At 42.8% G+C, this 72,089-nt stretch overlaps 2 protein-coding genes and 1 long non-coding RNA gene across 6 annotated transcripts in view; 2 read left to right on the top strand and 1 right to left on the bottom strand.

Moving 5' to 3' along the window:
• Nucleotides 1–22,170: 22,170 nt before the first annotated feature.
• Nucleotides 22,171–52,080, top strand: LOC115777778 (low affinity immunoglobulin gamma Fc region receptor III-like). The gene is made up of 5 exons (XM_030725763.1): nucleotides 22,171–22,249; nucleotides 23,525–23,560; nucleotides 24,283–24,546; nucleotides 24,626–24,871; nucleotides 51,803–52,080. The coding sequence occupies exons 1-5, from the start codon at nucleotides 22,171–22,173 to the stop codon at nucleotides 52,078–52,080; spliced, it is 903 nt and encodes a 300-aa protein (XP_030581623.1).
• LOC115777786 (uncharacterized) lies at nucleotides 30,303–31,697 on the top strand. The gene is made up of 3 exons (XR_004019681.1): nucleotides 30,303–30,478; nucleotides 30,884–30,967; nucleotides 31,576–31,697. It is a non-coding gene; the product is annotated as an uncharacterized LOC115777786 (long non-coding RNA).
• Nucleotides 52,081–58,363: 6,283 nt separating the features above from the next.
• Nucleotides 58,364–72,089, bottom strand: part of LOC115777782 (T-cell surface protein tactile-like) — a 15,321-nt gene continuing 1,595 nt past the window's right edge. The window contains exons 2-6 of one of the 4 annotated variants that reach the window (XR_004019679.1): nucleotides 69,466–69,834; nucleotides 67,451–67,783; nucleotides 67,146–67,213; nucleotides 58,834–59,010; nucleotides 58,364–58,536 (exon numbers count right to left, since the gene is read on the bottom strand). Coding sequence is in view for 2 of the 4 variants with exons in the window: in XM_030725768.1 (XP_030581628.1) it covers nucleotides 66,533–66,943; nucleotides 67,146–67,213; nucleotides 67,451–67,783; nucleotides 69,466–69,834 (1,181 nt within the window). In the remaining 2 variants the exon portion in view is untranslated. Of the gene's footprint in view, nucleotides 58,537–58,833; nucleotides 59,011–66,439; nucleotides 66,944–67,134; nucleotides 67,214–67,450; nucleotides 67,784–69,465; nucleotides 69,835–72,089 lie in introns of those variants that run through there. The other 3 variants (XR_004019678.1, XM_030725768.1, XM_030725769.1) reach the window with 3 other exon arrangements.

Consider the following 72,089-nt stretch of genomic DNA (forward strand, 5'->3'; position numbering starts at 1 on the left):
GCTAAAGTAGTCAGGCCAGATATCTCATCCAGTGGAGAAAGCTGGTACATCCCACACCACCTGGTGCAACACAATGGGAAAAATCGAGTTGTATTCGACTGTTCCTTTCGATACAAGGGCCTCAGTCTAAATGAGTACCTGCTACCTGGCCCTGCCTTGAGCCCTTCCTTACTAGGCGTCCTTCTGCGGTTCAGAGAACACTGTGTCGGTGTTAGTGGTGACATCAAGGGCTTGTTTCACCAAGTGCGGTTACTACCAGAAGACAGGCCCCTTCTGCGCTTCCTTTGGCGCAACATGCGAAGAGAGAACCTGCCGGAAGTCTACGAGTGGCGGGTGCTGCCCTTCGGTACCACGGGCAGCCCCTGCTGTGCCACCTATGCCCTGCAGAGGCATGTCTTTGACTACAGCAAGCCTGGAAGCACAGAGCGCTTCTCAATAGAGAAATGCTTCTACGTGGACAATTGCCTCCAGAGCGTGCCATCCACACAAGAGGCCATACAACTGATCAACAACCTTAGAGACCTTCTCCAAAGTGGAGGGTTTGAGATCCGGCAGTGGGCGAGCAACGTGCCGGGCGTCATCAGCCACCTCCCGGCCGAGGCCAGGTCAGAGAAGCTAGAGCTATGGCTAACATGTGATAAGTTGGAAGCGCGCGAGTCCACCTTAGGACTGTGCTGGCAGTGTGACGCGGACACCTTCAGTTACAAGCACAGGCCTATCACCTATGACACGGTGACCATGCGGAACATCTACCGAGTGCTCGCCAGTCAGTACGACCCACTCGGATTCTTGCTACCCTACACCACAAGGGCAAAGGTCCTGGTCCAGCAGCTATGGGACCGGCGGAGGGACTGGGATGACCCCAGTCTCCCAGCAGAGCTTCTGACCGCCTGGTGCACCTGGGAACGTGAACTCGAACACCTGTCTCACATACAACTGGCTCGATGTTACACCCCGGCAGAGATGGACCACGCTGCAACCAGGAGAGACATCCACATATTCTGTGATGCCTCTGAGAAAGCGTATGGAGCGGTCGCTTACCTGCGGTCTGAAGATCCCAAAGGGAGGATCTGCATTGCGTTCCTTCTTGCATGCTCAAGAGTTGCCCCTCGGAAGCAACTTTCCATGCCCCGACTCGAACTATGTGCAGCAGTCACAGGAGCACAGTTGGCCAAACTACTAAGGAATGAGCTCACCCTTGAGATTCGCCACTGTGTGCTTTGGAGTGACTCCACCACTGTCCTTACATGGCTACATTCAGAGTCGTGTCGTTTCAAAGTGTTCGTAGGCACCCGGGTAGCAGAGATACAGGAGCTTACGGACCTCCAGTCCTGGCGATACATTGATTCTCCACGGAATCCGGCAGATGACCTCACAAAGGGGAAGTCCCTGCAACACCTAGGGGAACCAAGCCGGTGGAGTCAGGGACCCAAATTTCTGCAGTTAGCCCCGGAAGAGTGGCCAACCCTTCCTTTGCAGCATTCCTCCGAGTCTGGAGACACTACTGAACTCAGACGTTCGGCTTTCTGTGGTCTGAGTAGCACCACTGATCCGCCGAGTATGGACTGGTCCCTATTCAAGACTTGGAAGGAGTTGATGGAAACACTAGCGCAGGAGCTTCACGGGGCGGCTGGGCTGTCAGGGCCACCTACAGCTAGTACATACCAGGATGCCGAATTCTTTAATTTCCAGAGGGCGCAGCAAGAGAGCTTTGCAGATGACTATGACCTCCTCAAGGCAGGGAAGCCCGTAGCATCCAATAGTCGTCTCCTTTGCCTTGCTCCGGAGTTCGACACAACGCATGCAGTCGTTAGAGTGGGTGGACGACTCCGTAGAGGGGAAGGATTAGATCCAGCTGCAGTACACCCCATTGTACTTGACCCTAGTCACCCGACCACCAAATTACTCATCCAGGAGTATGACACCAAACTGTGCCACCCTGGGCCCGAACGAGTCTTCGCGGAGTTAAGACGCAGGGTGTGGATCCTAAGGGGGCGTGAGGCCGTAAAGCGTTGCCAGCAGGTGTGTGTCGAGTGCCGTCGATGGAGATCCCCACCTGCTGTACAACGGATGGCTGACCTACCACCGCCAAGGCTTAGATTGTTTAAGCCAGCGTTCTACTCCTGTGGTATTGACTGCTTCGGACCGCTCCTGGCGAAGGTTGGCCGAAGAACGGAGAAACAATGGGGTATACTCTTTAAGTGCCTCACCACCAGAGCGGTACACCTAGAGGTGTTACCTTCACTTGACTGTGACTCCTTCTTGATAGCTCTCCGGAGGTTTGTAGCTCGGCGAGGCAAGCCAGCAGAGTTGTACTCAGACCAAGGAACCAATTTCCGAGGAGGCGAGCGGGAGCTGAGGGACACCTTTTCCAGCCTATGTCCTGACCTCCAGCAGCAGTTAGCCACACAGCAGATTGCGTTCCACTTCAATCCACCAGCGGCACCTCACTTCGGCGGAGCATGGGAGCGCGAGATCTGGTCAGTAAAGTCTGCCCTGTACACCACTCTGGGTGCTCAGACTGTGAGCGACGAAGTTCTCAGAACCATCTTAATAGAGATTGAATCCATACTCAACTCTAAGCCGCTAGGTTACGTTTCGGCCGATGTAGCAGACGTTGACCCTGTCACGCCCAATTACCTGCTGATGGGGCGGCCAGACAGCTCCCTGCCCCAGGTAGTCTATCCGCAATCCGAGCTCCTTGGACATCGGAGGTGGAGGCACTCTCAGGTGCTGGCAGACAGGTTCTGGACGGCATTCGTAAAGAACTACTTACCTGGTCTGCAGCTACGGAACAAGTGGAGGACCACTACCCCAGACATGATGGTTGGAGCCGTAGTCATGGTAGTAGACCCACAGGTGCCTCGATCGGTTTGGAGAATCGGAAAGGTGGTGAAAGTGTTCCCAGGCCCAGATGGTCATGTCAGGACGGCTGAGATACAGATCGAGGACAAGATATACACCAGGCCAATCACTCGTCTCATCATTCTGCCTAAGATGCCGGAGGAGGAGGTCAATGGGCCGTGAGCAGGGAGGCTCACTTCAGTCTTTCTAGGGAGCACATTTGGCATCAAATGTGGGGGGCGGCAGTGTTAGAAAGACTAAGGGCTGCAGCCGACAGTTCGCGCATGCGCCCAGATCACACACGACGTACTTGGTACGTTCCCCTTTTCCTTTCAAGTGCAGACAGACACAGACGCCATTAGGAGCACTCATCGCCGACTCGCCAGACAATCCAGCCTCGCAGTGCCTGTGACTGCAGAGCTGCTCACCTTGTAGCAGATGCGAGATTGTGTGTCACTGATGATCCGTGAGTGTTTCCATTGTTAATGTTGATTGTTGTATGCCGATGTAGTGCGGTTAGCGCTGGCGGCTAATGTTCGTGGCTAACGTTAGCGATTAGCGTTAGCGATTAGCCTGTTTGTACTTAGCTGTTTGCTGTATTAGAGGCTAAGCTAGCGATTTGTTTGCTGTGCCTGCTATATATCAATCCATTTGTGATTGTTTGCATCATTGTCAACTGACTATATTAATGAGAGCGTTTATTGAGCACAATGGTATGCAGTGGAGCACTAATTCCTTTTCAACCCACTCATAGTTAAATGGATATGTCTGACCACAAACAGGATATCAATGTCAGTTTACTCTACCTGCATTATTGGTGTGTTATACAGTGTTTGATAATATATGTAGTGAATGTATGCATTAGCATTACAAACCAGTGTTCATCTTATTTCTCTCTTAGACCACAAGTTGCATCTGTGATCCCTACATGCTGAGCTCTGTGTATAGCCATGCTGCATGATCCTTATTAAAGTTTCGCCAACATCCAGACTCTCGAGGTGTTCTTACCGACACACCGGGGCGGTCCCATGATACTCCGGCCCAGCCCTTACAGTCCATAAACAGTCAGTCGTCTAAACACATGGATACAATACTGACTCACTCACTGCTGTTCTGAGATTGTTTAATGCAGTTTGGGAATCAGGTACAATATCGTCTACATGAAAACAGTGTGTTATTGTTCCAATACTAAAACCTGGGAAAGATCCGTCTGACCCATCGAGTGACAGACCAATAGTTATACAGTTATACAGTTATACAGGAGTGTATGACTTTGGAAGCTGAATATATTGCAGTGCTTGAGGAAATTAAGGGGGATGAGGATGATGGGTGGTGGTGGACATGGCGGCAGGGGACATGGAGCCTTTCAAGCTTGGGGAGACTGTTACACTTGTGGTCAACAAGGACACTGGTCCGGAGAATACCCTAATGCTTTGCAACCACCCCGACCACCAGTGAGCGGAAGAGGCAATGTGAGCCAAGGCTATGTCACACCTCTAAGAGGTTGGCATCAAGCCCCAAATGCAAGAATGGCCCCATCTAGTGGACCAGGAGGCCAATACCCATTGGTGGACCCAGAAAACTGTCATTCTGGCTCCTGGGAACAGCAACAATGCCACACCCCACAGAGAAGCCTGTGCAATAGGGAAAAGGTGGCCCCTATGTTGCATGTAATGCTGGCACAGTCTCATCTGCAATTTTTGGTTGATACTGGAGCAACCTATTCAACCATCAAGGAAGCTCCACAACAAACGGACATTTCCAAAATCACAGTGATAGTGGTGGGATTCTCTGGGGTACCACAAAAACTGCCATTAACTAAGCCATTGACTGTACAGCTGGCTAACCAAACTCTGAAACATGAGTTCCTGTTGTCTCCACAAGTGCCGGTGAATCTATTAGGCCGTGACTTGCTCATTAAGCTGGAGCGACTATTTTGTGCAGTGCTGATGGACTGAAAATCTCCTTCCCTAATGGACAAATTTTGACATGCAGCTCCCCGGAAGCTATTAATTCAGGACAGTGGCTAGTTCAACCCCTGCCCACCATTACTTCACCTGTTGACATCTACTGAGGTCGACTAGAACCAGAGACACCTGATTAACCGGGACTGATGACTAAGTACCTAAAGTGGAAACCATGGATCACGCTGTTGCGTCTGTACACCACCCTCACTGATCCCCCTCATGTAATTCTGTATTATGATAGGAATGAGGATGAATGTTATGCTGAACGCTTTGGTATAGGATTGGAAGGTCACATGGGTCACATAGTTACTCAAAATCTCTTTGTTGCACCACAGGGTGTTGCCGCTTTAGCGAACCTTACGCAAACACAAATGGAGTGGTATGAAATGTTCACAGAATCCCATCCACATGTCTCGTTAGCATTGCATCTGGGCCACCAAGCTAAAGTCTTGGGCCCCATGATTAAATGTTCTATGGCAATTACTAATTGGACACCTACTCAGATTCCAGGAGTAATTTACTCCTCTAAATTTGATACATATTGCATACAGGTGCATGCCAAAAATACTGTTTTGCTGGAACAGTGTTGCTCTCACGAGACCATGGTCATGAGCTTTCAGATCATGAATGCACAGAGAAACTCCTGGCTACGTTGCCTAGTACTCTGTGGTCCAACAGATATGGGCCTTTGTGTTGAATGCCCACCTATAACTTTTGAGGTGACTTCGGATGTTCCTATTAGGCATCCCCGATATCCACATGTTGACATGTTGACAGATATCAGTATCAACCATATTATGATGAACTTAAAGCTTTCGTGTCAGTACACTCACACACAGCAGATTGGGTCTTGCTGAAAGTCATAAAGAGGAAGTGGTCGGCTCCAAGGTGGACAGGGCCGTATAAGGTGGTGGAAATGTCACATGCCGTCCGGCTGGATGGAAAAGGAGACACGGGGTACCACAGGAGCCAGTGTGCACCCATACATTACCCATATGTGGCTAATGTGTTGAAATATTCTTCTGTCAATACTTTAAAGAAGTTATCAGGTAATATTTGAACCAGTGGTTTGTTTGTTTGTTGGTGTCAGTGACCAACATCAGCTGTGCAGAGCGTCCAATATATACAAGTGTCTGTATTTATTATTATTTGTTCCTCTGTTTGTTTGTGTATGCAGTCAGACCCACTGCTGTATTTAACTTTTTTTAATTAGCATATATATATATATATATATATTTTTTTTGTTTTTTTTTTTGTTTTTTTTTTGTTTTTTTTTGTTTTATGCATTAGTTTAAAGTGCTGCTGTTATTCTGTGCTGTGTGCCGACTAATTTCTGAGGCTCCAATAAATTCAGACTTGTTCTTGTTTATTAAAGTCATTAATCATGTTTGCTGGACCGTCTCTCCACCCTGGAGAAAGAAGTCAGTTTTCTACCCCATCACTTTCTACATCCATGTCACTGGAAGCCTGCCTGTGGCTGAGCCTTTGCTTTGTTTTAGCCACATGTTACATAGTTTATTGTCATAAACTGCCAGAAATTTCTTTTCAAATTAAGTCTCATATATTTTGTTGTCTGTGGAGTGGAGTGGGGGGTAAATGGAGTAGAGGAATGAGTGTGAATCTGTGGAAGTATGCATGTACCTATTTATTTTACTTCTCTCTTTTACTGTTTATTATCATTTTAAAGACACTAGATAGAGACTGTTTACACAAGTTTGTTGTCTCATCGCTGCACAATGACAATAATGATATTCTGATTCAATAAGACATAAATGTGGGGGGTGAGCAGCTAGCTTGTTTGTGTTCAGAGTCAAAGAGCAGCTGTACCTGCTCCTCCTGGTTCTGATGCTTTCTAGTCCATCACTGATGCCTTCAGTTCTCACTGCTGAGTAGACCACAGTTGAATCCCATCCTGCAGAATGAAACCATTTCAGTTACAGCAGTGCTGTTATATTACTGCACTAAACTAAACATGTTTTATTACTGCAGCAGTGTGAGCAGATGAAGGTGAAGCTCTTATAAACCGCAGCAGGCTGTGAGCTTTGGTCCATCCTAACACCTCTGCTGTGAACCTCAGAATAACTACAGCACTGGGGGGGGGGGGGGGGGGGGGGGGGGGGGGGTATTTCTGAGAATTGGAGGGTCGACGACCACAAAGCTCACACCTTCTTTCAGTGTAAACTGAAAGAAGTTGATGCTGTGGCTGGATCTGCAGGGCTTTGAAAAGTCCTTGAATTCAAGGACAGTTTGGGTCTAATCTGGGCTCATTCTGGTAAACAGCTGTGGGCAAAATGTTCTGACACAGGTGTGGTTCAAAGGTCACAACACACCTGACATCTCACACATATAAGCAGGCTGAATCAATGAGGTAGTCCCATTAAGGCCTCACGTGTCCATAACCCATAACTATTGGCTATTTCTAATGAATTCATTCAGCTTAAAGAGAAGTCAGAATATAATCAGAGTCAGCGTGGAGACAGAGGAGAGCAGCTGTACCTCGTATCTTTGACCTGTGTTTCTTGTCTTTGACGTCTTCTGGTCTCACGTCTGAGTCGACTGCAGCTGCATCAGTGACTGCACAATGAAACACACACAGAGGACTCACTGTGGGTCGCACAGCTGATTGAGTAGATGCTGCTGCAGAAATCGTTAGACAAAAAGGGTTCAGGTCTTTGAGGCTGTTCATGTCAGATGGATGAATAAATGTAGAACAGATTCAGGATTTGAAGTTAAACCATAAATATGAAGCAGTAAAATTAAACAAAGTGAAAAGATCAGAATTATGGATCAAACAGTTTTGATTCCTGATTTGTGTGCAGACTTTACAGAGATGCTTTTACAAATATTTACACACATTTCTTCTTCTTTTTTAATGCCTGTGGTCAAACACATTCAGCCTACATTTTGTTAATTTAATGAGAAACAGGAAACTGGTTGACTGCAGAGCTGTTAGCCACAAACAGATGGTTCAATAGTCAGTGAGCTCAGAGAGATAGACTGATGATTTGATATCATTATATGTGATATCATCTATTCAATCCTTTTTTTGATCAGATTAAATTATTAAAAAGAAAATGTACCTTTAATCTAAGAAAAAGTTGAAATGTGTTTTAGTCTTTTTCAAATGTCAAACTTTAAACCAATAACATGCTCACAGAAAATAAATACAAACAATAATAACCATGAGAGTCTGTATGAAAAGGTACCTAATTTAAAAAAAGGACACACAAACTCCACAAATCTGAGTTTCAACTTTAACTTTCCTGCAAACATGTTTCACCAGCAGAACCACAACACAGAATGATCCAACAAATGACATCATAGAGAGAACAGGAGAGGAGAGTGATGGAGGGGTGGATGTAGGTGGAGGTGTGGATGTAGGTGGAGGTGTGGTGGTGTGTCTCTCTACAATAAAGCAAACACAGTCATTAAGTTATGGTCACATTGTGAATGTTGAAACCTGCAGAAACACAGACAGGTGAGTGTGTCACCTGTGACAGTGATCCAGCTGGATGGAGACTCTCCATGACCGCTGATGTCACACTTGTAGAGGCCTTCATCAGACCTGGAAACATGCTGGATGGTCATGTGACCTGTAGTCTGCTTCCTGATGAGGGAGCCATCTTTATAGAAAGCAGCTGGGAGGTTGGAGGGAGTGGTCTTTGTTTGACAGAGCAGAGTGACGTCATCTCCCTCCATCACAGGGAGGACAGGACTCTGCAGGATCACTGATCCACCTCAACACAGAGACAAACTACAGCATTTCATCCATTTACACACAGCTTCATCAACACTAACTCCACACACTCAGCTTACCAGAGACTGTGAGGTTAACCATGTTACTGATGGCACCCTCTCTGGACTCACACCAGTAAACTCCACTGTCTAATGGGTCAATGTAGCTGACGGTACAGGAAGAACCAGCTGGTTTCCCCCACTCGTCTCCACACTGAGTCCTCTGTAGGTTGGTTGCATTTCTCCTCAGAGTCCATCCAGCAGAGCTGTCGTCCTCCTCACAGCTCAGAGTCACAAAGTCTCCTTCAAAGAACTGAGAGCTGCTGGGACTCACAGTCAGACGAGCTGTTGGAGAATTCAGTTTATTCTGATTTATTCTGACAAGAAGCATTTTAATTATCTCCAGAAACATCAAATGTTCAGCAGTGATCACCTGACTTCAGCTCATCAAGATCACAGCACAAAAATCACAGAGCAGCCAAAGGGGACGAGATTCATGTTACTTTGAATCTGGTTGCACCAAAGTTCATGAATATGACAGTAAAGCATTTTTGTCTTCATTAGGATACAGATCTGTGCTAAATGTGTTCATATATTAGCACTAAAACTAACAACATGCAGAAAAACCCTTTAATAGTTTTAATCTGTTACACGATGAAGTTACTGACCTTGGTTTGTGCTGCAGCTCAGCAGTGAAGTCAGAACTAAAGAGAAATGAGTCTCAGGTCAGTTTAGAGTGAAGTGATCAGAGAGCAGAGCAGACAGCATCTCTGTGGTTACTGTGAGAAAATACTGAAGCACAATCAGAGCAGGAAGGAGGAAGATTGTTGATTACAAATATTACACTTCAAACATTGATGTTAGAGTCAAACATCACTAAAAACCAGCTACAGAGGACTGTTTGCTTTTATAGATTTCATCAGCTGAATCTTCTAGAAACAGACACAGAGTGAACTTACAGAGCAGCCACAGCAGAGATGTTTCCTCCATCCTGACATAAAGTTGATCCTTTTCATCAGGAAGTTGGAGGAGTTTTCAGAGACGAGGACGATCTCAAACATAAAGGTTGATCTTCCTGTCAGTGACAGCAGCTCAAACTACACACTGAGCTGACCTGATACCTTCACTGCACAAAGTCTCTGGACATTCAACAAGACAGCAGAGCCATGAAAACACAGAGTGAACTTACAGAGCAGAGACGATTCCTCCATCCTGCTGCTCACTGACATCACACCAACACTGAGACCAGCTCACAGCAATAAAACCCTCCTCTTCCTCTTCCTCCTCTTGCTCTGTGACTGGGTGTCAGAGTTGTGGTTAGTGTTGGCAAAAAGTCACGTGAAAAGATTTCAGTGCTTTGCAACATCAGCATTTGTGTGATGCCTTCACTGACTCTCCAACCCCCTCAGACTTTTTGCAGCTCTTTTTTTTTTTTTTTACAATTATCACAAAATTAAATTCTTGAATATATTAATCAAAGTATTGATTTCATTAATTATGTTTCTGATTAATAGAAACACTTTGTGTCTGTAGCTGATAGCTGACACACGGGAGGTGAGCTGGAACAGGTTTGTACCTCACAACTTCTGACATTTGGTCAGAAAGAGAGTAAATAAACTGTGTGGCTGCTTATTTACTAAAATTAATGAACAACAAACAAGCCTTTATTAAGGTGAGGCAGGTAGCAGGTACCAACAGGCACCAAAAAACCAAGTCCATAAATCTTAAACCAGACAATCTAAAGGTTTAAATATACACAGAGGTAATCAGAGAAATGGGAAACACCAGGGTGAACAGCTGAAGCTAATCAGGGAAAAGGGGGGAAAAAAGCAGGAGATATGAGCTAGAATGTCAAACTAAACATAACAAGAATAAAGAACTAAAGAGAAAATATAATAATGAACAGACGTAAAGTATCAAACTCAAAACGCTGGGTCAGAGACAAAGAACCATGAAAACTTTGTCCAATCAGCTGGTCAGGAAGGAGATGCCCAGAGGAAACACCAACAATAAAACAGAACGTAGCACACATTAGGTTTTCCCAAATATCTGATTGAAAAACAGCTGCAGAATTCATTTGGAAATAAACTGAATGGTTTGTACAGTAAATTAGTTACAGAGCTGCAGTAAATCCTCCTCTGAGCAGGAATATTTGCTGTTTATGTAAAAAAAAATATTCAGATTTGAAGATCAGAGTCCATTTGTTCAGAGGTGGAGAGGACAAAGTTAGCGAGACCCACAGAGACACAATAGAGCTCTGATTCAGAAGTGATGCTCTGTGGTGACATCATCATACTCCTCATCCATATCCCATCCCTGCTCAGGCTGAGTGGGTGGGATTGAGGCACAAAGGTCATTTCCTGTAAAAATAATATGTAGAACATGTATCAGTTTTTTACATGTATCAGTTTTTTACTGATACATGAAGATTTCAGACAGAGAGAGGAGTTTATCATCAGCATATTGATTGATCAGTGAATGATTTAGAGTGTTACCTGAGGCTCTGTGTCGATATAAAGACACCATCAGGAGAGTGGAGATGAAATACGGACAGAACACCACCAGATGGATGAGCAGTCTGATCACAAGGTGGAGGACGGACGAATCAGGAGGCAAAGATGAGGTGGTGCCAGGTGGTGCTGTGGTTGTAGGTTTACCTGCAGAGAGAATCCCACCTGTTCAGGTGAATTTGTGGATGAAATAAGAGGTGAAATCAGAGTGAAGCTCCTCACCTGTGACAGTGATCCAGCTGGATGGAGACTCTTCATGACCGCTGATGTCACACTTGTAGAGGCCTTCATCAGATCTGGAAACATGCTGGATGGTCATGTGACCTGTAGGCTGCTTCCTGATGAGGGAGCCATCTTTATAGAAAGCAGCTGGGAGGTTGGAGGGAGTGGTCTTTGTTTGACAGAGCAGAGTGACGTCATCTCCCTCCATCACAGGGAGGCCAGGACTCTGCAGGATCACTGATCCACCTCAACACAGAGACAAACTACAGCATTTCATCCATTTACACACAGCTTCATCAACACTAACTCCACACACTCAGCTTACCAGAGACTGTGAGGTTAACCATGTTACTGATGGCACCCTCTCTGGACTCACACCAGTAAACTCCACTGTCCAATGGGTCAATGTAGCTGATGTTACAGGAAGAACCAGCTGGTTTTCCAAACCCAGAGTCTCCACACTGAGTCCTCTGTTGTGTCCTTGTGTTTCTCCTCAGAGTCCATCCAGCAGAGCTGTCGTCCTCCTCACAGCTCAGAGACACAAAGTCTCCTTTAAAGAACTGAGAGCTGCTGGGACTCACAGTCAGATGAGCTGTTGGAGAATTCAGTTTATTCTGAGTTAAACACAATGACCTGCTGACCCTGACAAACTAAGACAACAACAATAGTCTTCATAAGCAGTACTGGGGTAACACATTACTAAAGTAATTTGAGTATTTACACTACATTTATCTCTAAATGTAAAGCAGTACTGTTCCTAAATTCAGTGAGGACTTTACATTTAATAATCATATTTGCACTTCGATTATAGAACTTGGGCAAGTAAAAAACATCAAATGTGGTTTTTTGCAACAATCAGCTAACATCTGCTTGTAGACAAGTCAGGACAAAATGTCAGAGCGATACATTTTTAAAGGGAATAGAAGCATGGTACATGGTACTGTTGCACTAAAGGACACTAATATGACTGTACACTGTGATTTCTGCTACATGTAACAGGTAAAAGTTTACCCTTGTGGGGTTTTTCATTGTATCTTTCACTGTAAATTAAAATATGAAAATGCATTTGTCAGTGTTGCAGAATAACACAATGGCAATGTCAGTAATTAGTTTCTTCACAGAGGAACTAAGTAAAATATCACATTATACTTTGAAGCAATGAATCCAGCACTGTGCGTCATGCAATCTTCATGGAAGGGTCATTATAAAAATTAGTTTTGATGCTGCAGCCAAATAAATACTTGATCTCTCAGGCTGTGGTTTGTCTTGTTCAGCCTGTAAAAATGGATGTAAATTGGGTAATTATAGTTTTTTGATACTAAAGACAGTAACTCAGTATGTAGTCAGATCACAACTGCTCTGGGATACACTTGGAAGCTATTTAATTCCATCACCCCAAAAAGGTGCTATTGGATACATTTGATCAGTTTTCTTGTCTTGCTCTTTGGCTGCAGCATTAACACTATTTGCAATATTAAAGAAACTTTATTGTCAGAAAAGAAGGTTACTGACCTTGGTTTGTGGTGCAGATCAGCAGTGAGATCAGAACTAAAGAGAAATTAAACTCAGGTTAATTTGAGCAGGTCCAATTACAGCACGGCTGCTTCCTGGTACCAAACTGAGACACTGTAGAGGAGGCAGTGGAGCTCCCCTTCACTGCCTCCTCTACAGTGTCTCAGATCTCTGCAGAGCACCTATGTCACACTTAAATACTTCATAATTATGTGTGGCACAAAACTGGCATTTGGAAGTTTGTCCAGCTGTAATCCCTCTGATTTATGATCATTTTAATAGTTAAGCCCTTTACTTTGAATTATACCAGAATCTTTTTGATGTCATGAGGCATGAGAATCAGCACCTCTAAGTCTGAGGCCATGGTCCTCAGCCGGAAAAGGGTGGAGTGCCCTCTCCGGCTCAGGAACGAGTTCCTGCCCCAAGTGGAGGAGTTCAAGTATCTCGGGGTCTTGTTCACGAGTGATGGGAGAAGGGAGCGGGAGATCGACAGACGGATCGGGGCTGCTTCTGCAGTGATGCAGACGCTGCACCGGTCTGTCATGGTGAAGAGGGAGCTTAGTGTAAAAGCAAAGCTCTCGATTTACCGGTCGAGCTACGTTCCTACCCTCACCTATGGTCACGAGCTTTGGGTAGTGACCGAAAGAATAAGATCGTGAATACAAGCGGCAGAAATGAGTTTCCTTCGAAGGGTGGCTGGCCTCTCCCTTAGAGATAAGGTGAGGAGTTCGGCCATCTGGAAAGGGCTCAGAGTAGAGCCGCTGCACCTCCACATCGAAAGGAGCCAGTTGAGGTGGCTCGGGCATCTGATTAGGACGCCTCCTGGCCGCCTCTTGGGTGAGGTGTTCCGGGCATGTCCTACAGGTAGGAGGCCACGTGGTAGACCCAGGACACGCTGGGGAGATTATATCTCTTGGCTGGCCTGGGAATGCCTTGGGGTCTCTCTGGATGAGCTGGAGGAGGTGGCTGGGGAGAGGGAGGCCTGGGCTTCTTTGCTTAGGCTGCTGCGCCTGCGACCCGGCCCCGGATAAGCGGAAGAGAATGGATGGATGGATGGATGGATGGATGGATGGATGGATGGATGGATGGACTTTTTGATATCTACCAAAAGCATTTGGTTGAGGTGTGATTTGCTAAGACACATTTAATCAAATATTAGTGGGGTGTATGTATGTATCTGAGCCTGTATGGTAAATGGACTAGTTCTTATATAGTGCTTTTCTACTCTGATTGAGCACTCAAAGCGCTTATACAACACATCTGCATTCACACAAGCACTTCCATGTGTATCTAAGCTAAGTGCTTACTGTCTAACAGTCATACTCCAATGCTTGTGTTGGAGAGCAACTTGGAGTTCAGTATATTGCCCAAGGACACTTTGGCAAGCAGCCAAAAGGAGCCATAAATTGAACCGCCAACCTTCCTATTTGTAGGTGACCTGGTCTGCTTCCTGAGCCACAGCCACCCTAAATATGTTTACTTTAAAGAAAATCCTACATAAATTCACACTTGTTACTTCCGGCGCCGCGCGAGCAGGCAGCCAGTTTCAGCAGCTCCGCACTAATTCCGTGTTTTTTCTCATTTTGTTTAGTATTAGATGTGTTTTTGTGTTTCTGTATCTTCTGCTCTTTTTCCTCATGATGGAGCAGACTTTTTTCTGGAAAACTTTGTTTTTATTTACCCTTTTTATGGTGTTTATGTTTGGAGACTGCGAGAGTGGCCACGCTCCTATTGTTTACTCTCGGGACCAGCTGATCTCCATCGGGAGCTCCGCTGTGCCTACTCCTGCAGAACGACTCGATATTCCCCGCGAACTGAGAAGGAAGAGACGCGGGAGACGTGCGGGCATAGGTCGTCGTTGCCAGGGGAGAAGGTACAGGCCCGTCATCCCGTCCATCATCATGGGAAACGTGAGATCTCTTCCCAACAAAGTGGACGAGCTGGCGGCGCTAACGCGACATCAAAGGAGCTACCGGGAGAGCAGCCTCATGTGCCTGACGGAGACGTGGCTAACCGAGCTAACCCCGGACTCACACATAAACATGGACGGCTTTCATTTGATCCGTGCCGACAGAACCAAGGAGAGTGGTAAGAAGAGGGGCGGGGGTCTGGCTGTGTTTGTAAACGATAGATGGTGCAACTCCAGACATCTAACCATCAAAGAGACGCTCTGCAGTAAGGACATTGAACTGCTCACTGTTGGTATGAGACCGCACTATCTTCCTCGGGAGTTTTCACATGTTATTGTGATAACTGTGTATGTGCCGCCCTCTGCTAACGCTGCTGCAGCCTGCGATGTCCTCCATGCTACTACCAGCAGACTCCAAACACAGCACCCACAGGCCCTCTTTCTGATCTCAGGGGACTTTAACCACGTCTCCCTGTCCTCCACTCTCCCCACCTTCACCCAGTATGTCACCTGCCACACCAGGAATACCAACACACTGGATCTACTGTATGCCAACATCAAGGAGGCATACTGCTCATCACCTCTGCCTCCCCTGGGGGGCTCAGATCACAACCTGGTTCATCTCCAGCCTGTGTACAAACCCTTGGTACACAGAGAACCAGTTGTGACACACACAGTGAAGAAATGGTCTGAGGAGACTGAAGAAGCTCTGAGAGACTGCTTTAGCTCCACTGTGTGGGAAGAGCTTTGTGCCCCTCATGGGGAGGACATCGACAGCATCACGGACTGCATCACTGATTACATCAATTTCTGCGTGGAAAACACTGTGCCCACCAGGAGGGTATGGTGTTTTTCAAACAACAAACCCTGGATCAACTCTGAAATAAAGGCTCTCCTGAAGGAGAAGAAGAGAGCCTTTAGATCAGGAAATAAGGAGGAGCTGAGAGCCGTGCAGAAGGATCTGAGAAGGAAAATCAGGGATGGAAAAAACATCTACAGGAAGAAGATGGAGGACCAGCTACAGCAGAGCAACATCAGTGGGGTTTGGAGGAGTTTGAACTCAATTTCAGGCCACAAACCAAGCCCTAGGGTTGTGGGAGACTTAGAGTGGGTTAACAACCTGAACCAGTTCTTTAACAGGTTTGACCAGCCACCCACCCCTCCCCCAGCCCAGTCCCCCCTGCTGTCAGCCCCACCATCTTTAATGACTGCCAACCTTTCTTCTTCTTGGGACCTCACACCTCTCAGCTCTCAGCCATCACCCACCCCCTTCACTTCTGAGGACTCCATCTCACAACCCCCATCCCCCACCTCCATCTTGTCCCTCTCAACTCATCATGTGAGGAAGGAGCTACGTAAGATCAAGGTGCGAAAGGCTGCTGGTCCAGACGGCATCAGCTCCAGGCTCCTGAGGTGCTGCGCAGATCAGCTGTGTGGCATCATGGGATACATGTTCAACCTGAGCTTGAAGCTGGGGAAAGTACCACAACTGTGGAAGACCTCCTGTGTGGTACCGGTACCAAAGACCAAACATCCAAAGGATCTCAGCAGCTACAGGCCGGTAGCCCTGACATCGCATCTAATGAAGACCCTCGAGAGGCTGGTCCTCAACCATCTACGCCTCATGGTGTCGTCTTCGTTGGACCCGCTGCAGTTCGCCTACCGGCCTGGCATCGGGGTGGATGATGTCATCATCTACCTCCTGCACCGAGCTCTGCCCCACCTGGAGAAGCCTGGAAGCACTGTGAGGATCATGTTCTTTGATTTCTCCAGTGCTTTTAACACCATCCAGCCAGGACTTCTGAGAGACAAGCTGGAACTGTCAGGAGTGGACCACCACATCTCCGAGTGGATACTGGACTACCTCACTGACCGCCCACAGTACGTGAGGACACAGGGCTGTGTCTCTGACAGGCTGGTCTGCAGTACGGGGGCCCCACAGGGAACTGTGCTGGCACCGTTCCTCTTCACCCTCTACACTGCAGACTTCTCCATCAACTCCCCACGCTGCCATCTGCAGAAGTTCTCTGACAACTCTGCCATAGTTGGCCTCATCACAGGTGAGGATGACTCAGAGTACAGACAGTGGACTCAGGACTTTGTGGACTGGTGCCAGCGGAACCACCTCCTGATCAACGCCGCTAAAACCAAGGAGCTGGTGGTGGATTTCCGCAGGCGCAGACCCACCACACGGACACCGGTGAACATCCAGGGAGTGGACATTGAGATAGTGGACTCTTATAAGTACCTGGGTGTTCACCTAAACAATAAACTGGACTGGACTCATAACACTGATGCGCTCTACAGGAAGGGTCAGAGCAGACTCTACCTGCTGAGAAGGCTGAGGTCTTTTGGAGTGCAGGGGACACTCCTGAAGACCTTCTATGACTCTGTGGTGGCATCAGCCATCTTCTATGCAGCAGTATGGTGGAGCAGCAGCTTGTCTACAGCTGAGAGGAAGAGGATAGACAAGCTCATCAGGAAAGCCAGCTCTGTCCTAGGATGTCCTCTCGACTCAGTGCAGGTGGTGGGAGACAGAAGGACTCTGACCAAAATAACATCACTGATGGACAAGGTCTCCCATCCCATGCATGAAACTGTTGCTGAGCTGGAGAGCTCCTTCAGTGACAGACTGCTGCATCCTAAATGCACAAAGGAGCGTTACCGCAGATCCTTCCTCCCAGCAGCTGTAAGACTTTATAACCATCACTGCTCCCAACAAAAACCACAATAGCCTACACAATGTAGGATAATATATAATATACTGTAAATAGTCCGGCCTGTTAAGGTTCAACACACAGGCACATCATGTACATTGTATATAGTGTTATTATTATTAGTAGTATTAAGGTTAATATTGTTTGTTGATTTTATATATATTCTTTTCTTAATAGTGTGAATTATTATATCTTTATTTATATTTATAATAACTGCGGCTGCTGTTACACCCAAATTTCCCCTCTGTGGGACAATAAAGGCTGTTTCTTCTTCTTCTTCTTCTTGTTTATTAAAGTCCTTATAGATGCGTGTTTTATATTCATCCCACCCTGGAAACAGAACAGCTCACAGAAGTCATTAAACCCCAAAATCACCATCCATGCCTATGATGACTGGACGTAAGCATCTGATCATAACTGTACATAGATTATTGATAATCTTTTATATTTACATGACTTTTTGTATTTTGAAGTGCTTCATCAGACATTTTTTAAATTATAGTTGTATAGTAGTCAGTGAATCTCACTTCTTGTTTTCTTAATGCTAATCAATAAAAGCTTTTTAAATATAATTTCTTTATAACATGTCTGTTCCTCTGACATGTATCGCCAGACCTGTCGCTATGGGCGGGCCCTAGGGGGCCGTGCCCGCCCACTGATACGCTTGGGCCCGCCCTGGCTCCCCCACCCAAGCCAGATCACTAATCAAGCTAATAATAGTGGTGCCCCCCTGTTGGATTTCATAAGCCCCTCTTAAGACTGAGATCTGGCGACAGGACTGTGTATCGCAGCATGTATCTGAGCACTCTAGTACGACTAAGCTGAGATGTTATAATGAGTTAAATTGTGACATTAATGATTGTACTTACAGAACAGCTGATGAAGAGACACTGGATTCATTTTACTTCCTCAGACCTCACTGAGCTCAACACTTGTTTGTGACAGAAGTTAAACCAACTTCCTTCCTTTTTTTTCTTTTCTTCTTCTTCTTTTTTTTTGCTTTATTTAAAGTCGTTAAACACCAGAGATCACCTGACCTGCTGCTCTACTACAGGTTCAGCATACCCAGGATTATTATTCTGGATTATTCTGTTATCTGAGACCCTTTCTTATAAGATGTGTTCTTCATTTTACTTTACAAGTTCTTGCTCACACTGAGAACACCCTGAAACTGTTTCTGCAGCTTTAGCCCCCCTTCTTATGGAGTTTCAGGTATTTTCCACATTACTGTAGATGACTGGTTGATCTGATCCACTCCAGACTAAGTACTGTGGGTTCACTGATAGGTATCATGCTTAAGCATAAACTGGAACCAATGAGCAGACTAAGACGACAGTTTTAAAACATTTGTTGAACAGCAAAAACGGTGGACCAAAGACTGGTTAGTGACTCGGGGGATGAGTTCACTCAGGGTGCGGGGCTGGTGGGTCTGCTGGAGAAGAGAGGCGGAGTTAACAGTGACCAATGTGAAAATAATACGATGAATGTGGCACAGAGAAATGGCAGCTTAATTGATGGTTTCTGGTTTTCCTGATTTGGAGGGGCTGTCCGGCAGAACTGCAGAGGCACTGTGGATAATTTGGTGGCAGGTAAGTTTCTGTTTTCACAGGTTTCTTGGCTCACAGTTAAGCTGATAAGATGGTGCATCCCAGGTATGAAAGGAAAGTTACACGGAAAGCAGCTGCGCTTGTGTGACAGTAAATGTGTAAATTTGTAGGTGTAATTAAATGTGTATATATTACCCACATCCTCCCAACACAGATATAAATGATATAACATGGACTACTGACTGAGGTCCCGGGGATCCCAACAATAATTTACTGTAAGAATTGTTCATAATAGCCAAAGAGCCAATAGAGCAAAAGTTCCTGTTTACATGACATCGCTTCCACTGGACTAAATTATTTATTCCTTCATGCATATTATTTCCTGTTATTAGCACAGGACTCAGTCATTTACAGAGTTACATTGAGAGAAAAATCAGTACTCATTTTTTCAGTTTTACAATAAGGTTTTATTCTCGCATTATCATCTGTTTTACATGCAGTTGAGATTACAGGCCTGCACAGTGGTGCTGTGTTTGCTTTGAAATGACTCCATGTCGTGTAACGGCTGTGTGGCAGGCAGGAAAGAGAACCCCAATGCAGGATATGCCAGACAGAGGTAAAATGTCAAACAGCTTTATTAGCTGGCAGAGCAAACACAAGGCAGGGCTGGACAGGACCAGAGGCACAGAATGCAGAACAAAAATAAACTCAACTAGAATCTCCAGAAAACAGGGTAATCAAACAGAAAGCACACAGCGCGGGAACCATTAGACAAAGACGACGACACAATAACAGGCAGAGCAAACACGGGACTTCAATACACAGGAGGGCTGGTGAGGGAAGAGGAAACAGGTGGGAACACAGGTGAGGCTGATTACCTTGACGAGACCAGGGGAAGCAAAACTGAACACGACAGACAGGGACCAGACAACTATCAAAATAAAACAGGAAGACAGAAGACGGAACCAAGTTGCAGAGTTGACACCAGGAAACACAAGAAACCAGAAAGCAAATTAAACGCCACAAACAAAAGAAACCCAAAACAGAACAGAAAAAAAATAAGCAAAACAAAACACGGGGTCCACAGGACCCTGGACCACGACATTCCAGCTCATAGAAAAACTGCAGCAGTTAGTCCAACAGGAGAAACAGCTTCTGATGAAAATTATTATTTACAGCTGGAGAAAACAAAATACACTGGATTAAGAAACACTCACAGTAAAAAAAACAAACAAATATTAGAACTTTAACAGTATAAAAATAAAAACACTATAATGAAAAACGTTCGATACCTGAAGAGCTCTTGCAACATTTAAAGTGAAATAAGAAACAGGCTGAATATTGTCTGTAATGAAAATAGATGAAATACCTGACTCTACACATCAGTGCAGTCACTCTTAAGCTGATTAATGAATCCTCAACACTAATAAACACAAGAGCGAGTTTCTACAATCCACACAGCACTGACACACTGTAACCTGCGGAGCAGTAAAAGCTGAGTTTGTGGCTCAAACATCACATCACAAGGTCAACTAGGGTCTCAGAAACAGCTGCTGAAGAGGAAGCAAATGTGGCTCTAATGCTGTAAACTACACTGAAATGATGAATTTATGTAATGAACTTTCTCTCCCCCCTTTCTGTCCATAAATACAAAATTATGCTGAAAAAATCCAGATTAATGTCTAAACATAATAATTTGACATTCTTGAAATATTATTTTTAAATTAACATGTGAGCTGCTGCTGTTTTGTAAACAGCTCACGAAGTGGAAAAGTTTGATTGTAGAGCTGTTTAAAAAAAATGATACTTTGAACTTAGAAGAAAACTTTGAATACTGGATGAAACTGAATGATTCAGGAATTCCTGATCAGCTCAGTTAGACGCTGTCTGTCCTACTGCTGTTTGAGTGTGTGATGTTCTTCAGGTGGCAGGGTAGGCCGGGCTTTTATTTAACGATAAAGCTCCTCCACAACCACAAACTGTCCTTTACAAAAGCACCAAATTCAGAACATGTTAGATGACCGCTGCCTGCTGTCTGCCTTTATCGCCCTGCGTGTTTGAGCTGAGCAATAAGAACAGCAGCAGGAGACTCACAGAGTTACTGAGGGAGACCAATCTGAAATTTGACCTGATTTTTCTTTTTGTTGATCACAAAACCATCATAACACCAACAGCAACAACACCGCCAGCACCAAAAAGGACCGGCTCACTTCCAGCCCAGGGTGTCCTCCACATTTGTACATATATACTGTACTCTCGGTCTCATTCATATCCCCGTGTTCTTTGTTTTGTTTCCTTGTCTCCAAGCACTAAGCCCCTCTACAGCTTGGTATAGTTTGTATAATACTATAGTTTCTTAGTATGTCTTGTTCAATTTTTTTTTTACCTCCATTGTCTGGACTCTATTTATCATGCATGTTAAGTTGCTGGATGCCCTAATTTCCTTTGGGATCAATGAAGTATCCATCTATCTCTATCTAAAAATCACACTTTCCCTCTGATTAACAGTTCGATTACCTTCTCAATCATATGTGAGAATGTAAGTGTCTGAGTCCAACAATGTTAGAGTCACAAAGAAAGGTTTAGTTACGCCAGCTAACAGCAGCTAACAGAACTGACAGATTTCAGTGATTTAAACCTTTGCCTTTTATAAAGTTCACTGTCTGTGTTACTGTGATTATGACACGTCCTGTCCTGCTGTGTGACGCACTGTCAGCTCACATCGCAGGCGAGGACAAGAGACACACGGGTTTACCTCCGATGTCAGTGATCAGGTCCTCTGCCTGTTTTAAAGTCCACTTTTCGTTTGGCCATTTTTGGGGGTCAGACTCGCTAAAATGTTGCAGTAAAAAGTGCTGACCGATGTTTTTATCCACTGATCACTGATCAATGTGTCATTGGCAATGCTGGAAAACAGGTTAGTGCACACCTGCGTGGCAGCTGTTGCAGTGCATTGTGGGATTTGTAGTATAAGTGTTAGGAGCACTATTTACATGTAGGCCATTAATCATAGCCATATTAAATTATCTCGTGGTCCGGATGTGGCCGGATGAGTTTGACACATTTGACTTTTACCTTGTTCTCTTCTGCTCTCTTGTTACCTGCCTAAAGCCTGTGCAATACTCACCTGTACCATAACCCACGTTTCCTTGAGGAGTTTCCTGAGCCCAGAAATGTTCCTGAAACTAACTCCCAGTCAAGAAACCCATGAAAAGAAAGTTACCTGCCACTAACCTGACACCAAAGTATCCACACTACCTCTGCAACTCCACCTGCCTGACATCAGGTAAGCTGTGATTCATTGTATTAATTTCACACTGGTCACTGTTTACTCTGCCTCTCTTCTCCAGCAGACCCATCAGCCCCGCACCCTGAGCGAAATCATTCCCCCGACTCACTAACCCGTCTTTGAGCCACCATGTTTGCTCTTCAATAAAGTTTATTGTAAATACCTTTAAAACTGTCATCAGTAGTCTGAGTCTGCTCATGGGTTCCAGTTTATGCTTAAACATGACACTTATCAGTGACCCACAGTACTTAGTCTAGAGGCAGCACAGATCAACCAGTCATCTACAGTAATGTGGGAAATGCCTGAAACTCCATAAGAAGATATGAAAGGGTGTCAGATAACTGAAAGATTTCCAGGGTATTTTGAACTTGTTTTACATCATCAGGTCACGTGATCTCTCGGGTTCAACAGCTGTTATTTAGATAAAGCAAAAAAAAAAAAAAAAAAAAAAAGGAAGGAAGTTGATTTAACTTCTCTGTCAGGAACAAGTGTTCCTGACAGTGAGGTCTGAGGAAGTAAAATGAATCCAGTGTCTCTTCATCAGCTGTTATGTAAGTACAATCCTTAATGTCTTAACTCATTATAGCATCTATGACATCAGCTGAGTCGCACTAATGGTCAGATACATGATGTCAGAGGAACAAAGATTTTATGAAAAAATGATATTAAAAATGGTTTTATTGATTAGCATTAAGGAAACAGGAAGTGAGATTCACTGTTCAACTATAATGTCTGATAAAGTGCTTCTAAATACAAAAACTCATATTAGATATAAAAGATTTTCAATAATCCACTCATCATAGGCATGAATGGTGATTTTGGGCTTTAATGATTTCTTTGAGCTGTTCTGTTTCCAGGGTGGGATGAATATACAGCACTCATCTTTAATGACTTTAATAAACAAGTATTTGGTGCACAGGTTCAAATTTATTTAGGAATTTCTTTAATCCTCAGTGGATTAACAGGCTCACATATATACATACACCCCAACAATATTTGGTTAAATGTGTCACACCTCAACCAGATGCTTTTGGTAGCCATCAACAAGGTTCTGGCATAATTCAAAGTAAAGGGCTTGACTATTAAAGTGATCATAAATCAGAGGGATTACAGCTGAACAAACATACACATAACTATGCAGTGTTTAAGTGTGACATGAGTGCAGAGATCTGAGCCAGTGCAGAGGAGGAAGTGGAGGGAGGTTTGGTACCAGGAAGGAGCCGTGCTGTAATCGGACCTGCTCAAACTAACCTGAGTTTAATTTCTCTTTAGTTCTGGTCTCAGTGCTGATCTGCACCACAAACCAAGGTCAGTAACCTTCCTATCTGACAGTTTCAAGCGTTTCTAACTAACTTCCATATAACGTGTCAGATGAACTGATTTTTAATGTGTCCAAGCCTGCCTCATTAGAGGATAGCACATTTTTTGGTTCTGTTATCCCTAACCTGATGTTGATTTTATATCACACCATTTTAAAGTTCTTTGATTTATTTGCATGCATTTTTACAGGCTGAAAAAACAATCAAAGTCTGAGAGATCCTTCATTTGGCTGCAGCATCAAAACAAAGTTGTATGATGAACCTTTCATTCGTTGCTTCAAACGCAACATTACCTACTTATTTCCTGTGTCCATCCATCGGGCATCTGACTAGGATGCCTCCTGGGCGCCTCTTGGGTGAAGTGTTCTGTGCATGTCCCACCGGGAGGAAGAGAGATTATTTCCCCTGTGTACAAACTAATTGCCTGCCTTTGTGTTACTCTGCAACATTAACAGAGACATTTTCAAATTGTAACTTCCAGTAAAAAATACAATGAAAAAAATTACACATGAGAATATATTAGCACAAATCCCTATTCTGATAAGAATGACAAACACAAAATCTTTGCACATATTTGTGTCCTTTAGAACGATCTTCTCAACAAACAGACATCATGAGAGAGATGAATGTGATGTAGTCACTCTAACACATTACTTGTCAGGCTCAGCAGGTCATTGTGTTTTACTCAGAATAAACTGAATTCTCCAACAGCTCGTCTGACTGTGAGTCCCAGCAGCTCTCAGTTCTTTGAAGGAGATTTTGTGTCTCTGAGCTGTGAGGAGGACGACAGCTCTGCTGGATGGACTCTGAGGAGAAACACAAGCAAAGTACAGAGGGCTCAGTGTGGAGATGGGTTTGGAAAACCTGCTCGTTCTTCATGTACCATCAGCTACGTCTTTCCATTGGACAGTGGAGTTTACTGGTGTGAGTCCACAGAGGGTGCCATCAGTAACATGGTTAACCTCACAGTCTCTGGTAAGCTGAGTGTGTGGAGTTAGTGTTGATGAAGCTGTGTGTAAATGGATGAAATGCTGTAGTTTGTCTCTGTGTTGAGGTGGATCAGTGATCCTGCAGAGTCCTGTCCTCCCTGTGATGGAGGGAGATGACGTCACTCTGCTCTGTCAAACAGAGACCACTCCCTCCAACCTCCCAGCTGCTTTCTATAAAGATGGCTCCCTCATCAGGAAGCAGCCTACAGGTCACATGACCATCCAGCATGTTTCCAGGTCTGATGAAGGCCTCTACAAGTGTGACATCAGCGGTCATGGAGAGTCTCCATCCAGCTGGATCACTGTCACAGGTGACACACTCAATTCAATTCAATTCAATTTTATTTATATAGCGCCAAATCACAACAAACTGTCGCCTCAAGGCGCTTTGTATTGTGGGTAAAGACCCAACAATAATACAGAGAAAACCCAACAGTCAAAACGACCCCCTATGAGCAGCACTTGGCGACAGTGGAAAGGAAAAACTCCCTTTTAACAGGAAGAAACCTCCAGCAGAACCAGGCTCAGGGAGGGGCAGTCATCTGCCGCGACCGGTTGGGCTGAGGGGAGAGAAAGACATGCTGTGGAAGAGAGCCACAGATTAATATCAATTAATGATTAAATGCAGAGTGGAGTATAAACAAAGTAAATAAGGTGAATGAGAAACAGTGCATTATGTGAACCCCCCAGCAGACTAGGCCTATAGCAGCATAACTAAGGGATGGTTCAGGGTCACCTGATCCAGCCCTAACTACTGTATAAGCTTTATCATAAAGGAAAGTTTTAAGCCTAATCTTAAAAATAGAGAGGGTGTCTGTCTCCCGAATCCAAGCTGGAAGCTGGTTCCACAGAAGAGGGGCCTGAAAGCTGAAGGCGCTGCCTCCCATTCTACTCTTAAGTATCCTAGGAACCACAAGTAAGCCAGCAGTCTGAGAGCGAAGTGCTCTGTTGGGGTGATATGGGACTATGAGGTCTTTGAGATAAGATGGTGCCTGATTATTCAAGACCTTGTAGGTGAGGAGAAGGATTTTAAAATCTATTCTAGATTTAACTGGGAGCCAATGAAGAGAAGCCAATATGGGAGAAATCTGCTCTCTCTTTCTAGTCCCTGTCAGTACTCTAGCTGCAGCATTTTGGATCAGCTGAACGCTTTTCAGGGAGCTTTTAGGGCATCCTGATAATAATGAATTACAATAATCCAGCCTAGAAGTAATAAATGCATGAATGAGCTTTTCAGCATCACTCTGAGAAAGGATGTTTCTAATTTTAGAAATATTGCGCAAATGCAAAAAAGCGGTCCTACATATTTGTTTAATATGTGCATTGAAGGACATATCCTGGTCAAAAATGACTCCAAGATTTCTCACAGTGTTACTGGAGGCCAAAGTAATGCCATCCAGAGTAAGTATCTGGTTAGACACCATGTTTCTAAGATTTGTGGGGCCGAGAACAAGAACTTCAGTTTGATCTGAATTTAGAAGCAGGAAATTAGAGGTCATCCAGGCCTTAATGTCTTTAAGACATTCCTGCAGTTTAGATAATTGATGTGCGTCATCTGGCTTCATTGATAGGTAAAGCTGAGTATCATCTGCATAACAATGAAAATTGATGCAGTGCTTTCTAATAATACTGCCTAAGGGAAGCATGTATAATGTAAATAAAATTGGTCCTAGCACAGAACCCTGTGGAACTCCATAATTAACCTTAGTGTGTGAAGAAGACTCCCCATTTACATGAACAAATTGGAGTCTATGAGATAAATATGATTCAAACCACTGCAGTGCAGTACCTTTAATACCTATAGCAAGCTCTAATCTCTGTAATAAAATGTTATGGTCAACAGTATCAAAAGCTGCACTGAGGTCCAACAGGACAAGAACAGAGATGAGTCCACTGTCAGAGGCTGTAAGAAGATCATTTGTAACCTTCACTAATGCTGTTTCTGTACTGTGATGAATTCTGAAACCTGACTGAAACTCTTCAAATAAACCGTTCCTCTGCAGATGATCATTTAGCTGTTTTACAACTACTCTTTCAAGGATCTTTGAGAGAAAAGGAAGGTTGGAGATTGGCCTATAATTAGCTAAGACAGCTGGGTCAAGTGATGGCTTTTTAAGTAGAGGTTTAATTACAGCCACCTTGAAGGTCTGTGGTACATAGCCAACTAATAAAGACTGATTGATCATTTTTAAGATTAAAGCATCAATAATTGGAAAGACTTCTTTGAACAGTCTAGTAGGAATGGGATCTAATAAACATGTTGCTGGTTTGGAGGAAATAACTATTGAAGTTAACTCTGAAAGATCAGCTGGAGCCAAAGAGTCTAAACAAATACCAGCAGTGCTGAAAGCAGCCCAACATGAAGAATAATCTTTGAGATGGTTATGAATAATTTTTTCTCTAATGTCTAAAATCTTATTTGTAAAGAAATCCATGAAGTCACTACTAGTTAAAGTGAAAGGAATACTCGGCTCTACAGAGCTCTGACTCTTTGTCAGCCTGGCTACAGTGCTGAAAAGAAACCTGGGGTTGTTCTTATTTTCTTCAATTAATGATGAATAGTAAGATGTCCTAGCTTTACGGAGGGCTTTTTTATAGAGCAACAAACTCTTTTTCCAGGCTAAATGAGCATCTTCTAATTTAGTGAGACGCCATTCCCTCTCCAGCTTTCGGGTTATCTGCTTTAAGCTGTGCGTTTGTGAATTATACCACGGAGTCAGGCACTTCTGATTTGAAGCTTTCTTTTTCAGAGGAGCCACAGTATCCAAAATTATACGCAGTGAGGATGTAAAACTATTGACGAGATAATCGACCTCACTGGGAGCAGAGTTTAGGTAGCTGCTCTGCACTGTGTTGGCACTGAAGAGCATAATAATGAAGGAATTAGATCTTTAAACTTAGTTACAGCACTTTCAGAAAGACTTCTACTGTAATAAAACTTATTCCCCACTGCTGTGTAATCCATTAAAGTAAATGTAAATGTTACTAAGAAATGATCAGACAGGAGGGGGCTTTCAGGGAATACTGTTAAGTCTTCAGTTTCTATGCCATATGTTAGGACAAGATCCAGAGTATGATTAAAGTGGTGGGTGGGCTCCTTTACATTTTGAGAGAAGCCAATTGAATCTAACAATAGATTAAATGCAGTGTTGAGGCTGTCATTCTCAGCATCTACATGGATGTTAAAATCACCCACTATAATTATTTTATCTGAACTGAGCACTAAATCAGATAAAAAGTCTGAGAAATCAGACAGAAACTCTGAGTAGGGACCAGGTGGACGACAGATAATAACAAATAAAACAGGTTTTTGATTTTCCCAATTAGGATGGACAAGACTAAGAGTCAGGCTTTCAAAAGAATGAAAACTTTGTCTGGGTCTTTGATTAATTAATAAGCTGGAATTGAAGATTGCAGCTAATCCTCCTCCTCGACCTGTGCTTCGAGCATTCTGACAGTTACTGTGACTCGGGGGTGTTGATTCATTTAAACTAACATATTCATCCTGCTGTAACCAGGTTTCTGTAAGGCAGAATAAATCAATACGTTGATCAATTATTAAATCATTTACTAATAGGGACTTGGAAGAGAGAGACCTAATGTTTAACAATCCACATTTAATTGTTTTATTCTTTGGTGCAGTTGATGAAGCTGTATTATTTATTGTTTTTGAATTTTTATGCTTAAATAGCTTTTTGCTGATTTTCGCTTTGGTTTTTGGTGGTCTGGGAGCAGGCACCGACTCTATGGGGATGGGGTTTTGGGGGGATGGCAGGAGGAGAGAAGCTGCAGAGAGGCGTGTAAGACTGCAACTCTGCTTCCTGGTCTCAACCCTGGGTAGTCAGTTTTTAGGAGGGTTAATAAATTTGGCCAGATTTCTAGAAATGAGAGCTGCTCCATCCAAAGTGGGATGGATGCTGTCTCTCCTAACAAGACCAGGTTTTCCCCAGAAACTTTGCCAATTATCTATGAAGCCCACGTCATTTTTTGGACACCACTCAGACAGCCAGCGATTCAAGGAGAACATGCGGCTAAACATGTCGCTCCTGGTCTGATTGGGGAGGGGCCCAGAGAAAACTACAGAGTCCGACATCGTTTTTGCAAAGTTACACACCGAGTCAATATTAATTTTAGTGACCTCCGATTGGCGTAACCGGGTGTCATTACTGCCGACGTGAATAACGATCTTACCAAATCTACGATTAGCCTTAGCCAGCAGTTTCAAATTTCCATGAATGTCGCCTGCTCTGGCCCCTGGACAGTGACGTGCAGTCAGGGGAGGCAGGTGAGGCACGGCCTCACCTGTCATCGTGGAAATATAAAATTAAAAAATAAATTAAATGGTTATATTCATTCAGTGATTTGTATTTTAAAGTTCTTTTCCATTTAACTACACCATTTTTAGATTAGTTTTTTCAAAATCGCTGAATTTTCGCATTTGCCGGTCAAATACTAAGAGACGAACGGTGAGGCACCAGCCCGGCGAGCCGCACCACGGATTGCGCAATCCGTGGTGCGGCTCAGTATAGTCATTGCCAATGACTACTAACTGTGCTGGCATGCTATGCAGTGAGACCGGATTACTTTCCGGTCTCACTGCACTTTTACTATATGAACTAAATTTCCATATTTTAGCTGGTGTATATAATGCACAGTTTATTTTTTGTTTTTTTCATTAACAACTGTATGTGTGTGTAATGCATTCTTGTGTTGAGCGATCATGAAACTGCTGCGAAGAGACACTAGGTGAGGCACGCAGTTCTCGTGCCTCATGGTAGGGGGCGCTGGTGATCCCAGGGACTCTACGACTCCTCGGCGGCAAGCTACCATAAACAGTTAGCAAGGCCAGTTAGTTTTTCCTGTTGCTTGGCCTTATGTTCAACATGGAAGATTACATAACTCAACTGAAAGAATTTTCTAAACTGGACTTTCAATCGAAGCAGAAGATAATAATTAAAGGAAGACCAACACCGGAGCTAAAAGGTTTGCTTCAGACTATGTTAATGTTAAACAAAACAACTGTTGCCAATCAAATGGTGAATAAGCTATATGTTTGTAAATCTGATGTGATGACGTCAGTGCCTCACCAGTCACGACCCTCACCGCACGTCACTGCCCCTGGAAGACATTTGACTATGGTCGCCGGTGTCTCTAGCTTCACGTTTCTCAAAACAGAGTCACCAATAACCAGAGTTTGTTCCTCGGCGGGTGTGTCGCCGAGTGGAGAAAAACGGTTAGAGACGTGAACAGGTTGGTGGTGTACCCGGGGCTTCTGCTTAGGACTACGCTTCCTCCTCACCGTCACCCAGCTGGCCTGTTTTCCCTGCTGCTCGGGATCTGCTGGGGGGGAGCTAACGGCGGCTAAGCTACCATGGTCCGCACCCGCTACAGGGGCCTGGCTAGATGTAGGATTTTCCAGGGTGCGGAGCCGAGTCTCCAGTTCAGAAAGCCTGGCCTCCAGAGCTACAAACAGACTACATTTATTACAAGTACCGTTACTGCTAAAGGAGGCCGAGGAGTAACTAAACATGTGACACCCAGAGCAGGAAAGTGCAGGAGAGACAGGAGAAGAAGCCATGCTGGTAGTGAGTCGGCTAAGGGCTAAGCTACTAGCTAAGCTAAGCTAGCGAATTTCTAAAAACAAATAAAGTGAGTAATGTGAATACAGGTGATTCAGCAAAGAGTATGCTATTTAAAGTAGGTGAAGATTACACTAAAATATGTTCACCTGTCTGTGTTTCTGCAGGTTTCAACATTCACAATGTGACTATAACTTAATGACTGTGTTTGCTTTATTTTAGAGAGACACACCTCACGCCTCCTTCCTGTGTTACTGTCTGTTGCATCAGTCTGTGTTGTGGCACTTCTGCTGTTACTGGTTCTGCTAATGAGACAACGTGTTCGCAGGAAACCCGAAGGTGAAACTTCCTGGTTTTATATGGATTTATTTTGAAGAATTTTATTTAATCATTATGTTTTAGACATTTAAGCCTTTACTGATACATGCTGGCCTGCATGTTTGTGGTCCAAAGCAAAGAGCTCTGCTGTCGTCCAGCTTCCTGTTTCTTATTAAAGAACATGCAACATGGAAGTTTTTCAATACAGGGTTTTTTGGGGTTTTTTTAAAAAAGGGGAAGAAACAGTTTTCTGTTGCAGCAGCAGTCATGTTAATTCATGTTAAACTAAAAGATTATGAATAATAAATGAAAGTCTGTGATTCAGATTTCTGTGTGTAAATATTTCTGCAGAAGCGTTTTAAAAAAGCAGCTCTGTGATCAGCTGCTCCACCTGCAGTGAACCTCTGTGTGTGTTTCATTGTGCAGAGAGCGATCCAGCAGTGAAAGCAGAAGAAGTCAATTATGGAGAAATCACCATTAAAGACAAGCCAAAACAATCTAAAGACAGAGGTACGGTTTCTCTTCTCTTTCTCCATGATGGTTCTGCAGACACACACAGGCTTTGGGTTAAGCTAAATGCTAACATTAGCATCAAATATTAAACTGAATCTTCTATTGAAATTAATGTGAATGTCTCCTGGGGTGAAAGCACTACCCACTGCAACACCCGTATTAAATATCAGATCTGTATTTATAATGATTGATGGTATATGAACCATTTCTGTGTTTATGAGGAAGAATACAGTCCTGCTGACTCTTCAGTATCGTTAACAACCCACAGACTCTGGTTCCTGTTTTAATTGCCGCTTCTCCGCCTGCCTGAGAGATCATCTGTCAGGGTGGAGCGAAGCCTCTGTCTTCTCTCCACTCTGACTGATTCTGCTCTAAGTAGCAAATGTTTGGCTGTTAAATCTGATTTAATGCAACTAACTTCTTAGCTTTGAGTTTTATGAATTTTGAACATCTCAAGAAGCAGTTAAAGTGTGAGCGGTGCAGAAACTCTTGCTGAGATGGTTCCAAGTACAGTCTGAACTGGGACTCTGTGTGAGGCACAGAGGTGGAGATCAGACTACAAAGCTTTAATCATGTTTCCTGTTTTTTGAACTGTTTGTGTTCAGACTGTAAAACAGAGCCAGACGTCGTCTACGCTTCAGTGAAGTAGTCCTCCAGTCCAACCGCTGATGTCCAGCTTCAACTCTCTAACTGCTCCCCAGCACCTCAGACCAGAAGCCAGCCACATGTAATAAATAAATTAATAAATTAATTTAAAAAATATGCCTCAAAATCACATATTTTATTACTGGATTTTTGAAATATGTATGATGGTATAATACACACACACAGAAGCTCACAAGGGAAACACGAAGGCTTCAGATTTTACTGACGAACTTTTTATCCTCCTGCTGTCCGTGTACAGAGGTCCTGGGGATCTTCCATTTTATTCCATCTTATCACCTCAACCAGCAGAAAGCCCCGCCTCTTACATTAAAGGCGTCAGGAGTCACATTTATAGTCTGCTGCCATCTACTGGTAAAAAGGTGTTGCAGCAGAGGAGCTGCTTCATAAATGACAAGTTTAGTCTCTAAACACCTACTAGAAAAACCCTGGGGTAAATTTAGGTCTTTCACATCCTTCATATTTTTCTATGAAACATGAAAGTCAATATTTGGTGTGACCACCTTTATTCTTCAAAATAGTCTGAGCTCTGTCAGGCAGCTTCCTGTAGTTTCTTCTTTAAGGAGTCTTCAGGAATAGCTCTCCTTAAAGCTCTTTTTTGGATGTTGCTACCTTTTGTTCGCCAATCAGATGCAGCAGATGGTACTGCATGGTTGATTAAATTGATGGTACTTTTCTGTGTTTTTAATCCTGTCCCCAACATCACTGGTTTAAATATAGTTCTGAACAACGACAGAGGATTTTCTCTGATCCACACAGGCTCAGATTTATACATACCAGTGACGTGCGGTGAGGTTTGTGATGATGAGGCACTGACTCGTCTGGAGTCGGATGTTCACATATATGAACCCAAAAGAGAAGCTTATACTTCAATTTTAATTATGCTAATGATTAATTATGCTGTAATTAACTCCATACTGTTCAACAATGAAAGCAAGAAAAACAAAATATTTAATGTAAGGTAAGTATTTTTTTTCTTTTTTTGGGGGGGGGGGGGGTTAAATAAATTAAAAAAGAAAAACACGTATTATCTTAAGTCCATGCGCCCATCCTGCTGCTGGGACAGCACTGCTGCTGCACTGCCCCCTATCGGTGCAGCACGGTACTTTTTCACCGTGCATTTATGACCGATCACACAGAATAAACATGTCACACACATTTATTCAGTGTATTAGACAGACTGTGGAACATCAGCATGTGCAGCACATGTGTAATCAAACATGTATATTGGCCATATAAAGAGAGACAGCAATGGGCATGCGCCAACCGCCTGCTTCATTTATTGTATGTGACACAGCGCCACCAGAGGTGAGACACAGCACTGCACTGCCTCACCCCGCATTTCTTCCATGTGTTTGAACAGGCGATGCGTAAATTCCGAGATTTTGACCATTAAAGTCCTGAAATAATTAAGAAAACAGTTTTATAGAAGAGTCAAGTGATCAAATGTATTTTCTCTTATCACTGTTAGTATTTTACTTGACAGGGAGGCACTGCCTCACCTGCCTCACTGACTGCACGTCACTGATACATGCAGTTAAATCCTTTAATAAAGTCACGCTGAAGGCTCTACAGTGTAGTTTGACTTGACTTCTCGTTAGGGATCATGATTGAGTACAACAGGCAGTTTCTCTTTGCCAGCATAAAAAGATTTGTTTGGCAGCACTCAGTGGGCTGACCAACACTCAGAACATGATTGTAATTTGTGTCACTCGGTTGCATCGTATCATTACAGGGAGATTATTGATTGTCTATAATCCACAAAACTTTATCCACACACAGATCATCACAGACAGTTTTTATGTTTCCAGTTTTAATTACAATGTAACAGCTGATCTCTACATGAAGATTAGTTTGTAGCTGCTGAAGCTAAAACAGACTCATTGTTTATATATTTATTATTCCAATATTAACAGAGTTTATTAAAAGCAATAAATTATGTAAAGCAGTAGCAGCCACTTACAGAGAGTGCAGAAAAAAATCTGTTAACAAAATACCTGCAGAATAATTTCTAATTACACTCTGAACATTATAATTTACTGACACACCTGAAGCATTTTTACATATAACATCACACAGTTACAGGTGTCCTGTAGCTGCTTCATAACTGGAGCGAGTAGTAAAAATCTCGTGCTCTCTGACTGTTGAACTTGTGTCCATCAGTAGCTTGTTTTTGTGCTCTCTATTCTTTCTTGCTTTTCCCAGCCTGTCAAATCTGCCACAATACGCACAGATTTATGAGAACAATGACATAAATGAATCAATAAAAGAAAATGAAAAACAATAACAAGAGGAGGCCGCAGACGATCTTTGGAGCTTATCTTGGAGGAACAAATATGTTTGGCACCTCAGAACATTCAGATCATAATTCTGATTGTAAAGGCTGCCAGACAGACCAGACAGAACGAGGTCAGAGAATAATCTAAAGTAACGAGTCTGTGTGAAAATGTAAGGAGCAGAAAGTACAGAAATGTGTCAAAGTAACAAGTTGTAGAAAAGTACAAATATCTGAAAATTCGACTTAAGTGCTATATTGAAGAATTTGTACATCATTGTTTCCCCCTCTGCTGTCGAGTGATGGCTGATTAAGTGGTTTAATTACTACCACCTTAAAAGCCTGTGACACACAGCCAGTTAATATGAATAGATTGATCATTTTTAGGATCGAAGCATTAATTAATGGTAGGACTTGGAGGAAGTAACTATTGAAGTTAACTCACACAGAGACAAAGACTCTTTCTAAATGAAACACAAAGAAGGAAATAAATCATCGGGGCAAAGGTCGTAGCCTTAAAGCAGAGACTGCCTGCACTATAAACACTTTATTACATTCATCTTTTATCAAAGTCAAAGCTAAACTGTCAGAGAAAAGAAATTATTTTAGGCTCCACCCCCTGCGACCCTGAACAGGATAAGCAGAAGAAATTGTGTAGATGAAGTTATTAAACATGAACATGCCTCAAAGACAATCAGAGACAGTGAGCAATAAATTGAGGATGTGTCAGACGTGCTGCATGTCCATCACTGCCAGATCAAACTTCACCTGTCGGACAGCCGAGGTCTGTTTTAATTCGGTTTCTGCTTCATTTTTCTGGGGGCCATAAAAAAGGCGACGACAGCTCCAACCAGCACCATGAAAACTGGCAGGCAAACATTCAGTCCGACGCATCCGTCCGCGTTTCCTCCATCCTCGCTGAGTCCTCCCGCCTGACCTGCAGGTAGAAACAGGTGTGAGGTGTCAGGTAGGTGATGAGTGACGAGCAGAACAGAAGCTTTGAGATTCTCAGGTTCAACAAAATCAGAGCTTTCACTGGATCTGCTTCCTGGAGCGCTGGAAGCGTTGGCTCAGGAGGTAAAAGCAGGTCAACTGATCAGAAGGTTTGATTCCTATCTGCTGCAGTCTGCACGATAATGGACCCTGAGTCCACGTGTTCAGAGTGAAAATGTTAGATGTGGAAAAAAAAGTGCCTGTATGAATGTGTGTGAATGCATGTGTAGAGCAGAAGAGTGTAATATAAGACCTAAACCATTTGCTTACATACAGGCATGTTGTGTCACCCACTTAAAGAATGTAAACCCTCTGTGTGGTGGAGGTGGAGGTGATCTCACCTGCAGACAGAGACAGGAGGCAGGCCGCGAGTAAAATCCAGCAGAGAGATGCAGATGTTCCAGCAGGCATTTCATCCAGTTCTGCTGCCGCCGATAAAGTTTCTAAATGATGATGATGATGTTTTATTTACTTATTTGTTTTTAATAAAGCTGAATGTCTCAGGGTGGTATCAGGTGTGTGCAGCAGCCTGCTCCGAATGTCCTCTGAGGAAGGATGAGCTGCAGTTCACTGTGAAATTAAAAAAGAAACCACACCCATGTCCAACGACGTGTTTAAAAATGTATCTCTGAGTGTACCTGTGAGGGCAGTCAGACTTGTTTTCCTGTGTTGGGTGTTTGTGTTGTGTGTGCACCTGTCTGTGCACTGATCACAGTCTGTTAAAGAATTTCATGTGATCTGGATCTCAGACATTTGTCTCCGTGAGTTCTGCATTCAGGCCCCTCCCACATTCTCCACAGTCTGCTGAGACTTTCTGTCCTCCTTATTTTAGTGGCTCTCAGCAACACAGCTGTTTGAATGGGCCTCGAGCACAGAACAGTGTGGGAGTGGGCACGACGGCAGTGAAATGTCTCCCCGATCTTCCTCCAGCTCATCATTAGCCCCCTGTGTTTTCCATTTGATGCCTTAACCTGCTGATATGTTCTGAGTTTTTAGCAGCCTGTTAAATGCACAGCTGAACTCTACACGTCACACTGCTGGAATAAAACACATGTTGAGTTGTTGTCTTGCATAAAGAACATGGAGTTAATCTATCCACTGTATATCTGTACAGCCAAAGATTTTGTGTAGGGTTATTTACATAATTTTACTTTTAAATGTGGTATTAGTAGAAGATTCAACAGATTTTCAATGACCGTAATCATAAAAGTAAGCATGCATAACCTATATGCATGCAAACACAGCCATAAAAACTCATGTTCATTATGCAAACTTCTGAATTTTGATTACAGAGAGAAGAGAACGCAGTTAAAAGCTGCTCAGAGCCTGTTTACAGTCTGGATTTGGGACCTTCAGGCAGCTGCATGCAGGTCAGGCTCTGAGCTGTGTGTATGATAAACACTAATTCAGGAGCACTGAGCAGTGCAGCTTTAGCTGTGGGTTGATGAACTGTTTCAGCATGCAGACTTCAACTATAGGATCAGACAACAGAGCAAATATCTCGAATCTGAATTCCAGCTTTAACACGTTTGTGTCGCGGTGTGCGTGTTGACGCGACCTCTGAGAACAGAAACAGGTCACTCAGGCTGCCTGAGAGGAGGTCTGAGACATCATATATTATGGGATTCTTTGAGTTCTGGTGCAAATATTCCTGTGTTGTGATGTGAATGTGATTTTCAGACTTTATAAACACGGATCTCAGAGGCTGAAAGGAGCCTCTCCTGTAAGCTGTCATCATCCTCTGCATCCCTCAGGGCTGAGTGCACTCACCTCTTTTATTCATGCTGTATAATAATAATGAGAGTCAGAGCGTAATGTGTAATCATGAGAACAAATAAATGTTTGAATATTTTCAGAGGAGAAATCTTCACCCCATCCTGCTTCCTGTCTGCTTAAAGAGATGCTGAGTTCCTGATGTTTCCATCAGAATTAAGGTTCAGTCTCCTCAAAGGAAGTGCCAAAAGATTTTACCTCTCTGTTCAGTTTGCTTTCGTATGTTGGGCATCAAATTTATCTGCTGGGACATTAAAGTTTTACTGCACACGAGGAGAAGTTTGTGTAGCTGAAGACTTTTTTATTCTCACAGTGATTAATCCTAACTCAGTGAAACTCTCGGGCTTCCTAATTGAAGCTAAAACAAATGCATTCATTGATTTTAATCCTCTCACACACAGAACTTATTATTTACTTATTTGTGGATTTTTCCTTCCTGTCAACAACAAGATGAAGTGCTGAACTCTGTGGTTCACAGAGAGAAACAGAAAGACTCAAACGTCTCCCTTCAGTCAGTCTGAACTGAGATGGTGAGTTATGCTGCACGACTGTTTGGAAATTGACATTTTTGATGAAAGCACAAATTTAAAGATGCTCATTAATGTTTAAAATGTCTCCTGTAACCTGAATATTGTGTTTTGTGTTTGATGTTAACAGAAACCAGGTGAAACTGAATGTTTCTGAACTCTTGTTAAGCTCATTTAAAAGCTTTTGACTGTTCATTCATTTGATTTCTGATTTAATTTTTCTACTCTAAATAAATGAGTCCTTTTCCTTCTCTGGATGCAGCGCTGTGCTGTTTGCTGTAATTGATTAATTGTAAATGAAAGACATGTTAGACGGCCTGCTGAATATCCACTTTTAACTGCTCAGATGTTCTGCACATCAGACTGGTTGACAATCAGCAGCAGATCACAGTTCAGTTATTGACAGATTTTAATTGATTCTCAGTCTAACAGGAAGCTGGTTTGAATTCTGACAAAACATCCAAACACCTGCACTGACAAGAGCAAAGAGACCAACAGCTGATGCTCCAACTATCACTCCTGCTTATAAAGCTTCCTGACCTGCTGTCAGGTAGGTAATGAGTGAAGAACAGAACAGAATCCATTTCCTCTTCAAACTGCTGTCAGACATTATCTACTGCACTCTGATCACATCACTCAGACCAGCTGCTTTCTACAAAGTCTCATCAACAACATCTTTAGAAACAAACATCAACAACCAGGAAGCAGCTTCACCTCTGATCACAGACACACTGAACTCTGCTCACTCACCTGGAGGAACGACGATGCTGATGAGCTCCTCTCCAAATGACACGACGCTCATACGTTCCTGTGTCATCATCCTTCAGAATCACAGACACGTCTCCATCCTTCATCTCTCTGTAGATCCACCTGGTTCTTAAAGGATGGATGCTGGTTGGACAGAAGAAGCTGCTGACTGCAGTCTGCTCCACGTTATGATGTTGATGGGGTTGCTGACTGGAGCTTGACATGGCAGATTTACGCTCCATCCAGGCTGAACTGTGATGGTTATCGGGTCTGAAAGAGGAATCGACACAGAGCAGAGGGGAGGTCCAGCAGACTGCTGAGTTCTGCTGGACTGGAACCGGAGCGGTGAAGTTCAGATCAAAGCTGCACAGCTTGAAGTAATCAAATAATTCTTACAAATTATTCACAAATGTATTTGTTTCTTTTTGTAGATTTAATTGCATCTCACTGTAGACTAAATGTGTGACTGTGATCTAACATTCATCCACACATTGACACTGTGATGAACACATCAGGAGGATCTCTGTTCAGTATCTTTGTGCTGCAGACTGCAGCAGCTGGGAATTGAACCACCAACCTGATTAGTAGATGACCTGCTCTACCTCCTGAGCCACAATTTGTTGATATGTTTTCTGAAAATAAATGTAGACATTAGGAGTTTGATCATGTACGTATACAGTGGGGCAAAAAGTATTTAGTCATCATAAGTACGCTTCAACTATTAGAGGGAAAATAAGAAAAAAAAATCCAGGAAACCACACTATAGGATTTTTAAAGAATTTATTTGTAAATCATGGTGGAAAAAAAACATTGGTCAATAACAAAAGTTCAACTCGTTACTTTGTAGCATAACCTTTGTTGGCAATGACAGAGGTCAAACGTTTCCTGTAAGTCTGTAAGTCTTCACCAGGTTTGCACACTGTAGCTGGTGTTTTGGCCCATTCCTACAGCAGTGATGTTTTGGGGCTGTCGCTCGGCAACATGGACTTTCAACTCCCTCCACAAATTTTCTTTGGGGTTGAGCTCTGGAGACCGGCTAGGCCCCTCCAGGACCTTGAAATGCTTCTTATGGAGCCACTCCTTTGCCCGATTGGTGTGTTTGGGATCACTGTCATGCTGGAAGACCCAGCCACGTCCCATCTTCAATGCTCTCACTGATGGAAGGAGGTTTTGTCAGTGTCAATGTCAATGTCAAATTTTATTTGGTTTTGGCTTAAAATCTCACGATACATGGCCCCGTTCATTCTTCCCTTGACATTCCCCCTAAACTGTCCACTTTGTAGAAAGACAGCCCCAAAGCATGATGTTTCCACCCCCATGCTTCACAGTAGGTATGCTGTTCTTGGGATGCAACTCATCATTCTTCTTTTTCCAAACATGACGAGTTGAGTTTCTACCAAAAAGTTCGATTTTGGTTTCATCTGACCACATGATATTCTCCCAATCCTCTGCTGGATCATCCATATGCTCTCTGGCACACTTCAGGCGGGCCTGAACATGTACTGGGTTAAGGAGGAGGACACGTCTGGCACAGCAGGATTTGAGTCTCTCCCGGTGTAGTGTGTTACTGATGGTAGCCTTTGTTACTTTGGTCCCAGCTCTCTGCAGGTCATTCTTCAGGTCGCTCCGTGTAGTTCTAGGATTTTTGCTCACTGTTCTCATGATCATTTTGACCCCACGGGACAAGATCTTGCGTGGGGCCCCTGATTGAGGGAGATTATCAATAGTCTTGTATGTCTTCCATTTCCTTACAGTTGCTCCCACAGTTGATTTATTCACACCAACCTGCTCTCCTAATGTACATTCACTCTTCCCAGCCTGGTGCAGGTCCACAATTTTCTTCCTGGTGTCCTTCAACAGCTCTTTGGTCTTAGACATGGTTGAGTTTGGGGTCTGACTCTTTGAAGATGTGGACAGGTGTCTTTTATAGAGATGATGAGGTCAAACAGGTGACAGGTAATGAGTGGAAGACAGAAGAGCTTCTTAAAGAAGAAGTTACACGTCCGTGAGAGCCAGAAATCTAGCTTGTTTGTAATTGACCAAATACTTATTTTTCACCATGATTTACAAATAAATTCTATCCTACATCCTACAGTGTGATTTCCTGTATGTTTTTTCTCATTTTGCCTCTCATAGTTGAAGTGTACCTATGATGGGAATTACAGACCTCTCTCATCTTTCTATGTAGGAGAACTTACACAATCAGTGACTGACTAATTACTTTTTTGCCCCACTGTACTGTACTGTGTGTGTGTGTGTGTGTGTGTGTGTGTGTGTGTGTGTGTGTGTGTGTGTGTGTGTGTGTGTGTGTGTGTGTGTGTGTGTGTGTGTGTTACTTGGCTAACCACCGAACAGTATGTTACAGAACCATTTAATTGCTTTCATATTCCACTGACAGTGTTTGTTTGTGAATGGAAAATAACAGCTAATAGCTGATAGACTAATATGTTAGTTACATAATTAAAACTTGGATTAATCTGGATTTTAATGTATTTGTATGTATAGGTAGGCTGCTGTGTTTATGCTCATTTTGTGCCCTTTAGTGACCATACCACAAGAGGGCAGCAGCTGTGCTGTAAGAGCAATGAGATACTGTGAAGTATTTTAAAGATGTTTTTATTTTTAATAAGATGGACTGTGATGAAGCATGCTCAAACAAATGACACATACAGCCAACACCTATTTGTCCTTGAAGGAAAATTTATTCAGAATTAAAACATTATATGTATTAAACACTTATTCAAGAGATTTTTCAGAACATGTTAAACTGTGAGATTAGAATTGGATAATCTTCGGGGCTCATCCTCATTTTCTCGGATTTCCAACAGGAAATTCCTGTTTTTGTCCTGGGACTCAACAGTCATTTCCTGCTGTGCAGAGCTGTTCCAGTCCAGGAGAGATGAGCACCGATAAAGGAAGTGAAGTTTACCAGCCTATGCACTCCTTTTTTTTTAATTCATTCATTCATCTTAATTAATAAACACAAACATGAAACAGCATGAATATGTCCCATTAACATAAATATACAGCACTAAGTTGTGAACTGTGAGACTGCACAGCTTTTGTTGTTCCTCACATTCTCAGAATTCACAGGACCAAATGTTCATTCTGTGGACAAATGTAAAAAATACATAATGAAACATTTTGATGTAGATAAATGAAATCAAGGCTGCACGAATGTAGACACAACAGTGACATGACCACCGACTTAGATCCATAAATACAGATTCACGCTGCTTTCACCACATCGAGCTCAGAGTGACACTGAAGAACAGATTAATGATCACTAGAAAAGATCAATTCAAAAATACTTAAAGAAATACAATTTTTTTGGACCTTTGCTTTGTTCCTCAAACTTGTCATTCTGGTCCTCTGGCCTTTTTATATCTCACAATTTCATAATACATTTAGTCATTCCTTTGTTTGCCACTTCATGAGCCTTACAGTAAAGCTTCACCTTTCATTTATTATAACTGCTGACTCCTGAGTCCTGCTTCTGGGTCCTTACCTCCACACACAAACCGCACAGTCTGCTCATGCACTGTGACATACTGGAGGCCAAGGTTATGCCATCCAGAGCAAGTATCTGGTTCAACACCATGTTTCTAAGATTTGTGGCACAAGAACTTCAATTTTGTCTGAATTTAGAAGCAGGAAATTAGAGGTCATCCAGGTCTTTGTGTCTTTAAGACATTCGTGCAGTTTAACTAATTGATGTGTGTCATCCGGCTTCATGGATAGATAAAGTTGGGTATCATCTGCATAACAGTGAAAATTGATGCAATATTTTCTAATAATACTGCCTAAGGGAAGCATGTATAATGTAAATAAAATTGGTCCTAGGACAGAACCCTGTGGAACTCCATAATTAACCTTGGTATAAAGCACTCACATTAATTTCTGAGTGATAGGCAGGAAGATGGAGGAGGAATCCTAGTTTAAACTTATCTCCAAGCATCAAACACTGTGTGAAGTGAAGTGAAACTTTGTTTTATGACTAGATGGTTTAGAATTTAAAAAAAAAAAATTCTCTTGTTAAAGTTAAACATTTACTGTGAGAAAACCCACAACTGAGTTTCTTTCAGATTTTATTCTTCTGACGTTTTTTTTTTTCATTTTGTTTTGTCTTGTTTTGTTTGTGTCTGTTTCCTTTGGACTGATTGTAGATCAGATTTAATCTTCTGAACAAATTTTACAGGCACATGAAGATGGCTCAGAATGACTTGTAATACCTAACCTGTTCAAATTTAAAGGCAGCTTCATACACACCGACATGCCAGGTGGTAGATGGGTACAGGTACAGCACTGGCAGAGGATAATGATGATGTCATACCCCCTGTAGTTACTCAGTAGGACCCAGCCCCCCTCTAAATGTTTATCACACCATCCCATTTCCTAAGAGTTTAGTTGAAAACTTCCTGAACCCAGTGTAGACACGTTACCAGAGACATGGTGATTGTTTCTGAAATAGCCATCATTTTTTTGATTGGAACAGAAGGATTGAATTACAGAAATGGATTCCAACTTTTCTTATCCTTCACTGGATTTCTAACCTGGATTAATTCGTCTAATCCAGTTTATCCCAATGGTTTGAAGAGTCATTGAGGATTCAAGAGGTCCCTTCAGAACAACAGTAAGTGTTTCAAAATGCCCTTCTGGGTTTTTATAAAATCATTTTCAGCCTTTCAGGTAATCTGTCAGCTTTCAGTGATATCTGTGCACATCATGGATTAATAAATCAAAGAAGTGTATAAGAAGTTAACCTAGAAGAAATAAAAAAATGTATGAGTTGGATTTATGTTGGATAACAGTGAGCTGAAATGTAAAACACCAGTGGTGATTTCATCCAGGTAAACAAGGCAGCAGTATTTGTCTGATGACTTCAAACCTACGAAAAGTGAAACTATCAACTTTCAACTCTGGCAGTGACCTTTGTGCACCAGCCTTTAAATTGCTTCCATCTTGTGGCTGCAGTTGGCCATTGTCTCGAGCCAGTTAACTCTGCTCGACTCACCTGAAAGCTGTATGGACATGCTGTGAGATCCATGCTGTGAGATCCACGCTGTGAGATCAGTTACCATCTGCACACTCTGTGGAAAGAAATCTAGCAAGTGAATGAACTCATTACTTTAGATTCAAAGCAATATAAAGTTTTTAACTTGAGCTCAGACTGAGATGTATACATCATCAAGTCTATCCTTATAACACTGGTGAACATTTCTTTGCAGAATAATTATGCTTACTTTAAATATCTTTTGTACTATTTACCAATAAGACAGTCTGTGTGCAGTGAGGTGTGTGTGAAAAACAGTTATAACCCAGAACTGGAGTTTGTGGGAGGGGCTGAAGAAGCTGGTTGCAAGCAACATGAAAATTGCTTTCAGAAATGGCGAACGCACAAAATGTATAACTGTTTCAAATTCATGATTTCTATAACAAAAACACGTTCTTGTATGTTGATTGATGGATGAGATCAGTTATGCTTTCATCGATCATTCGAGAACAGAACTGCTCAGACCAACAGTCAGTTGTTTACAGTTGTTACACACTCATTTCTGATGATTTGACCAAAAGTCATTCCAACGTCACTTCCTGAAGAAAAGGCTTGACCTTCACTGCAGCGAGGGAATGACAGGCAGAGCTGTTATTATAGTAACTTTGAGCTTTATTTAAAGCTTGAATTGAATCTAATCTAGTCAGGTCCTGTTAGTCACCTAAATTACCAGCATCCTTGGATAGTTTCAACGATATGAGAGCTGGAAAAAACAAGAAATGGCTGCTCTAACTGCTCCAATGGCTGTAACTGCGACGCTGTTTCTCCGTGTCTTTGTGCTCGTCTCTGCAGGTGAGATCTAGCTGTTAGAAACCAAATAATATCTCTATTTGTTTTTAAAAAATGCAGCACCAGGCTCAATATTTTTAACAATATTTCCTAAGAATTAGTTTCAAAAGGATTCAGTTTGTCCGTATTTGTGTAAAAGGCTGCTTTCTCTCACGTTTGGTTATTTTTCAGGATGTGTTTTTGTTCCGTGGAACCTGCAAGAACTCGATTATTAATCAAAGAAGTTTCAAAAAACAAACCAAACAAACCAAAAGACATAAAAACCGATTTATATATAAAATCACTTGTCATGAATTGAGTATTGTCCTGGTCTGTGGGTTTTGTCACTGCATTTTTTTAATCTAGTGTTTTGCTCTCTTTCATAGGCTGCATTTATTTCCCTGTCTGTTTGAATTCTATTTAGATCTAAGGAGTTTGGTACTTGACTTTAATTCTTGGGCTTGCTTCTTATTTTGATTTACTGTCCTAGCCTCCCCCTGCGTTCTTTTACATCAAGTTGCTGTGTATTTACTTATTTCATTCCTGTTTTATTTTTTATGTTTTTTTTGTCAAATCTCTTGTGTAGCATTTAGTTTTGTTTCCTCTTGCGATTGTTTTAATTTAATTCAGCCATTCATTGAGCTCCAACTGATTTTTCTTCCCCTGATCAGCCCCTGGTGTGTCTGTATAAATAGTTTCCATATGTCCTTTGTCAAAGTATCTGTTTGTGTCCTCACAGCAGATTTGATTTTTCTTTCTTTGATTTCTAACAGCCTATAAATGATGGTTTGCTCTAACTTAGTGACTGCCTGTCTTTGTGTCTGCATTAGGGTCTCACTGCTGGAAATTCACATGAATATTTATTTATTTATGTTAAAGTCACATATTTGAATGTTATTAATTAAATAACATTATTCAAACGTGATGTGACGCAGGTCTGATTTTAGAGCTTTTAACCCTTTAAAAATAATTGTCATAATTTCATACAGTTTTAGTGACATTAACTTAAATTATAAAATCAATGGGAGCACTCCACCTGATGTCTTTTTCAGTATATTACACATTAAGCATTATGTTGCTGTTTCTGTGAATAGTTGTACTTTAACTTTTAACCTCTCTGCTCTGTGTTGTTTCCTCTTTCAGAGCAGAAAAACATCACAGCCGAGTCTGGAAAGACTGTCACTCTGACATGTCGATCTCCAAACAATAACATCACAGTCGTAGAGTGGAGCAGAGCTGACCAAGAACATGTCCTTGTTTACAGGGATCATCAGTTTCTTGAAGAAGAGCAGCATCCATCTTTCAAAAACCGGGTGGATCTGCAGGACAGAGAGCTGAAGGATGGAGACGTGTCTTTGATTCTGAAGGATGTGACGGTTAACGACACTGGAACATACAAGTGCCGCATCCAGAGGGAGGGAGATAGAATGAAGCTCATCAGCATCATCAACCTGAGAGTTGTTGCTCCTCCAGGTGAGTGAGCAGAGTTCAGTGTGTCTGTGATCAGATGTGAAGCTGCTTCCTGGTTGTTGATGTTTGTTTCTAAAGATGTTGTTGATGAGACTTTGTAGAAAGCAGCTGGTCTGAGTGATGTGAGTCACTAACCAGTGTTTGATCCACCGTTTTTGCTGTTCAACAAATGTTTTAAAACTGTCGTCTTAGTCTGTGCATTGGTTTCAGTTTGTGCTTCAGCATGATACCTATCAGTGACCCACAGTACTTAGTCTGGAGTGGATCAGATCAATCAGTCATCTACAGTAATGTGGGAAATACCTGAAACTCCATAAAAAGGGAGGCTAAAGCTGCAGAAACAGTTTCAGTGTTTCTCAGTGTGAGCAAGAACTTGTAAAGTAAAATAAAGAACACATCTTATGAGAAAGGGTCTCAGATAACAGAATAATCCAGAAAAATAATCCTGGGTATGTTAACCTTCTGTTAAAGCACCAGGTCAGGTGACCTCTGGTGTTCAACGACTTTAAATAAAGCAAAATTTAAAAAAAAAAAAAGAAAGAAGAAGAATAAGAAAGAAAAAAAAGGAAGGAAGTTGGTTTAACTTCTGTCAGAAACAAGTATTGAGCTCAGTGAGTTCTGATGTCTAAGGAAGTAAAATGAATCCAGTGTCTGAGTGATGTGATCAGAGTGCAGTAGATAATGTCTGACAGCAGTTTGAAGAGGAAATGGATTCTGTTCTGTTCTTCACTCATCACCTACCTGACAGCTGACACCTCACACCTGTTTCTACCTGCAGGTCCATCAGGAGGAGCTGCTGGTCTGATCGTTGGTCTCTCAGTTGCTGTTCTGCTTCTTGTTGCCATTGTTTGTGTTTTTTGGATTTGGAGAACGTCATGCTCCATACCAGCCTGCTGTTCAAGTGCACCATAATAGAAATATCTCAGAGCTTTTTCAAGCTTGACTCTGCGTCTCCTGCTTTCCTTTTAAGTTCTCAGGACAATCATAAATTATTGTTGATGCTCAGCTACAGATTTCTACACATCACAAAATTTGGTTTAATGTCAAATTCCTCTCAAAAACACCTGCAGCCGTGTCAGCGACTCTTGAACTCAAGTGGTCGTTCACCTTTGGTCTTCGAGATTTATTCACATGAAGAATAACTTGAATTGAGTGCACTGTTTGTTAATAGTAGAATAATAACTAATTAAAAAGTCACTGAATGTATTTGTTTTATCACTCAGGTTCAGCAGCTGTTTGTAAGATAAAGCCACACAAATTAATTACCATGTAAAGTCAGCTGTAATTAAAATATAATTACAGCTGATGATGTAATGAAAGTAAAGTTTGAAATCAAACATTTCTGATCCTGCACTACAGTTGCTGGATTTGACTTTTGTTTCAAGAACAAAAACAACTTAAAGTTTTTCATCATGTGTACCTTCTCTTCACGCCTATTAAATTTGACATGTATTTAATTTAAAAAAAATCTGTTTCTAATAAAGCAGCACCGTCACTGTACTGCTGAGCAGTTTAACTTCCTCTCAGTGTAACCTTTGAATAACACCAAATTTTCATTCAGTTTGTTGTCAGAGGCATTTATGCTTATGAAACAATGATGGAACTAAAACTCATCAAGGCCAGATTCACTGTCTGATTAATAAATCTAATATTTGCATAAATTTCCAGTTCATTCAGTTTTACTTGTTTGAGCGGTCCTTACCTTGGAAAACAAATTCTCTGCTAGATAATTTAAGCTAACAGGCAGAGACTCTAATGTGAGCAGACTTGGGCTACAGCTCATTTCATTATATTTTACTTCCTGTAATTTTAGTCAAGTCATGTTTATTTATATAGCATTTAACACAACAGTCGACCAAAGTGCTGTACATAAATTTAGAATTTAGAAGCAATTAAGGACCAAATAATTGCTGTTACATGTCAAACATATAACGAGCATTTCAGAAAACTCATCAAAGACAGAGACAAAAGAGATAAGTGTTCTGGGGCCTTGCTGCCGTCACAGGTGCTGCCATTTAAGAAGAGGGAAAAAAAGTGAAACAACAGGACAGGTGAGGAGAAAAAATCATCTTATATTTTGCCCCATAATGGGGGCCCAGGATGAAAAACCTCTGCATAGTAAGCACATATAGCAAATAGCATGGGAGCACTAGGGTGGGGAGGGGCAGGGGCGGAAGAAAGCCAGCGGAGCCGAGTGGGTTCGGGCTACTGTGGACTGACTCAAACACCCCCCCCCACCCCCCCCAGCTAAGTTCCAGGTAAGAGGTGGTATGTGCATCAGCAGCTCAGGCTGGGGATATCAGTTCATACAGGTCAGAAGAAGACAGGACAGCGGGGGCGTAGAGCATCTGTTTACATAACATCCAGGAGAAAAATGAAATAACCGGCAATCCTCGGCCATCAGGGAGCCCAATTTCAGATTCTACAATTGTGGTGACAATCAATGAGCGAAACATCCAATCATCCAAGTTTTCTTGGTTTGTTCCTTCACAGATACATCTCCAAGATCTAATCCCTCCAAATCAGCTCCAGCTGAGTCTGAGTTTGAGTTTGCACTGCTCTGCATTCCCATCACAGGCAGCCTCACCAAGGCCCGAACCGCTGCCCATACTTCCCGAATTTTAATGATAAGCCAGGTATCCCCAAGTCCAGTCAGGAGAAATCCTGGTATTAGTAAGCCAAATATATATATATGCCACATGCTCAATCAACACTACAGCCAGGCACGTCATCTCCTACAGAGGAATCCATAACGTAGCCAGCCGGGCATTTCAGTTCACATAAGAGGAAACAGAGTTCTCCTTTCCTCAGTATCCTCATGGTGAAAATTTGATGAAACCATAGTACTGAGAGACCAGGTGACCATATCCATAGTTATAATTTCCAGTTTGAAAGCTGTGTGAAGAGAGGCTCTAAAGCAGCGAAGCAGGGTAGATAAGGAAGGATTAGGGAGAGAAAAAAAAGAGGTTAAAGTGATCTTTAGAGCTCCAGGCTGTCTGAAAGTCTCTCAAACATTTTTTCAGTCCAGCCCTCTAACTTGAGCTTTGTCACATAGACACACACACACACACACACACACACACACACACACACACACACACACACACACACACACACACACACACACACACACACACACACACACACAAGGAACCTGAAACATGTGCAGAGGGTCATTGATTTGTAATCATTTCTATTTCAGCTATGAAAGACGCACATCACAATGTTTCTGACCATCATGGGGGGACAATAGTTGACCCCACCTGTGGGCTCACCTGCAGCTACATTAACACAGCTCGATGTGTGATGTGGATAATCAGAGGGTGGTATGCAGTTTGATGTGCTGGAACAGTGGCTGAAACAGAGAGGAGTTTCAAACAGGAACGTCTCCACATCATTTCCTGCTGTCAGCTGCAGGGACACACGAGCTGTTTCTATCAATCTGACACATCATCAATAAAATCAACACTTTCAATAACAGTCAGTAAGTGTATTTTTCTCTTGAGCAAAGCCGCTGCAAACACTACTTTCAGAGGTGATCGGAGAGTCAGTAAAGGCGTCACAGGTCCTGCTGTTGCCTTCAGGTTGTGTAAATTGTAGGTTTTAACATGTAAAACTTTATGATTCTGCTGCATTTCAGTCAAACAGAGGTTTTCTCACGATGTTCAGTGGAGGTGAAACCACAACACCGAGTCAGAGAGAAAGAGGAAGAAGAAGAGGAGGCTTTTACTTGATGTGAGTGTGACCTGATCTCAGTGTTGGTGCGATTTCAGCAGGATGGAGGAAGCGTCTCTGCTCGGTAAGTTCATGCTGTTTTATTATGCCTTTGTTTTCTTTAATGTGAAAATCTTTTTCTTTTAATAACCTTTCCTGTCTAGAAGCCTTTGCACTGTGAGTCATGATCTGAATGCACTGTTGTACCAAACACCTTTGCTTTACTACGATTAGCTCTATAAACTCTGCTCTTGTTGAGTTTTTCTTGTTTCTTTTACTTATTCTTTAATTTGGATTATTACTCACATGTGTGCATGTGTAACACTGTGATATCAGAGCTGATAGGTAAGGAAAAAAGACACAGAGAGAAAGAGAGAAAAGAAAAAAGAGGAGAAAAATATGAGTGCATCATGGACTGTTGTGCCTGCAAGAAAACACATGCAAAAAAATAATAATAGTACCAGAAAAAACACAAACAAAAGCAAAAGGGACGCACAAACCTACAATATTGTTGTGTCCCAGGAGCACATATGACCTAAGGTCACACATCTCCTGGACAGTCACGTACGCACCCCAGAAGAGGAAGTAGGGACACCCTAGATGGGGCCCACAGCTGAAGAACAAGAGCCCCAGAGAAGCAGAGGGAACAGGCAGCCCACCCCACCAGAGGCCAGACATCCCAGAAGAAGCTGAGAACAGGGCCCACGACACCCAGCAGAGCCCCAAACGTGCCACAGAGGTCCACAGAGGTCCACAGAGGTCCAAGGCCTACAATCTCCAAGGATGGAGGCCAACCACAACAACAACATACACAGAGTCACACACATGTACAGACCACACACATACACACAAGCACACGTAGGCCACTCAGTCACTCACAGCCACGTACCAACCACACTGGTGGAACGTGGGTAAAAGGAATGTGAAACTCTGAACTAACCTGAGTTTACTTTCTCTTTAGTTCTGATCTCACTGCTGAGCTGCAGCACAACCCAAGGTCAGTCACCTTCTCCTGTCACACACTGACTCACACCTGACAGCGTTAGCTTACTCCTGCTGACACGTTACAAGATTTCACGTCTTATTTAATTCAAACATGGATTCATCTCTAACTCCAAGACTTCTGTTCGTTAAGGAAGGCTCTCATTTAAGAAATGTAGTAAAAAGAACTACAAACAAACAAGTAGGCATGTTAAATAATTCATATATGCAAATTAATACAGTAAAAAGATTAGAAGTAAAGAAACAAGGAGCAGTAGCTTCTATACTACATTAGAACATTTCTCTTCATTGAATTTATAATATATCTTATTAAATATAACTGTATGACAATTCTACATTGTTGTAATTTTTTATAGCACATGTTCTATTACCACACAGTGACAGTAGGTGGAAACAGAAAATTTTAAATCAAAGTTAAAGTCTGAAATTCAACATGTATCCTGGAGGAATCAGCATCCATCCATCCATCCATCCATCCATCCATCCTTCCGTCCATCCATCCGTCCGTCCATCCATCCGTCCATCCATCCATCCATCCGTCCATTCATCCATCTGTCCGTCCGTCCATTCATCCATCCGTCCGTCCATCCATCGTCCATCCGTCCGTCCGTCCGTCCATTCATCCGTCCATCCATCCGTCCGTCCATTCATCCGTCCATCCATCCGTCCGTCCATTCATCCATCCGTCCGTCCATCCATCGTCCATCCGTCCGTCCGTCCGTCCATTCATCCGTCCATCCATCCGTCCGTCCATTCATCCATCCGTCCGTCCGTCCATCCATCCATCCATCCATCCATCGTCCATCCATCCGTCCATCCGTCCGTCCGTCCATCCATCCGTCCGTCCATTCATCCGTCCATCCGTCCATCCATCCATCCGTCCGCCCGTCCATCCATCCGTCCGTCCATCCATCCGTCCATCCATCCATCCATCCGTCTGTCCGTCCATCCATCCGTCCGTCCGTCCATCCATCCGTCCATCCATCCGTCCATCCATCTGATGCTTACAGACTGTTGTTAAAAGGAGAGGGGATGCTTCAGTGTTAAAGATACTTTATCACAGCTAATGAGTTCAAAACACAGAATGTCAGCAGGAGTCATACAGTGTGATAAGTTTGGGCATTGTGCAATGTGTGTGATTACTGAATTTTAAAATAATATATTATCCTCTACTTGTCATCACAGCTCATCTGACTGTGAGACCCAGCAGCTCTCAGTTCTTTAAAGGAGACTTTGTGTCTCTGAGCTGTGAGGAGGACGACAGCTCTGCTGGATGGACTCTGAGGAGAAACACAAGCAAACAGCAGAGGACTCAGTGTGGAGATGGATGGGGAAGATCAGGTAATTCTTCCTGTCACATCAGCTACATCGTCAAACGGGACAGTGGAGTTTACTGGTGTGAGTCCAGAGAGGGTGCCATCAGTAACATGGTTAACCTCACAGTCTCTGGTAAGCTGAGTGTGTGGAGTTAGTGTTGATGAAGCTGTGTGTAAATGGATGAAATGCTGTAGTTTGTCTCTGTGTTGAGGTGGATCAGTGATCCTGCAGTGTCCTGTCCTCCCTGTGATGGAGGGAGATGACGTCACTCTGCTCTGTCAAACAAAGACCACTCCCTCCAACCTCCCAGCTGCTTTCTATAAAGATGGCTCCCTCATCAGGAAGCAGACTACAGGTCACATGACCATCCAGCATGTTTCCAGGTCTGATGAAGGCCTCTACAAGTGTGACATCAGCGGTCATGGAGAGTCTCCATCCAGCTGGATCACTGTCACAGGTGAGGAAATTGACTCTGATTTCACCTCTTATGTCATCTGTGTTCACCTGAACAGGTGCGGTTCTCTCTGCAGGTAAACCTACAACCACAGCTCCACCCACCACCACAGCTCTACCCCCTGACTCCTCCTCCTTCTTCAAGCTTGCATTCAGACTTGTCCTCCACCTGGTGGTGTTCTCTCCTTACTTCATCTCCACTCTCCTCATGGTGTCTTTATATAGAAGCAGAGCCAAAGGTAACACTCTGAGTCTTCCACTGATGATGAACTCCTCTCTCTGTCTTCATGTCAAACAGCCACAGCTCACACATTTCATGCATTTTCTTGGCAGAGACCCCTCCCACTCAGACTGAACAGGAATCAGATGATGGCTGATTACATCAGTGAGCATGGATTCTGAAATCTTCTGCCTTCTTTTCAGCCTAATTATCTTCTGTTGGTTCGAGCTGTGATCAGATCAGTTGTCTTTACTATTAATATAATAAATAACTAAAATGGAGGACCTGATCTCTCTGACACCAGTGATGTTGTTAAAGCTTTCATACTGACTTCAGGAGTGAGTGATGAACTGTCAGGCTTCAGTGCGTTCACATGGTGCTTCATCCAGGATTTGCTGCATGTGGCCTTTACAGATCATTCAGATCAGGCTAAAATATGACAAAGCTCTCACCCACTGGAGAAAGCCTCAGCGTACAGGAACTGAACCGAAGAATGCAAACATACCAGTAACCTGCGATGATGTTTGTGACGGTGAGGCACTGACTCGTCTGGAGTCGGATGTTCACATATATGAACCCAAAGTAGAAGCTTATATTTCAATTTTAATTATGCTAATGATTAATTATGCTTTAATCAACTCCATACTGATCAACAATGATGGCAAGAAAAACAAAACATCTAAATATAAGGTCAAACTATTTTTTTGCGGGGGGGGGGGGCTCTCTTTTTAGATAAACACATTTAATATCTTACCTTTATTTGAAGTCCATGCTACCGCAGCACTGCCCTCTATCGGTGAAACACGGTACTTTCTGTGTATTTTCACCGTGCATTTTTTGACCAATCACAAAGATTAAACATGTCACACACATTCATTCAGTATATTAGACAGACTGTGGAACATCAGCATGTGCAGCACATGCGTAATCAAACATGTATATTGCGATATAAAGAAAGACAGCAATGGGCATGCGCCAAACGCCTGCTTCATTAATTGTATGTGTCACAGCGCCACCAGAGGTGAGACACAGCACTGCACTGGCTCAACCCGCATTTCTTCGATATGTTTGAACAGGTGATGCGTAAATTCCGCGATTTTGACCATGAAAATATTGAAATAATTCATAAAATAGTTTTATAGAACAGTTTTATAGAAGAGTCACATGGTCAAATGTATTTTCTCTGATCATTGTTAATATTTTACTTGTCATGATGACAAGGGAGGCACTGCCTCACCTGCCTGCACGTGAGTTCTGCAATGAAAAACGTGAACATTAATGTCTCCGGTAAGTTGTTCCGTGGGAGCTCAGTTCAATTATTTGGTTTTGCGCCTCTGCGGCGATCGTGGAAACCAGCATGAGTGAGGAGGACACTGAGGAGGATCGATACAGGTCGGACTCTGAGAAGTTCAGGTCTCTGAAAATAAACAGCTGACTGTGAGCGCGCACAGAAACAAAGGGAGGATGTTCCGCGCTCACAGTCAGCTGTCCCACTGAATGATCGCTCCACATACGTGCGTGTGTCGCTTGTAATAAATAGAGAAAAAATACAAACATGCATTAGTTCAACAATTAAAAGGCCCAGCCCAAAATGACATTTAAATTAAAAAAAATAAATAAATAGGGGTGGTGGCGCCTCTGCTACCTGTGAACAGCAGGGGTCAAACGCGACAAAACCTCGCATTCCCACCGTCATGTGATGTACAGTAGGTGTTTTCAACCAGGTTTCGGAGCAGGGTTTTAAAACATCTGCACTTTGGAAGCTCCACGGAGTCGACAGGTCTGTATCAGGCGTGTCAGCCTTAATCTGCTCCCCCAAATAAAGAGATACAGCAAAGAAAGTGCTGTAGAAGGAAAGAAGGATGCTAAAATCAGCTTTATCCGTGCTGCTCTTCTCCTGTTTGCTGGGACCTCTGGACTGTACAGGTAAGACATGAGAATGTATGTATGTATACGTCTATGTGTACATATATATATATGTATACTGTATATACACACACACACACACACACACACACACACACACACACACACACACACACACACACGTATTTTTATATATATACCTACATGAATAAAACAGAAAATGCTGAGAACACAGCCCAGGACCATGACAGTTTAAGGTGAATATAGTTTTTGAATCATTGGCTTAATGTTATTTTATAATTGTTCTATTTTTTTTTCTCTCTCTCCCGTTCTTTTAAAGTTAATAAACAGGAAACAGTCAAAAGTGGAGAAAATGCCACTCTGCAGTGCTACAGCTCCACAGGTGCTGCTGTCAGCATGTTGATGTGGAGGAATCCTGACCTGCAGTCAGAGCTGGAAGAACCTGACAAGCAGCTTTATGTGTTGTACATCAGAGAGAATCTCAGTTATGAAATATTTCAGCTTCCATCTTTTAAAGGTCGAGTGCAGCTCAGAGATCCACAGATGAAAGATGGAGACCTCTCTGTGATTATCAAAAATCTCTCCATGAATGACGCTGGAATATATGAATGTTATGCTGCATATGACAAAGAGGACCCTCAGCTTATGAGCAGCACCAACCTGACAGTTGAAGAACCAGGTGAGTTTGAGGTGAAGCTGCTTCCTGGTTGTTGATGTTTGATTCTAAAGATGTTGTTGATGAGACTTTGTAGAAAGCAGCTGGTCTGAGTGATGTGATCAGAGTGCAGTAGATAATGTCTGACAGCAGTTTGAAGAGGAAATGGATTCTGTTCTGTTCTTCACTCATCACCTACCTGACAGCTGACACCTCACACCTGTTTCTACCTGCAGGTCCAGGAGGAGGAACCACAGAGGATGGAGGGAAGAAGAGTGATTTTGTTGGAATTTTTGTTAGCATGATGGTCACTATGATAATTTCTTCTGTGCTGTTTTGTGTTCTTCGTGTTTTTGTTATTGCTTGTTGTATCTCCATCGGAAAATGTCTAAATCTATTAAAGTCGAATTATCGGTGTCCTGCAGATCAGGTTCTTTAAATGCTTCCAGCAGCTTCATAACTGAACTGTGAGTCCTGCTGCTGTTCCAGGTTCCCAGCAGCCAGTTCAACATTCACAGTAACTGAAGCTCAGAGTTCACAGTTAAAATTAAATGATGTGAGATGGAGTGAAAGTGGAATTTGGCAGCAACACTCACATCTGGTTTTCCTGTGATTATCTGATCTCACTGCTCATCATACCAGAAAATGTTCTCATTCATTAATAATTATGAACCCAGATCTGCTTCTGTGTTCATACAGTTATTTTATTACCTTATAGATGATTTTATGAACACTACATTTTACAACTAAATGTATTCTATTGGTCATCAGTGTACCTGTTGCCCTTTCTTTGGGTCACTAGCACAGTCTGAATGTTATTTTTCTGTTATTGCATTCTCATAGCAAATTCTTATTTTTGTAACATTTATTTAATCTTTCATGCAAAAAAAGGAGCTAAAATCAGGCTTTAAATACTGCTGAGCAAACAATTGTGTGAAATGAAATCTGAGGTGTTTTTGTGCTCCTGAAGCTGCTGCTCAAAGACGTCTCAGGGAGTTTATAAAGTGTGTGGACGCGGTCACATTTCCCTCTGATTCAGCACAATAAAAAAATATGAAGTTTCACTTTCAGATGCTGAAACTGATTCAGGGAGCTTCAGTTTCAACAGGATTTTAAGAGCTGCTGTTTCACCTGTTTAGAAGTTTAATTACACAAAGATCTTCATGGTGCAGCTTCTGTTCTTTTCTGCTGTTTTTAAATGTTTTTTCTTTTGTGAATAATGTTTTAACATGTATTTGTACTGCATGTGTTTTATTCATTTTTTTTCAGTCTGTATTTGTTAGGGCACAATGAGCAGTCAGCACAGGGACAGAAAACTGAACCAGACAGAGCAGCTTTAATCTGAATTACTGGAGTCCACAGAGTGTGTTAGTATTTGAAGTCATGTTTGTTTTACTAGTTTGTTATTTTTTTTCACCCATGTATATGAGGAGAGCATTTCCTCAGGAGACAGACCTGCAGCTGGATTTGTGGAAAAAATAAAATAAAAAATTCTATTATGTATTTATGCTGTCGTTGAGTCTGATTTTTTTTTTGTCCTTTAAATTACACCGAGAGTGTTACTCTAATGAGCAACTAAACTGCAACTCCTTTTAACACTTTGTTGATTCCCCAGATTTAGAAACACTCATGAAAAAAGAGAAATGTGAATTAATGATGAAACATTTTTGTAAAAAACTGAAAAACAAACAATACATGACCAACAGCTGAGACATTAATCTACAATGAAACAAAGTGTGTGACTTCCTCTTATCTCTACTTCCACTCAGCCTCTGTGACCACTCTAATGACAGTGCCCCCTAGTGGCAAATACAAGCTACTACCTAAAACTTCACCTCACCTGACATCATCCTAACTGCAAATTGCACACAAAGTCTGAAGAATCAGAGGATAATGTAAAGCCTTATTCAGAATTGTGCAGTGCATGTCTGTCTGTATGAAAGAGAATCAAGGCAGTTAGCGGACTACAGGAACCACCTCTGTTTCAGCTTGAGATGCAGACAGTCCAGACTGGTGCACTTTGGGTCCACAGTAAAAAGACATAGGGCTGAACAAAACTATGGAGAGCACAGAACCAGCTTTTGTGTGAAAGGATAAGACACGTACATTTCACCATAGATGCACTCCAGAACAAAATCCACCAGACCCAGCAGACACTCTCATCACTCTTACCTCCAATCATTGTAGAAGAAGTTTCTATGTTTGTGGACAAAGCCCAGCTGGCACAAGATATCAAACATATCAAAGACAAGGAAAGAAAAGTCTGTAAATTTCAAAAACTGCAAACAAAGAGGTACAATTCAGAATCTGTACACAGACCATCTGGAATCAAACAGGAAGACACCACAAGCAACGACAACCAAGAGAAGCGGGTGAAGAACCAATCAGACAGAGTCCTCACTAAACCAGAACAACAATACTAGTGATAACAATGCTAATGAGGTCTACAAGAAAAAAGAAGAAGAAGCCATCTATGTCCACTTTGAACAGCATCATTGAACAGAGCAGGTGGATTACATCACCAAATTTCCCCCACTTATAATGCTGTCCTGAAGTCCCTCCCCATCTCAACCCCCATTCACACCTTTGTTCCGGTGACCTCAATAGGTCACTTAAAATAATGGAGCAAAGTCCCAAACTGGTTTCACCTAAAACCGCTGATTGTAATGACCCACACCTCCTTTCACATGCATGTGATTATGCACATGAATAATAGAGGGTCACAACCACCTCCAGGGGACTACACCCACTGGGGTTTGAATACCTGGGTCTCTCCACCTTTTGGTTTGAGAACTGAAGAAGCCTTTCAGATGAGCGGTGAGACGTCTTTAAGAAACAAAAAAGTGTAGCCAGAGCACCTGCCAGAGGGCAGCAGGTCAAACAGTTCAAGCCAGGGTGTGAGCTGTCCTTGATGATGTTCCTGCTCGCTGAGGCAGCGGGAGGTGTAGATGTCCATCAAGGAGGGGAGAGGGCAGACAATGATTCTTTGTGTTGTCTTGACTACCCTATGAAGCCTGACCCTTTCTACAGGGGTGATGACTGCTTGGGATGAGTGGTCCTGTGGTGTCTCAAAGTGAGCAAAAAATGGTTCCTCTGCTAGTGACGCACTCAGGTCTCCTGCTGTCACATCACAGCCTCTGAAGTGTTTGTGATGTTCTGAATGCCCTGCCACACCTCCTGTATGCTATTACTGGACAGGTGGGACTCTATTTTCCTCCTGTAGTCCACCTTGGCTTTTTTAATTCCTCTTTTCAGGTCAGCTCGAGCAGCATTATATAGAGCTCTGTTAGGGAAAACCTGGATGTTTTTGCTAACAGTTGCATTTCCGATATAGAGCTTAATGTAGTCCAGTACCGTCCCTGTGAATGTTTCGAAGTCCTTGTGTCCAAATAAGTCACAATCTGTGTGTGTGTGAAGCAGTCCTTATTGTTGGGTCTTTACCGTACAGTAGAGAGTGCCTTGAGGCGACTGTTGTGATTTGGCCCAATATAAATAAAACCAAACTTGACTGAACTGAACATTTTGGCAGGTGATAACTTTTTTGCCACAACACTGGACTATAAACAAGGTAGCAAGCAACTGGACACTGAAAGAAACATCTCATCTGGTAAAAACAGGTGCATCACTCAGAGAATTGCTGAATATTATCAACTGGAACTGAAAACATTTGAATATGTGGGTCACAATACACAGGACTTGGAATATGAAACAGACTCAGACAAAAACTTCTTTCTTCCATCAGTAACAACTGCTGCTACTATATTCATCAACACAATGTACTAAATGAGCCTTTACACTAAAATTACCAGACCTACCAGAATCATATCATATTCTACCACTCTCACAGTCAACATATGACACAGAAAATAATGAATGAATACCTTTATTAGTCCCACAATGGGGAAATTACAGTTAATACAGTAAATGGACTCCTGATAAATGATAAGAGTGACCATCTTCCAGCTTTTACAGTTTATGATAGAAACTAGGAGAGAACACTTTTGGCATTAAAGTGAACAAAGGTGGGGTTTCACTTGGCACCGACTGTTCTGTTGAAAGAGCAGAAAAAATTCACTGTTTAATGAGATGGTTGTATTTTATTTGCACTTATATCAATGGAACAAAAGACTGTTTTGAAGATATAATACTAAGTAATTATAACTGTGGTCAGTTCTGGTCAAATTATCACAGGTAGATGCTGCCTTATTTTTACTGGAAGCTTAAAACGGCATTAAAAACAAGCAAGACTTAAAAACTTAAAAACACTTAAATTTTTCTCTTCTAAATGAAGTGATACAACCTCTTCTTAGAGATATGTATGCTGTAATACAATTACGAGGTCTTACCCTGTCTCCTGCCAACTTGTGTTTGCAGCAGCTCCTTGGTGGCTGAAGGTGGCTCACCAGGACTCCATGTTGACCGGGGTCATCTGGTCTCAAACCAGCCCACGTCTTCAGGACATACGGGGATTTAACTACATACAAACTCCACTCTCTTGAATTCATGTTGTACCCTTAATGTATCTGAAAAGAGAGATTAGACAACAGTATTAAAACCAAGACTGAGAGATTGTTTAATAATGTAAACAATAAAAAAAACAGAGAGTGGGAAAATAAACTCTGCTCAACAAATCGTTTCTATATCTGATTACAATGATCTGCCATCTAATTGCTGTACCACCCATTACGTGCAGTGTCTGCTGGCACAGCCACGTTCGCATCAGCACAGTCTGACATCACAGTGGGATGAGGTTTACTATTGTATTACATAGTTAAAATGCTAAAATAAATAAATAAATAAAAAAGAGAAAAACAAGCATAAACCATTGTGAATCTATTTCACCTGCTTTGGTGCAAATGAAAGTGACAACAGCTGCACCGGAGAAAAAACAATAAGACAAACCCCCAAAATGTGGAAACCACCTGGATAGTTATCCAGATGGTGGCCAGGGACCATTGCTCTCTGCTTATCCTTCCTGGCCAATTTCTCTTTGGGTTTGTTTCTTGTTGGGTGCCAAGCAACAAGGATGCAGGCACCCATAGTGGTTGTAGGTTTTATATCATCATCATTAACATCGAGGGGGATGAAGTGGAGCTGGTTTCAGATTTTAGGTTCCTGGGAGTACATCTGCAGGATGATTTGACCTGGAGTATCAATACGACCAGCATTGTCAGGAAGGCCCAACAGAGACTGCATTTCCTGAGGGTTCTTAGGAGCAACTATCTGACCCAGAATCTGCTGGTGTCCTTCTACCGTTGCTGTGTAGAGAGCATCCTGACCTACTGTCTGTGCGTGTGGTTCAACAGCTGCACAGCAGCAGACAGGAAAACACTCCAGCGAATCATCAACACAGCTCAAAAGATCATAGGCTGTCCCCTGCCCTCCCTCCAGGAACTGTTCAATGCCCGCTGCCAGAGGAGGGCACAGAACATCCTCCAGGACCCCTCACACCCTGGACACTCCTTGTTTCAGCTACTGCCATCAGGCAGACGTTTCAGGACAATGAAGGCCAGAACAAACAGACTGAGGAACAGCTTTTATGCCAGGGCTATCATTGAACTGAACTCTGTGTGGTTTGGACAGTGATGTGGGGTGGTAGTGCTGACTGTGTGCGTGCGTTGGTGTGTGTATTGGGGCTAGATTCATCTTAATTTACTATTGTGCACTGTATTTTAGTAATCATTTTTATCACTCATATTTTTATTATTTTATTATTTATTGTCTGAGGCACCTAGAAAGGAATGCATTTTAAATTTCGTTGTGCAACTTCTGTGTACAATGACAATAAAGATTCTGATTCTGATTCTAACTTTTTTCCTCTCCAAAGGGAGTCTATGGCAGCCCCTAGAACCGTCTGCTCAAAAGTTATGAAATATGGCACACTTCCTCAGGACAGTCTCATTATCAGGTTCACCAAGGTATGCGCCAATACCTTAAACACTGTAATGCCACCATTGGGGCAAATTTGGAGAAGCATAAGTAACCATAACTTGTGACCCACGTGGCCAGTTTTTGAAATTGAGGTACCGTTGTAATCCTTGGATCTACTGGAGTTCAATGCATGATATCATTTTCTGCCATATTGGATTTTATGGAAATCCTTCAAAGTTTTTACAGGTCACAAAGTTTGTCCAATGTTATCAAAATTGACTCAGATCATCTTCAGGCCAAGCCTCACACAAATTATTGGATGCCTTTTTGATTTTTCAAAGTGATTGCCTGTCAGAGCCAATCAAAATCTGTGACTTTAACCTATCAAAACCAAACTTGGTATGTTGACTTAGGACCCCTTCAAAAAGGAAGCACGGGAATTTTGGTGACATTGACCTTTAGGGGGCGCTATAATTGGTAAAAATGTGTTGTGCTCTATAACAGTTCATGTGTTCACATGTACAATGAAATGTGTCTCTCAGCTAATACTGTCAGAGGTCCCGAGTCTGATAAGTGCCAAGTTTTGTTGTTGACTGAATTGACTGAGCCACCATATTGGATTTTAGTCACAAATTCACAAATTTTGTCCAATTTTCACAAAACTTGGTCTGTATGATCTTCAGAGCAAGTACATCACATTTCAGTTTGGTTTGCAGAAGCATTTTCCTGCAACAAGTAATTGAATTTGATGGCAAAGCCACCAAAAAGGAAATGAGCTTATATCTCAGCTCAGAAGTTTGGCCCATCAAGACCAAACTTCACAGTAGTCTTTTGGACCCCTCCCCGAGGATTCACAAGGAATTCGGTGTCAGTACAGCTTATGGGGGCTGTAATTAATACAAGTGTGTTTTACCATACAACTTGCTGGCAGATCTTAAGACTTCTTCCTTGCTATTCTAACAACCTATTTCCTCGCAACTGTTGCACGTCTCTGCTTGGTCCCCTCATTGCTGCTCGCCTTATCATTGCTGATAGCATGAGAAAATATCTGGGCATGCTCCTGATGAGATGGCGACTTGTGTCCCTGAGGATTGGGATTGCACAAAGTAGGCAGAGGTGGGAAGTAACGAAGTACAAATACTTCGTTACTGTACTTAAGTAGATTTTTCAGGTATCTGTACTTTACTTAAGTATTTATTTTTCTGACTACTTTTTACTTTTACTCCCTACATTTTTACACAAGTATCTGTACTTTCTACTTCTTACATTTTCAAACAGACTCGTTACTTTTTAACACGTCAGAGAGAAGTTTGCGTTTCCGGTCAGTTCGCCGTCAAACATCAAACGATCTGAGCCTAAACGGAGGAATAATAACACATAAGAGACAATCGTACTGGTGTATCCTCCATCATCGGGGCTTATCTCGTACAAAGGGATTAAATACGCAAACCCATATAATTAATGTCTCATTTATAGCGCTATAATCAGGGGTTACAGCGGGCCGGACCGAGTCCGTAAGTTGCGCTGCGGCACATAAACAGCTTAGCTAGCGCTACTGAAGAGGAGCGAGCATGAAGGGAGTAACGTGTGGCAGGTAAATGCAACGTTTCTAAATGCTCAACAAATATCAGCAAACACACAAAGTGTGTGCAGTTTGTCACACAGTGTGTCTGCTAGCTAAAAGAAGAGCTGCTGTATTTCAGGGAGAGCAAAGAGAGAGAAGTTCACTCAGAGATGGAGAAAGAGGACAGGAGAGGAAGAAGAGAGGTTAGAATTAAAGGTAAGGACTGGAAAATAAACTGAAGAATGCTGACTTTGTGTAATTCAAAGATTCTATGAAAATACTGCAGTTTAGGTTAGCTTGTTGTACTGTATTTACAGTAAAGCTCTGTGATGGACTGGAGCACAGTGTTTGTGTTCATGGTCAGAGTTACAGGTTACATCAATGCAGCAGAGATGAGTCTGAATCAAAGCTGCTGATGCTGAGATCACTGAATCCAACATTTCTACAGCCTGTATGCTGTCAGTGTAGGGGATGGAGATCAGCTCAGATAGCTGTGAAATACTGGGTTACATCTTTGTGAGTTCAGTTCATCCACACAGAGCAGTAAACCTCAGAGCAGCAGCAGCAGGTCAGCTGATCACAGCCTGCACACCAACATCATTTACTGCAGCTCACAATAGAAAGTTGTGATTCCTCTCCCCATGCAGAGCCACTACAGCTGATCTTAGGGTTCCTCCAGCTTCTGAATCCCACTGTAACCCCTGAGTATCCTCATGTTGGTGTTTAGGTGGAGGCACAGTCACCCTCTACTATGGAGGACACAGAGAACAGAGCTGTGCTTAAATTCCCTTTCACAGCTTGTGTCCGACATAACAGTTTCAAGCTGAGTGCATTCATTAGGATTAAAATTTAGATTGGAATAATGTTTCTATTCTCATGTAATATTATTTTATATTATTACAATAATATATAATGAGGTTCGGTTAGTTTTACACAAAAATAGCAGGTAGAAACATCCTCCAAAGAACTACTTTTACTTTCTTACTTTGAGTACATTTCAGAGCCTGTACTTTTTTACTTTTACTTAAGTAGAGAAGTTGAACCAGTACTTCGACTTTTACTAAAGTATTTTTTAACATAATTACTTGTACTTCTACTTAAGTACAGAATGTTAGTACTTTTGCCACCTCTGAAAGTAGGGCAGGGCGATATATTGTATTTCTAAGAAATATCAACAATATAAGATGAGACAATATAGTTTATACTGATATAGTCTATGTCACATTAAAATCATACTTCCAGATCCACCAGTTCACTTTTCTCTTCTCCCAGTTTGTCTTTGCACAACTTCACACTGCCCCGCCTCTTTCGTTTTACTGCTTCATCCGTAAATCATGCAGGAAGCAACAGAATGGCAGTGCTGCCAACTTAGCAACTTTGTTTGAACATGTAAGTTTGGACTTACATGTTCTTCTCTGCTATGTTGATGGTTGTTATGGAAACAGCACGATTGTGTGCACTTGCAGATATAATGAGCACAGGAAACAATAAACTGTTACATGAGAGCATTGAGTTTATCTCTGCACAATCTACTTTTCAGAAGGTGTTTTTGTTGTAGATTTCTTTAAATGAATATAGAAACATGAAGAGTTCAGATGCAAACCCCTCTAAATCTGCCTGGACACTTTTCTTTTAAAAGAGCTTCATTATTATTATTATTATCTAGATCTTATGGTAAATTCTAGTAATTTCATTTCATAGGCAATGGTGAGGTGCATTTTTTCCATAATGCAAATATAGTAATTTATCTACTTTTTAATAAATAATATTTTGTTTTGAGGCAAAGCCAGTAAATTCTTCAGTCCATCCTCTGTCCAGTGTGAATGAAGGCAAAAGGCACAAATATCAGACTATGATAAAAAGATTTCTACATAGATTTACACAATACATCCGTAATGGGACCAAATGGCAGCTCATTAATTTTAACAACAACAGAATTGTAGATACTAGGCTACAAGGTTCGTGACAACCGAGGGACGAACGCGTGCGGGGTGGGGGTGGGGGGCTTATGGAGATAAATTGGGGCCATAAAGTTTGTTCGAAAAAAAAAACATTTAAACCGAAATTATTTTGAACCCGAAAAAAAAATTTAAACAGGAAAAAAGTTTTGCAACTGAAAAAAAAATGTTTGAAAATGAAAAAAAAGATTTGAAACTGAAAAAAAAGTTTTGAAACTAAAAAAAAAAAAAGATTTGAAACTAAAAAAAAAAATAAACAATTCAAAACTACTTTTCAGATTCAAGTTTTTTTTTGCACTTTCAGATTTTTTTTTTCGCAGTTTCAGATTTTTTTTTTTTTTTTTGAGCTCAAACTTTTGGCCCTGTTTTGGTGTGGGGGGCGGAGCCTCAGATGACGGGGATGTAGAATCGTGACCGACAGCTCAGCACAGTGGCTGAACATCATGGTCCCAGCTGTTGCATTCAGGGACCGTGGGAACTGGAAATGTCTTTAACCATCATCGATATTCTATATGTATGTGATTGGTTTTGAAAGATAACATGCTTCATCGATACAAGCAGCTTGTGTGAATACACAACTCGAATCTCAGAGGAAAAAATATGATCTTGACAGATTTGCACTGCATTTTAAGTCTGTGTTGAAGATTTCCCATGCTCTCAAACTAAAGCAGAAGCCTCATCTTCATAGACATATGCTCGTCTTCATCTGCGGCACTAGCAGTGATCAGGTAATAAAAAGAGATGGAGAGAAAACAGACACATTCACTGTTGATGCCTGAGCAGTTTACAGATACAGCATGACCTGGACCGTGTCACTGCGATACGTTGGCTAGTTCGTTCAAAACGCTCTCATTCCAGCTGTGGGGGAGGTTGGAGCTCCAGGGCAGGATGCTGATTTTTTTTTGCCTGGCCACGGCTCACCATCCTTGGATACAGAATGGTGAGCTGTGGAAGCGGCCCGTTCACTCCCACGGCCCCGGGCCCGCCTCCCTGACCTCTGCCAGAGGGAGAGGCACCTCCTCCACACATTGTATCCAAGGGAAGTGACCCGTGGCTGGGCGAAATCATTCAGCATCCTGTCCTGGAGCTCCAAGCTTCTCCAGAACCAGAATGAGAGCATTTTGAACGGGAAATGGGACCTGGGGAAGAGGCCCTCTCACTCGCACGGCCCCAGGGACCCTCCCTGAAGAAGAGTAAATATTTCAATGGGCGTCGGACCATCTAAAATATGAAGTTAAATTTAAACATCAGTCTTTTTTATTCAGAAAATCCATTCCCTTTGCATGTGGTTTCACTGATTTAAGGCAGACTTGCCACTTCCAATATGGCGGACTAGCCAACGTATCGCAGTGACACGGTCCAAGTCATGCTGTTTCTGTAAACTGCTCAGGTATCAACAGTGAATCTGTTTTCGCTCCATCTCTTTTTATTACCTGATCACTGCTAGCGCCCGCAGATGAAGACAGGGTTTCTGCTTCACTTTGAGACCATGGGAAAACTCCAACACGGACTTAAAATGCTGTGCAAATCTGTCAAGATCATATTTTTTCCTGTGAGATTGGAGTTGTGCATTCATATAAGCTGCTTGTATCAGTGAAGCATGTTATCTTTCAAAACCAATCACATACATATAGAATATCGATGATGAGTTAAAGACATTTCCAGTTCCCACGGTCCCTGAATGCAACAGCTGGGACTATGTTGTTCAGCCACTGTGCTGAGCTGTCAGTCATGATTCCACAACCCCATTATTTGAGGCTCCGCCCCCCACACCAAAACAGGGCCAAAAGTTTGAGGTTGAAAAAAAAATTTGAAACTGCGAAAAAAAAAAATCTGAAAGTGCAAAAAAACCCTTGAATCTGAAAAGTAGTTTTGAATTGTTTTTTTTTTTTTGTTTTAGTTTCAAATCTTTTTTTTAAGTTGCAAAACTTTTTTTTTTCCTGTTTAAATTTTTTTTTCGGGCTCAAAATAAATTTTCTTTTTTTTTTCGAACAAACTTTATGGCCCAATTTAGCTCCATAGGGGCTGTACTGCATGTGGGTACAGGCCGAGCCGCTGAATCACCTACCTCTCTGATCGTGCCACGAGCAGACCATGTCAGAGACCCACGCAGGCCGGGGAGTACGCTCACCAGCCAGTAACGAGCCGGCTCATCAGTGCCGCCAGAAAATGCTTAAAGTCACATGGTCCAATCTTGCATTCTGACTGGTTCTAGGGACATGCAGGCATTCACGGGCAATGGGAAATCGCAGTTGCTTTTGATAATTCAGACTAGTCACAGACGGATATTTAATGGGTTATGACGTTTGATTCGACTATAGTACCTGTGACTATTCGGGGGGCCAGATGGAAAGCTCTGGTGGGCCAGATGTGGTCCGTGGGCCACCAGTTGATGTTCCCTGGTTTAAGGCATGGGTGGCCTACCGGAGTCTGTGGAAACCGGTGGCTAATAGTTCTTCTTTTCTAGGTGTCCCTAGTCCTTAGTGTGGAAATACTAAGCTTTGTTTAATGAGTAATAAACTCATGTAATAAACTCACTCAGTGCCCAGCATTTCAGCAGGATCACACACCCACACTTATACTGCTGACACTGCATTAAATATAAACAGGCAACACACGTAAAACTTCTTTATTTCAAGTTTGCAATAATGGTTAATTAATGGCTGCATCTGATATGGACTGGTTGTCAGACAGATTGTCCACCCGAGTCCTGCTTGCAGCAGACCGGTCGTTGGACTGATCGTCCACCCTAGTTCCGCTCGCAGCGGACCGGTCGTTGGACAGATTGTCAACCCTAGTCCCGCTAGCAGTGGACCGATTGTTGGACAGGTTCTTTACCCTAGTCTCACTTGTAGAGGACCAGTGGTTGGACAGGTCGTCAACCCTAGTACCGCTTACAGTGGACCAGTGGTAAGACAGGTTGTCCACTCTAGTCCAGCTTGCAGTGGACCGGTCATTGTACAGATCATCCACCGTAGTCCCGTACGCAGTGGACCAGTGGTTAGACAGGTCATCCGGCCTAGTCCTGCTCGCAGAGGACCAGTTCTCGGGGGACTGTTCTACCTAGAGATCATGAAACAATAAGAAAAAAAATGTAATGCAATATTTTGGACATTCAGACTGTGGTTTCGGTCTGGCTTTCAGAACTGTTAAACCTCTGTTCATTTGTTTCAGACAAGCTATTGGTCAAATTCTTTGTGTGATTTTTAGAGATCACAATAAGTATTACAATAATAATCAAACTAAAAACTAACAGTGGCACCACCAGTGGAAGATGTGCTCTTCTGGCTCCATCCTCCTTCCCTCCATCTTCTTGGTTTTGTTCTGGTGAACCTGCAGGTAGAAACAGGTGTGAGGTGTCAGCTGTCAGGTAGGTGATGAGTGAAGAACAGAACAGAATCCATTTCCTCTTCAAACTGCTGTCAGACATTATCTACTGCACTCTGATCACATCACTCAGACCAGCTGCTTTCTACAAAGTCTCATCAACAACATCTTTAGAAACAAACATCAACAACCAGGAAGCAGCTTCACCTCTGATCACAGACACACTGAACTCTGCTCACTCACCTGGAGGAGCAACACTCAGGTAGATGATGCTGATGAGCTCCACACTGTCATCTCCTCTCTGGACACGACACTCGTATGTCCCAGCATCATTAATCGTCACGTTCTTCAGAATCACAGACACGTCTCCATCCTTCATCTGTCTGTCCTGCAGATCCACCCGGTTCTTAAAATACTGATGCTGCTCTTCTGGAAGAACCTGACCTTCCCACCATACAAACACATACTGTGACTTCAGATCAGCTCTGCTCCACTCTACAGCGATGATGTTCTGATTTGGACCTCGACATGTCAGAGTGACGTTCTGTCCAGATTCAGCTGTGATTATTTTCTGCCCTGAAAGAGGAAACAACACAGAGCAGAGAGGTTAAAGGTCAAAGTACAACTATTCACAGAAACAGCAACATAATCACATCACTCAGACCAGCTGCTTTCTACAAAGAGGTGTGACCCAGAAGGTAGAGTGGGTCACCCACCAATCAAAGGTTGGGTGGTTTGATATAAACCACATCATAGTATGAGTATGTGCTCTAGCTTGCTTTGACTGCACAGGCTGGGATGTTTTTGGGGCATCCGCAACATCCTACATCAGTTCTTTGAAGGCATGTCTGTGCCCACCTAAAATCGTTTGCAGCAAAATTCAGGCATCTTCATCAAGTTAAGGATCAAACCTAAAGAAGCAGGGACAGAATCCTGCACAACCAGGCCAGAAACACACTGACAAAGGCAGTGAGCAAAGAGGCGCTACACTGAAACACGGGGTTTCAGCCAACAAACCTTCCAGGAGACCATCCCTCCACACTGTGGAGAACCATCAGCTGGCCAACAACCTAAATGTTTTACTGTTTAACACTCTGACCTTCACATCCTTCACCCTCTCCTCTCTATTCATGAGCTTTTGTGCCTGTTTTAGGATTTGTGTGCTTCTAGCTCATATCAATACATAGATGTGTTTGTATTTTTGTTAGCAATATTTTTCTGTCTTATATGTAGGTTTTCTCTGATACTACTGATATACAGCCCTTCATTTGAAATTTAAATCAGCATATTACTGTTTGCATAACTAGAGGGAGAGCTGCATCAACAACCAGTGAGATGAGAAAAATTAAATGCTACAAAGGAGCTGCTGCCACAGGCTGACACTCAGCACAGCACCAGCTTTTTCTGTGGCTGTTTTCTTATAGTTTGTGACTCATATTGAATTCTAGATGCCAGAGAGGAGACGGGCACCAATAAATCAATACAGTGGTACCTTGACTTAGCTCATAACTTAATTTGATCGTATGTCAAATCACATTTTCCCACAGAAATGAACTGAAACGTCATTAATCTGTTCCCACCCCCCCAAAACCACGACTTTTTCTTTAACATTAATAAGAAAATGCCTTTATAAACAAATAATGTAGAAAAAAATACTGTATACAGTATAACAAAAGAGAACGCAGAGAAATAAACTGGTTTTAAGTGAAATACAAAGATGTTGGCAGAGATGGAAGTGGAGGAGATCGCTAAACTTAATGCTCCTTTTTTTCACGTCACGTAATCTTCTCTTCCTCCTTTTGCCTTTTTTGGCACACTCTTACCTTCACCAAGACAGCAACACGCACACCTCGCTCATGTTTTTCGATAATTTTATGCTCCACGGTCATCATTCTTTTCAGCACCGATCTTGGCATTCGCTTTCTTTGGACCCATGGTTTAAAAAAAGGAAATGTTCCAAAATAAATGTGAAAAATAATCAAATACATCAACAACCATCGACAAAAACGAGTGCACAGTGAGAGGGAAAAATATAAATAAATAAAAGAATGGAACGCATGGATGGTGTATTTTCGCTTACTCGTAACTCAGATGTTTGCTCGCAACATAAAGCAAAAATTGACCAAGTGGCCGATCGAATTTCAAAAAACTTGTTAGTTGGGACATTCGTAAATGAAGGTACCACTGTAAACGTGTTTCTCTCTTACAGGAAGGAAGCAGCTTCACCTCTGATCACAAACTGAACTCCACTAACTCACCATGAGGGACAACTCTCAGGTTGAAGGTACAGAAGGGGTCACCGTCCAGATAAGCTCTCTTCCTGAATGTTTTTCCCATCTTCACACGAGCCTCATATCTTCCACTGTCAGCAGTCGTCACGTTCTTCAGAATCAAAGACACGTCTCCATCCTTCATCTGACTGTCCTGCAGATCCACCCGGCTCTTAAAGGCCGGATGCTGTTTATACAGTTCAAAGTCATCGCGGTACAAAAGGACATATTCTTCCTTCAGGTCAGCTCTGCTCCACTCTACACCTACGATGGTTTTGTTGTTGTTGTTGTTGTTGTTTGGGGCTCGACATGTCAGAGTGACGTTCTGTCCAGACTCAGCTGTGATGTTTTTCTGCTCTGAAAGAGAAAACAACACAGAGCAGAGAGGTTAAAGGTCAAAGTACAGCTAATCAGAGCGAGGAGCTACACAGACCTGGACCTGGACAGTCCAGTACATACAGCTGAGTTTGGCACACTGATAAGTGCTGACTGAACCACTACAACCTGGACATTGCCCCTGTTTACCTGGAATTAGCTGAATGAGTGGGGTGTGCACCCCAAACAGTCATCTCTTCACACCTGATTTTAGGGCCACCCACACTAAACAATCTGTACTGTACCCGAGCACTTTGACCCTGTCAGAAACAAAAGATCCCCCTTGTTAACCTTCCCCACATATATCCAACTTTCACATGATTATTAAACACAAAACACATAAATACTAAAATAATGATGATTTGGGTCAAATTCAGTCTCATAATTCAACAGTTTATAGCAAAGGTGATTGATGTGAATGAGAAAATGCCATGTTATGAATACAAACAGGGAGCTGAAAACAGTATTCATGGGGGGCATGTTGAGACATGTCTGGGGTTTGGAGAAGGAGGGAGAGTATAAAGAGTCATGTTTCAGCAAAGACTGGGCTGCACTCGGATCCTCGTCACTGTCTGTCTCCAAATTTTATTTGCACTTTAGACATGGAGGGTTTTGGGGGGGCAGTGTGGGCAAGCACTGACGACCAACAGTTGGCGCTTGTGGCATAACTGTCCCCTCAATTTTAACTGCACCCTATACACCTCATTCACTCACAAGCATTGACACGTGGACCTACAAGTTGGGGAGGAGGAGGGGTGGATGGGTCATCTTACACCCCGATTTCTTGCGTCTCGCCCGGGGTAGGGGTCGGGTGGTTCCTTGGGGACCGGGCTGGTGGCGTCCTGGGGTCGCTGTTGGCCCTGGGGTGGTTTCCACTTGCCCCGCCTTCAGAGGGTGGGTAGCTATGGATGAATGTGTGTCTTTGTGTATTTGTCACCGTCTCCGTGAGTATGGGTGGGTGAGTGAATGTGTATGTATGGCATATCTGTGTGTGGGTAAGTATGTATGGGCATGTATGAGTATCTGTGTATAAATGTGTACACGGGTGTCTGGGTGTGTTTGTATGTATGGCTGGACCTGGGTCTGGGCCTTGTGCCTTGCCTCCTGGCCGCTCCTTGCTGGTTGCCTCCTCCCCCCTACCCCCCTGGGATGGGGGTGCCGCGGGGTTCCTGGGTGGGGCTGGGTGTTCTGGCGTGGGTGCTGGCCTGCCCCCCTTGGGGGTGCGGTGCGGGGCTGCGTTGGCTTCTTCGGCGTGGGGGGGGGGCGCTGTGGAGGGTCGGGCGGTCCTTGGGTGCCGTGGGCCCGGGAGCCCTGCCGCCGGCCAGTGCAGGGGGCTGGCCGCTGGGGGGGGGCTGGCTTCTCATCGCCTTGGGTTCCCTGGAGCCCTCGCTCCTCGACTGGGGGGGCTCCGTCTGAGACCACCCTCTCCCGTCTGCTGGGGTAGGTGTGCGGTTGTCTTTGGACTGAGTGGCCGGGGGTCTTCCTGGCTCTTGGTGGGCTGCTGGTGGCCTGGGTTTCCGGGGGCTTTCCATACCTGCCTATGCCTTCTGATGGGTGGAGCTGCAGCGTTTTGCCCTCATTGGTAAGTACGTTCCATGACACAGACACAAACATGACACAGACACAAACGCCCACTCAATCACAACTCAACAAAATTGTTGGTGTACGTAACATGCTTTGTTAGTTTTGTTTTTCACACACAAATTTATTTTTGCAAGTATTGATAGTATTTTTTTATATGTTAAAGTGATGAAGTATCTGATTAATAGACTTGTGCTCTTTCCCCTTTTTTTTTTGCTCCCTTTCTCTCTCCCTTTTTCTTCTCTTTATTTTCCTCTTCTTCAGCCTGTCAGCTCTGGCTGTTACATAGTATGTGGAAAAATAACTCAGATAAATAAAATAAAGGGTTAAAACATCAACAAGAAGAGCCTATTGAGAAGCTATAGAGCTCATCTTGAAATAGCAAATATGTTTGGCACAACAACGCATTCAGATCACAGTTCTGCTTGCAAGATCTACCAGACATGACAGGCTTTAAAGAAAAAAAAAAAAAAAAAGACTGGGCTGTACTCCTCTGTACTCCATCATGTGGAGCTGGATTAGAAGTTCAGGAGCATCGACCATCATTGAACAGCTGTGAGCACTGTAATGTGACTTTACAGGATTCCTGGGATCTAACAACCCCCCCAGAGTCCAGCTTGACCAGTGTGACTGTGCTCTCACACTAGAAGCTTTTG

This window comes from Archocentrus centrarchus, unplaced genomic scaffold, assembly GCF_007364275.1.
Source record: "Archocentrus centrarchus isolate MPI-CPG fArcCen1 unplaced genomic scaffold, fArcCen1 scaffold_72_ctg1, whole genome shotgun sequence".
Taxonomy (NCBI): Eukaryota; Metazoa; Chordata; class Actinopteri; order Cichliformes; family Cichlidae; genus Archocentrus; species Archocentrus centrarchus.

Coding starts and splice junctions, on each gene's coding strand:
- LOC115777778 (XM_030725763.1), top strand. CDS start 22,171: ATGAAAAGAAAGTTACCTGCCACTAACCTGACACCAAAGTATCCACAC. Junction 22,250..23,524: donor CTCCACCTGCCTGACATCAG/GTAAGCTGTGAT, acceptor ATTTCTCTTTAG/TTCTGGTCTCAGTGCTGATC. Junction 23,561..24,282: donor GATCTGCACCACAAACCAAG/GTCAGTAACCTT, acceptor ATTCTCCAACAG/CTCGTCTGACTGTGAGTCCC.